A 72089-nucleotide genomic window follows, 5' to 3' on the forward strand; every position below is an offset into this window, starting at 1 on the left:
GACTTGTACCCGGGTCTGAGGATACACAAAATAGCTAGACGTACAGTCAGCCTAGAAATCAAGAGACTTAGATGTGCATTTTGAGCAACATCATGTCACCATACCAAGTGAAGTGAGGATAAAACTATATTCACACAACTCCTCTGAGAACAGTTTTGTAAACTGTGATGTGAAACATAAATGTCACTGTGGGTGTTTCCTGAAGTCCTTCACATTTATTGGTATGGATGATATAAAAACCACTGTTTTAAGTAAGTAGCATCTGGGACTCAGTCTGCTGGGCAAACAGATGTGAACACGAATGATTCCAATCAGAGTTCCACCACAAAGTTTAAGAAGGTGTGGGAATAGCATCTGGAGGGATAGGATGGGAACAGTGGTAGTAGATGATGGACAAGCACTTTCTGGAACTGAGAAACATAAAAGCACTCAGAAATGGGAAAGTTAAAGGTGTGATTCAAGAAATGGCATACCTTGGTATTGGACCTAAAATATGCAGCAGGTTCAGTGGAGTGAAGAGTGGACAAAGGAAGGAGATCAGGCTGAGTAGAGCTGAGGAAATAGTCTGGATTTTATTCTGAAACAATGGGGAGCCACTGAAGTCTTTCCAGGCAGGGCCTGGCACATTCTGGCAAGGGAAAGGCCATGCTGAGGTAGTCAAGAAAAGCAGAGTGGGAGTGGCAGTCCAAAGGAAAGTCACGATGTGCCAGGCATTACCTTCCCAAGTGACTCTTCTAGGCCATTTTACTTGCATCCAAAGAGCCATTCTGCATTCATGTTGACATTCTAACTGAAGTTTTAACAGTCCTATGTTCAATGCAATTAACAAAATCATATTTCCCCTGACCCTACATTCCTGCTATTTCGGTAACAGATTCTACAATTGACCCAAATTATAGTAGAGATGTTTTGTTGTTGTTGTCGTTTGTTTTCCTGTTTTTGTTTGTTTTTGTTTTTGCTTTGCCTATTGTTATAGTTTGGATCTGTGCCCCACCCAAATTTCATGTTGAATTGAAATCCCCAATGTTGGAAGTGGGGCCTGGTAGGAGGAGATTGGATCCTGGGGGCAGATTTCTCAAGAATGGATTATTACCATCACCTTTGGTATGGTCCTCATGATAGTGAGTGAGATCTGGTAGTTTGAAAGTGTGTGGTGCCTTGCCCATCTCTCTTGTGCTCCTGCTTTCACCATGTGATATGCTTTCTCCTGCTTTGCCTTTGCTTTACCTTCCATGGTAATTGTAAGCTCCCTGAGGCCTCCCCAGCAGCAGATGTTGGCATTATGCTTCCTATACAGCCTGAAGAACCATAAGCCAATTAAACCTCTCTTCTTATCGATGATTTAGTCTCAGATATTTCTCCAGAGCAAAGCAAGAACAGCCTAATACAACTATGTTCCACAGGATAAATTAAACTATCAGATCCCCTGATCCAAAATCTGGTTTGGTGTAAGCCTTCTTTAAATTAAAAGAAATTGTGTTATCAAAACACTAAATCTACTCACAGTGATCTTTCGAGGAGCAGTAGCACCAGATCCTCAGGGAAGCTCCAAGTCCAGAGGTGGTCAATACTCCTCAGACCCCTGAATGCCAGGTCATGCTTTCCTAGCCTAAACAGGCCACTGCATAGGAACACAGAATCATCACAGAAGGGACCCTTGGAGAATTAAAAGGTGTTATTTTTTTAAAGCAGTATTTTTAATAGCACAACCTTCTAGTTGATAATGTGTTATTAAAGGAAGAAAACAAACCCTTCACTCAGATTCCCATCTGAGATGTAAACAGGAAAAGGTGCTCAGACACAAAGCCTCCCAGGCTCTATGAAGGTGGTTCTGGCTGACCACATAATTTCCAAAATGTGCACCTGTCTCTGTGGCTGAAGCCATCACAACCTAACTGACCCTCTCCTTACAGCCACATGAAACCAACTCAAGAGCCAGGACATCTAACTTTTGGACTAAAAATATAACCAGAGAAAGCTAGGCACTACATGCTCTGTCTTCTCTGTTTTTATTTTCGTTAAGATATTACTTTTTATAACCACAGTAACCAACATCTTGATAAGATTCCAATCATAGTACCAGAGTTTATGTTTAGCCCCTGAGTGCATGGAATTAAAGGGAAGCATGGAAACAGTCTCACTGAGGACAGCAGGAGTAACTAAGGCTGGGAGAGTAGAGAGAAATCCACAGTTCACAGTGGGAGGGAAGTCTGGGCCAAGACACACCAGCTCTTCTCCCTCAGTAAAGTTTTCTATGAAAATTAATGGATTCTGTAATCCAATATGGGGAGACACAGGCCACATGAATCACACTGTGCAGTATTAGATTTAATCACACAGATCTTTACTACTGCTTAACTCTGGGTCAGGTACTGTGCTGGGCACATGCCAGGGAAGATGATACACAAATGAATGGTGCCTCATTGGCTTCATTTAAGCACATGCACATACACAAACGTGCACACATACACAAACGTGCACACATACACATGTACACACACAAAAGTACACACACACGCACACATGCACACTCACATGCACACATATGCACATATATACACACATATGCACATACAAATGTGTATGCACAGCCATACCATCCATGGCACAAGATAATAAGCTTTCCTCACCATCCTCATACCCCAGGCCTGTGTTTACATTCCACATGTGGATTTTGATGAAGATGAGATGGGTGGCCAGACATGGGAGAGTGAAGTGACTTCAGGAAGGGGCAGAGGGAAGCTTCCGCTGCACCATGAGAAATGCGAGGGTGTCTGTAGGCAGATGTCTGACAGTGCCGTCCAGGTGGAGGAAGACAGTCCAAATGTTCTGGAAACATGGGCACCCACCCCACGGTGGGACAGCACCTAGTGCATGAGGGCAAGGGATGCAGCCTGGGAGAAAATGTGCAGGTCAGTGTCCCACTGACCCATCCTAGCACCTTCCCTTCAGAGGACATGGCAGGAAACCTGTTGCCTGTGTCCAACCCTGGCCAGGCTGCAGACAGCAGGTTTTGTTTTGCTGCAGGGCAGAAATCAGATGTAATAAATTCAGAGAGCAGGTGAGGGGATGAAAGATTCCAAGTTGATAAATGACGAATTTTCAACAACTAGAACAGTTCTGGAATGAAACGGACTTCTCTCCAAAATAAAGAAGTGCCTGCCCACTCCACAGCAATTCCCAACACCAGCCAATGGCCGCCTCTGGGAAGAGATTCAAGCACTAAACTGAGGGCAGCTCACCTGCTGCCAGGTGTGTCCCTTCACCTCTTCTAATCCTCAACTCCTGGGCACTCACCCAGCTCACCAAGTGCTGCAACAAGACTGTGAGCAGAGAACCAGGGGAAGTTCCAGCAGGACAGGTCTTGGGAGTGCATCTCATTGATATGTTCCATTTTACAGATGGGAACATTGTAGATGGAAAGGGAGGTAGTGTTGACAAAAGCCTCAGAGTGAATACTTTGTATTGATTTATATTTGTAAACATGTATGTGCAGTATAATATCCACTCAAAAAGTGCACAGCTTATAAGTGAGCAGCTCTCCACAGACAGATTAGGACATAGAACGTTAGCATTACCTCCACCCCTTACAGACTCCTCAGAAGCCAACACTTTTCACAGTCACTGACTTTTTGACACAGTCATTTCTGACTTTTTGAGCCTTGAATAAATAGAATCATACAGCTTGGTTCTGTCACTGAACATTATATTTGTGATAATCATACAAGTTATCACGTGAAGCAGAGGTTTATTATTTTCCATTGAATGAATATAACAAAATATATTCATCCATTAAATGTTGACAGATATTGTTTCCTTTGCAGCTGAGAGCTAGTGTACCATAGCTGGTCTTGTAATGTCTTTTGGTGAATACAGATTTGCAAACCTGCTGATTACACATGTGAATTAAAATAACTGACTCAGAGGGTGTGCACGCATTCCTCTTTATCAGAGACTGCCAAAGCATTTTTCAAAGTGGGGGTACCAATTTGCACATCTCCCAGGAGAGCTGTGCTGCATCCTACATGGAATAGACACAAGGAGGTCAGGCTGCTAATTTTGGGTCTGCCATGAGTCATCGTGACCCTGGGAAAAACAATTCATTTCTGGGGACCTCTGTTTTTCCCTCACATGAGTGCTAAGGTATCTTCTACCCTTAATTTTTCTCTCATTCTAGAATATATACTGAAGATATGCTTTTATGTCTATTCAGGGAAATACGCATATATTTATGTATTTATGTATATATATGTATGTATTTATGTATGTATATAAGATGTATATAATGAAGAAAACACGTTAAAAAGCACTGAATTTGACAGATTACAAACGTACTTTTATGCTGATATTATATACATCGGGATTTGCCTTATAATACAAGGTTTCCTCTTCATTTAAACAACTCTGAAAATAATGATCGAATTAACAAGCCAACAATATTATCTGCAATGAATAGAAAAAAACTGACAGGTACAAAAAGAACAAAAGAGGCTGGGCACGGTGGCTTACACCTGTAATCCCAGCACTTTGGGAGGCCGAGGCAGGTGGATCATGAGGTCAGGAGATGGAGACCATCCTGGCCAACATGGTGAAATCCCGTCTCTACTAAAAAAAATACAAAAAATTAGCTGGGCGTAGTGATGGGCGCCTGTAGTCCCAGCTACTCAGGAGGCTGAGGCAGGAGAATGACATGAACCCGGGAGGCGGAGCTTGCAGTGAGCCGAGATTGCACCACTGCACTCCAGCCTTGGTGACAGAGCAAAACTCTGTCTCAAAAAAACAAACAAACAAACAAAAAGAAAAAGTAAAAATCAAAGGAAAATGCCTAATTCTGCCTAAGTACTTGAAATGTTGGCAATAAACACATGAAACATTACTTATTTATATCTCTTAGGCAGAGGATTGTTTTGTCTTTGGGTTAGAAGTCCAATTTCTGCATGACAGGAATGCCAAAAGCTGTTCCAAAATGGTCAACTGGGCCCTCAAGTATCTGTCATCTGGTTCTGTCTTGTGGGGAAAAAAGTGAGAGCTTTTCACATCCCGATCCTAAAAGGGAAGAATGAAGGAATACCCAGATATTATTGGTAGCAGGGAACAGACTTTTCCAAGCCATCTCCCTGGATTTTATTCTTGTCAGTGGGAGGAGAGGTAGACAACTTCATACAGAACCTTCCCCTGGAATTGAATCTTCAGGGAGTGTAGGGTTGGTACAAACATAACGAGGCTAATAAACACTACAGCCAGAGCGTGGTGAGCTAGATGTACATGGATGCTGCAACAACTCACCTGCTGTAGAAGACAAGGGGGACCTGAGAGGGACAGTCTTCTCCAGGTTGTAGAACAGACCTGTGCAAATCACAGGAGAACTTTGACAGAATTCTGGGAGTTATTCATCACTCTTTTGAGCATGTTACCTGTGTTCCACTCTGTGTGTTTTCCCACGATGCTTTCTACTGAAAAGGTCAAGAATTCCTGGCAAGATAGAAGTAGTAACATGTGTTTCTCTACTTACCCTCTTCTGAGACTGACATTGAGATGAACAACAGAATACACAATATAGAAAATCTTAAAACAATGCTTGGAACAAGCCTCTTACACGCCAGGAACAGTAAAGAATCCCTGCCAGATAAAGTGCATGTGGACCCAATTTGAAGAACTTCAAAGAGGGTGAGAATGAAGCTTTAGACTATCAATAAATTAGGCTATTCATGAAGGTATTGGAGGATGAGGCAGGAGAGGGGGCCAACAAGCATACCTTCTTATATCTATGACCTAGGAAGAATTGGATCCTACTGAGGCACTGGGAAATTTTAGCATCCTGGCTCAATTTTTCCTGCCCCATCAGGCAGAGGGAAGGCACAGATAGGCTCTGAGTGGACACCTTCACCGGTCCAAAAATAGGGCTGGCCCACCTCTCAGCTCCCATGGGGCTATAACCCAGTACTAAATAAACCCAGAGCCTTTCCTGTAATGATGAAAAATTATGAAAAAAAGATACTGCAGTTGAAAGAAGAATGTCACTCTTTTGAATCTACGGAAAAGCAACCTGCTGAAAACACTTTCCCCAGCAGAGAGTTCCTGATTCTGTTCGGCAATCACCAGGAGCAGCATATACCCATGGTGGCCCACTGGTTTCAGGAATAGGATGAGAGACACGTGCAGCAGAGCCAGTCCAGGCTGAACTTAGCCTAGCTCAGCCAACCCTCGGTTGATTGCCAGAGCTATGGGTGAGCCCAGCCAAGACAAATTTAGAAGAACTGAAGCCCCCAGATGCACAAGAAACAAATTGTTCTTGTTAAAAGCCACAGATTCTTCCTGCTTTATTAACCAGAGAAAGCCAACTGATATATTAGACCAAAATGTTTCAGTTTCTGCATTATTGGAATTTTAGATTGGACAATTTTAACTTAACAGCAATGTCAGCCCACAGAGTCTAACTGATATTTATAGAACACTACACCCAACAAATGGTAGAATATGCATCCTTTTTAAGCACCCATGGAACATTCACCAAGATGGCATGCAGGAGATCTTCGTGGTGATGGGACAGTTCTGTACCTTGATGGTAGCGGTGGTTACATAAATCTACATGTGTGATGAAACTTTATAGAACTATCAGTGCATACAGACATGAGTGCACACAAAACTGGTGAAATCTGAAAAACTCTATGGATTGCTCCAATGTCATCTACTGGTTTTGATACTGTAATCTAGTTATGTAAGATGTCATCAATGGGGGGAACTGGGTGAAGGGTACCTGTGATCCCTTTGTACTATCTTGGCCACTTTCCATGAAGTTAGTGATATGGTTTGGCTGTGTCCCCACTCAAATCTCATCTTGAATTGTAGCTCCCACAATTCCCACATGTGGGTGGTAATTGAATTATGGAGGATGGTCTTTCATGTGCTGTTCTCGTTATAGTGAATACATCTCATGAGATCTGATGGATTTATAAAGGGGAGTTCCCCTGCACATGCTTTCTTGACTGCTGCCATGTAAAATGTGACTTTGCTCCTCCTTCACCTCCACCGTGATCTGAGGCCTCCCCAGCCATGTGGAACTGTGAATCAATTAAACCTCTTTTCTTTATAAATTACCCAGTCTCAGGTAAGTCTTTATTAGAAGCATGAGAATGGACATATATAGTAAATCTGCAATCATTTATTTTAAAAAAGTAGAACAAACAAACCCCTAAAAACAATGCATGCTTATAGCTCATATCCTCCTACCCAACTTCATCAATTTACAAAATAAAAAACCAGCCAAACAAATGTAATTTTGATCTTGCTCTTTAAAAATTGAGGGTTTTTTTAATCTGAATATAATCCCACCTTTATTTAAAAAGCACTTGGAAGAGCATCTATGATTCTACCCCTTCTCTTCTTAAATGGTTGATTCTAATTAAGTGAATACTACCTGGCAACAAAGTAATCTTAAACAGAAGCAAAAATTTGGTCTTTAAAATTGCAAGGCTATACTGAATATAGATATTTTATCTGTATAATCCAGAATATCTTTCTGTGTTATCAAAATGAGGAAATATTACCTAAGTAAACAGCACATATAAAATCCATTTAACTGACCAAGTAGATTATGCATCTAATAATCTAGTTGTAAATTCTCTCTTGATTTAGCTGGGCATAACTGTAGGGCAATATAGAGGCAGACAGATGTGATAGAAAGAACGTGAAGTCAAGAGATATGGGATACACTGAATTCTAGTTCCTAGCCATGTTTCCCTGTGTGGCCTGGGCAATGACTGGGCATGGGACCTCTTATTTTCTTAACTAAAATTAAATAGAGTACATAGATTGAATGGAACTGACTTCATTAAGTTCTTCTAGAAATTAAAGGCACAACATGCTTTAGAATTGTGCCTATCGCCGGGCGCGGTGGCTCAAGCCTGTAATCCCAGCACTTTGGGAGGCCCAGACGGGCGGATCACGAGGTCAGGAGATCGAGACCATCCTGGCTAACACGGTGAAACCCCGTCTCTACTAAAAAGTACAAAAAACTAGCCGGGCGAGGTGGCGGGCGCCTGTAGTCCCAGCTACTCCGGAGGCTGAGGCAGGAGAATGGCGTAAACCCTGGAGACGGAGCTTGCGGTGAGCAGAGATCCGGCCACTGCACTCCAGCCTGGGTGACAGAGCCAGACTCCGTCTCAAAAAAAAAAAAAAAAAAAAAAAAAAAAAAAGAATTGTGCCTATCACAAAAATGGGTGCTTTCTAATAAAAAACTTTCCCCTTCTAATTTAGAATTAAATTGCTTTATAAAACCTTGTAAGAGTATAGGGTATTATATTTCTCAATACTTTATAAATAGATTAAGTATTGTTGTAATGTACCATTGTGTTTCCTTTTTGAGAATATCTGTTATAAAATGTACACAAATGATCAAATATAATAAATATATATGCATAGAGTAGTTACACTGTACCTTGAAGATATAAGGATGTTTAAAAATAATGATAATTAATTTTGTATTTTATAAGAGTAAACTTGTTTACTTTAATTTTAAAAAGTGAAATATATGGGTGGGAAAGGCCATAATACAATTTACAAAACAAGGGCTTGACACTCACATGAGTAACATTCTTAAATGTCACCATAGAAACTGATGCCGGATTCCGGAAAATCAGAAAGGACTTAGAACCGTCATCATGTGTTTACTACTTTAAAACTTTCATCCCGGTTTTGGCTTGAGTCATGGGGTGTGGGAGGCATGCATTTTTATGAGAACAAAGACTGCTTGGTTTTAGGAGATACCCGGTGTTTTTAAAGTCTGGTTTCCAGCTACAGTGACTGGTTTTCAAAGAACCGTACCCCAAAACATGCCAATTTAGCATAAGGATGGTTTTGAGCTGAAGGCAATTGAGAAACAGCAGCCTGCAGATAAAGTTCTCTATTCTCCCCCATTTGCCTAAAAGCAGAATATAGATGTCCTTCTGCAAAGGTATCCTCTCCTCTGTCTCATACCAGGAGGGATAGAATGATTCTTAATCACCAGAGATGACTTTAGACTCTCAGCAGCTCAGAGATGGCTCAGAGCAGAATGTACATAACAAACTTCCCTAAAGTAACACGTATTCTCCATTAGTTCCCCCATATATTTACCTTCCCATAATCTACCACTCCTAGAGGCTCAAAACGCTCTCCTTTGTCTTGTAGTTCCTCCACCTATTATCTTGTAGTTCCTCCCCCTTTTGTTAAAATGGTATATAAGATTCCAGATCTGACCGCCTCTGTGTGGCTTACATTTTGTTTCTGTGAGCACCCCTGCCCCATATGCATAAGAAACAAATCTTTTTATCCTGATAATCTGTTTTTGGATTAGTGAATTTGTTTCTTTGATTGTGACCCTCATAAATATGGTTTTAAGTGTGCATTGGCTATCGATTCTTTTCCCTTTTAGGAGTATCCATTATTTTCCTCTGTCTCTGTCTTTCATGTCATTTATCATAAGGAGGAGAATCATAGGACAAAATCCTCCTTTTGTCTTATAGGAACAGTGCTTTCTCTCTGGTTTTTCAGCCTGGAAGGGGTTACGGGTGTCAGGCCTGTGTCTGCAGGTAGCCAGGCACCAGACTGGGGAACTAAGACACTCATTTGCCAATCATGTTGGATCTTGAGGGAATTTGTCTAAATAAAATGTTTCAGCCCATAGGATCCCTTATTATCTCTCCCTTCATTGCCTTGTAGTACTTAGAAAGTTTTCAGTATTGCCTACCTAGTATCACAGATTATTAGATATGTAATTGGAGGCATCTGACTTTTGTGGGAGACCAAAGACGCAAGTTTTCAAAAATAGCATTCTTACTGCCTGTCGCAATGAGAATCTTTGCTTTCTTTGACTACGTTTGGGAGTAACTTTGGGTCATATGGGCTATGTCTTTTGCACCCTGTTTGGACATGCCTCTTATGTCCATGGTTAAGTCATAAAAGGCATATTGGATTTAAGTCATAAAAAGGTTTATTGGGATTTCTCAAGTACTTAAAACAGAGCTACCATCTGATCCAGCAATCCCATGACTGGGTACATATCCAAAAGAAAATAAATTGTTCTACCAAGAGGATACATGTGTGTGTATGTTCACTGCAGTACTATTCACAATAGTAAATACATGCAATCAATGTAGATGCACATCCACAGTGGATTGGATAAAGAAAATGTGATACATATAAACCATGGAATACTACACAGCCATAAAATGAATTATGTCCTTTGCAGCAACATGAATGCATCTGAAGGCCATGATCCTAAGTGAACTAATACAGGAATAGAAAGTCTCATTTTTGTTCTCACTTATAGGTGAGAGCTAAACATTATGTACTCATGGACATAAAGATGACAAAGTTAAAATTATTTTTAAAAGAAGATAATCTGAATACAATATAGTACCACTACTAAAAAAATATTTTTTTGATGAAAAAACTCATTGGTTTAAGTTGCACTAGAATAAGTATACCTTTGAAGATTTAGACTTGTATATCTAAAGGGGTTTCTGAAGAGCTCTCACCTAGAGCAAATGCACCGCTCTAGGCATTGTACTTGTGACAGGATCAAATTAAAAGTAAAAAAAAGACAGGATAATGTTATGACTGGCTCGAAAAATCTTTTGACAAGATTGGTAGATTGAAGTCAGACTTGGAACAAAATTAAGAATTGAAAAGGCACTCGGGTCAGTGCAGAGCATACAACTTACCTATGTAAATACTGATAACCAGAAAACAGCTTTGCCAAAGGCCCGAAGAATGGCAGCAAAACTCTCTAATCAAACTCCAGCAGCGCAGGGTCTTCCCATGCAAAGTCCTTTGTGCTAAAAGCTCATTACCAAGAATTCACTGGACTGCCCTGTACATAAGAAAGAAAAAAAAACTAAGTAGTAATTATGCTACACCTCTGATAATAGGCAAATATGCCCCAAAATTCCTTTGTAGAGAAAGCTTACATGCTTTTTTTCTCTCCTTTGACCACAGCCTCCATGAGATTATATAACAGGGCAAATGAAAATCTTAAAAACCTTCTCTACAAAGAGTAGTGAAAGGTTTTAGCCCTCACTAAGAAGGTAACCTTAACTTGTTCCATCTGCCCGAAACATAATTCAGATCCCATTATTTAAAATAATTATTAAATAGTAAATTTTGTATTACTATGTTTGCCTGACTCATGACTAAATTTTTAGAATGTAAGATATGATATCTCTTTGCATCTATCTGTATTTTTATGTATGCCTATGTGTGCATGTTCTGTATATGTGGTATTTTCTACCTCCAGATGGTATTGTCAAATAAAAATTCCTTTCTACTTTAATTGGTGTAAAAAAACATATGCACTTATATAAATTAAAGTATTCCCAAAACTTAGAAATAGGTAAACTAACCCAAATAATATTCAAGTTCACATGATCTGGAATAATCTTTGGTAAATGTGACTAACGTGTCTATGTCATATTTAATGCTGGCAACTCTGAAAATATACTGTTTTTAGTAAGCCAACAAGATTTATTCTACCTGGATGTACTAGTCAAATACATATTTCTTAACTTGAAGATTATATACTTAAAATTATAAACCTAAAAACAAAATACACAATAAAAATATAATGCATTATACATATATATATGTGTCAAAGATGGCAGCAAAAAGGGTGGTGCATATATTTAACTTTTGGTTCTTTGTGCTGTGATTTATGCCTCTTTATTACATATGAGTGCTATTAAAATAGTTAACCAGGAAATAACTTTAGAAGAAGGTTATCTTTATAAAATGTCTCATGAAATTTTAATGAGCAATTCAAGCATAATTAGGAACAAGCGAATTAAATAGCTGTGAGTGGGAAACAAGTTTATAAATAAAATTTACAACAATAATTATGTTTTATAATAGGTCTGCTTAAAAATACTTTTAGAAATTTTTTGATAACTTGAAACTTTAAAGTTATACTAAGTTACATTAAATGATAGTCATTGAATATCTAGATCATTCCTAAAGAAGTTAAAATACTGAAGCATTCATTGCTGAACGTAAGTTTTGTCGAATTTTGGCCTCTTATTTTTACAAAGAGACTAAAGATACTTTCATCTGTTAATAAACATGTTCTTTTTGCAATCTGGAGCAACTGTACGATAAGAAAGCATATGCCTCTACAAAACTGTAAAGTGGTATGTTCATAAATTTGGTAATATACTACAAAATGTTAATATATGACAGTTCACAACTGCTAACTTCATTTTCACTGGAAACTATTACTAAGGGTTAGGAATTATAATCAATTTACGTAAATTAACTACCAGGAATAATAAAGGTAAAAAAGAAAGAGTTATATGCACAAAGTATGCAGGGAAACTTCATAAGAAAATGTAAAAGATATGAAGCATGTGTTTCTGTGAAGGGAATGTGTTTTCCTAAAGTAGTATAATGTATATAGGTTGTTTCAGATTGAAAGAGGAGAAATTAAATGATGAAAGTCTGAAAGAATATAGAAAGTGTTAAAGTGCCTGGGGAAAACAGAACAAGAAAGAGAACCTTGTCTCATATCTCATATGGTCAAGAAAGCTAAAATTAAATTAAATTTATTATAAGATGTTTGAATGGGTTTTAATATAAATAGTGTACAAATGAAAAACTAGAGTTTGATTTTTTTTCTGCTAAAAATGTAAAGTTTTCTTAGATTACTGGTCTATTCTTAATAAGGGATTGTAAAGGCTTTTCTTTACTTGAGTAATTTACTTAGGAAATAAGAATTCTGTGTCTTATTAAAATAATTTTCTTTACTTCGTGTTCCTTTTTTCAGGTCTTTGATTATTTAAGAAAACCAAGCCCTCTCAATATTGAAAGAGGTAAGGAGTTTGTTTAATAATCATGTAACCTGTATTTGCCCTGGAGAGCTTCTATTGTCTCTGACAGAACAGATAACTAAGTATTGTTTCATGCTGATCTCTGATCCTATTGAATCAAGCGTTCAACATTTTGATATTTTGACATCTTTCCCAAAATCAAATGCTAAGTAAAACCTTTTTTTTTTTTTTTAACTTCAAGCTGACTTTGGAATTTCCCAGAGGACTTCCGCAAAACTCAAGGGATTTATTCTCTCACTTTACAAAAAGGGAGGTGTTAAACTAATTAGGCTTATTTGATACTTTAAACTATCTAAGAGGCATTGTCAAATAAGAAATAATTATGAAGTGATGTTTAGCCTTCTTGTGTTGTATTTGTGTAAGTATATTAATATTAGTGTTTCAGACATTCTATGAAATTTCTAGAAATTTTTCATTGTCTTTGCTGACCATAATATATCCTGGTACAACATTATCAGTCATAATTTAAGTTACCTTAAAATGTTGCACGCCACAGAAATAATCAAATTCCTTTGCCAAGTATGTTAAAACAAACATTCATCAAATATTTAACAGGTATTTTTCAGTCTTTTGTCATTCACAGACAGTTGTTTCTTACTCTGATGCTTTATGGAAACGTACTGCCATCAGTTACAGGTCAAGGCAAGGTGCTTCATTTGGAAAAAAAAAAAAAAGAGAAAGAAAAGAAAGAAACAAAGAAGGATTTACATCACTCCATGAAGAAGCTAATAGATTAATGAAACCACTAACCCAAGATCAATCAGAGTAAGAATTAATTACATGGGACTGAATTAACTGAAGTGAATGATTATCATGGCTTTTTGTCTAAAACCCTGGTTATTCTTTTAACATTTTGTTTTCCATATTTGAGAAACCTCCTTTTCTCTTTTCTCTTAAGCTATCTATGACTTACAGTCATTTAATAGGTTACACTTTCATAAACAGTAATGAACCTTTTTTTACTATTACCATTATTTATTTTGTTGTTGTTGGAAACCCACCACAGACTAATTTAAGTAATGAACCATTTATCTTTTTCTTCCTACTGATGAATCTATTCTCCTTATAAAAGGAAACAGATGTAAAACGACACATTGATTATATTACCTAGGCTTTGAGTGAAATATTTGAAACTGATGTACATAGAATTACATATGGCTTGATAGTTTTAAGGGCCTGTGTTTAACTTTATACTTACAAAACCCTCTTGAGATACTGGCCAGCTACCTGGCCTACAGGTTCCCAGATTTACAGATGAGTAAAGAAAGTCACTTCCTGACAGCTCCAGGAATTTTAGAATACTTTAGGAATTTTGAGAAGAGGAAAATTCACCCAAATCTATAAATATTGCAGGAAAAATCTGATGATGAGTTCTTGGCTTGGCTTCCTAGTCTTAAGAAGTTGTTAAAAGTCCAATCTGAGAGTCACTAAAAGTTCCATAAACGCAAACTTTAAAAAGAGCCTATATGGTCCATTACCATTCTTGTTGCACTTATGTATATAGTCAGGCCACGTTTAATGAGACTAGACTTATTTTGCAAACAAAAATAGTCTTATTTTGATTCTTTTTGACAGGAATGCAGATGACTGCAGAGAGAAATTTGTATTTAAATGAAAATCTATTATCCACCCTTGTAAGTGTTCACTGTCTTTGAACTATTTTTAACTCTGTAAACTGAATCTTGCCTTTCTGTGCATTTTGTCAGTAATTAACATTTCTAATTTTTCTATCATCTTCCTCACTTGGCACCACTGAGAACTAAAACCTGACTGCCCTGATCTTTATTGAGACTATGTGAAGAAGCCCTGCAAGCTGAAGCTAGATGCTTTAGTGATATTCTATGACTGGAACACTAATGTATATACTATTTCAAGTCATTTAAACTGCAAATCAGGAAATGTGCACTGCCTCCCTCCCTCCACATCTACATATGCTTCAAACCTGACATCTAGAAATCTCTAAGGACTGCCTTCTGGACTGAAAAACAACACCTTCTCTCATTTGCCTAAAGTCAGTACATACATTTCCCTTTGTGAAGGTACCCTTCTCCCCTGGAAGGACAGAATGACTCTTGATGAGAGATAACTCTAGGCTCTTGTCAGTACAGCAACAACACCAAGAGGAGTCTACATAACAAATCTTATAAAAAATAATGCTTATCTTTCATTAATTCCCTAATACCCTCCCACCATTCACCACACCTGGAAGCTCAAAACCTTTTTCATTTATTATGTGATTTTTCCACAAACACATTACTCTTTGTTAAAATTGTATATAACCCTCTGAGAATGCCTCTTTGAGTTTCCATTTCATTTCTGTGAGCCCATCTATGTGCATATAAAATAAGCTTTTTTCCTCCGGTTAATTTGTCTTTTATTCTTTAATTTTCAAGATCCTGGTTACTGAACCTAAAAGGGTACAGGAAACAGTTTTTGTCCTTCCTGACACAACAAAAGTTCATTTATTTCAATCCATTTAATTACTTACACAGATTTTGTAAAAAAGCATTAGGTTAGCCCTGAGGATATCTTACCATTGAACCAATTTTGCCCCATTGTCTCCTCTTCCCTTTTTTTCCTCCTCTCTCCAAATGTAGGCTTCCTGATCCTCATAGTGCAAGTTTATACACACATAGTACAACTCTATGCACACACGGGCTCATGTATCCTCCCAGCATTCATTCCATTTAACATTTCCACAGATGCTGTCTCTTCCAGGAAGCATTCTGGGACTTAGCATCACATTATTATTTCATATGAATTACAATTATAAATTTTAGGTCAAAGACTTTCTCTAAGTATTAGAGATGAAGATGTTAAAACACTGAGACTAAAATTCCTGACTCTCTAGAAATAACCACCATTGTTAGGATTAATAACGGAAATAATAATAGCCTTTAAAAATGAAACACCAAGACAAAATGCACGGCTAGCAAAACCTGTCACAGAGAATTAATGAGATAATCAAGAGTGCAAATACAAAGCATGAAAACATTTCACTATGTCTCTTCTATTTCCTTCATCACACTAAAGCATTTACTCACAAAGGATGCATGTATTCTCAAGATGTGGCAGAGAGAGCCTGACATGAGCACCAAGTTCTTGTCCTAGAACAGCTCTCTCGCTTTGTCACCTTGGATTACTCATTTTATCCCTATTGACTTCACATGCTTTGTCTGTAAAGATGGGGAAAGAGACACATTGCCTTGAGGATCTCTCAGCCCCATGAAGAGCTGGCATCTTCAATCCCACTGGCAGAGTTTGGGGGATTCCACCAGCCCTCGTCCACATCCTTGCCCTCTCCGCTCCAGGATTGCTCATTAATGACCCCCTTTTCTTCCGGCATCTCCCACCTCCTCACAGTAAATATGCCCCAGTATTAATAATTTTAGTGCTTCACATCATCCCAGCTGCTGCTTCACTATAAATCTGTAAGTAGATATCTTTATCCTGCTCTAAAGATGAAAGCATAAGGGTCCAGTAAGAGTTTCTTCCCCGGGGTCCCCTTGCCACCAAGAAACAGACAGGGCACCAGCATCCAGGACCACTACTTCTAGATCCTCACCATTCAATCACCAACCAATTCCTCATGACTTTTGCTCCACCCTCTTCACACTCCTGAGATGGCTCAATCCACGGGCCTTGGGAAATGCCCAAGCAACAGATGCAGTGGCCTCGTCAGAGTGGGTTCCAGACACACAGACTGGTTTCAGCCCGGAGACACATGATCTTCAGTGCTGCTGGGGAGTGGCATCCCGCATCTTGCAAGTCAGTATCTCATAACCCCAGTTCGATGTCATGCTAAGCCCTGCTTAGGTTTTGTTCCTAGTCCTGAGGAGTGGAGAACTACTCTCCTGGATGATTATGTGAGCATACACAAAGTAAATTCTGTCCAGAAGTTGGGTGAGAGCAAGTTAACAGGAACAAAACTTCCCTGAGAATTGAGCTCTTTCAGGTGAGGGGTGAATACAGAGGAAAATGTGAATTAGGGGTCAGCAGGGCTCCCACCCCAGCCAGGCCTCACAGCTTCGACCCCAGCTCTGTGTGGGCAAGATTTAGGAGAAAAAATTTGTGAAAATCAAAAAAAAAGAAAGAGAAAATTTTAAAATTGGGATGCTCCTTGGCTTTCTAGAAAGAGAAACAAATATAATTTCTTTTCCAGAACTCTGACAATGACTCACATGAGAATCCCCAAGCAGAACATTCAGGGCTTCTCATTTTGGTTTCTGCATCCTGGATCTGAGTCAAGACAACCAACAGGTCTTGGGAGAGCAAATGATTGGAAATCATTTACATATCAAAGTTCTGGCCCAAAGACGTGCTGTCTAAATATTCCATGGTACAGCTCCAGATGCTGCCAGTTCTACTGAATGATTTAACGAAGAGCAAGCCATGCAAACGCCTCCCTAATTACTCTACCAGGTGAGCAGGCCAGACGCAGCAGACACCCTCCAGTGCAGACCACAACAATGTCAGGGTTAAGGGACCCCTTGGAACCTTTCTGTTCTGGAAGTGGGGAAGTATTGCTACCATCAGAGTGTTTACTCCAAGAAAGCTTTCAACTTAGAACAAAAACCATGGTCCAGTCAGCAGATCAAAACAGAAGTTAAATTTAAAAATTACATCATAATTCTTCAGCCATCGTGCCTGAAGGAACATACCTCTTAATTTATTTAATCACAGTCTGTGTGATGGGTATAAACTAGTGAGGGAGAAAAGATAATCTAGAGAGGGAGAATCATTCTAAACCGTGCAATTAGTACCTAAGGTGAGCCTATGAAAAGTAATACCAGACTTTTGGAAATTACACTAGGAAACACGATTTTATGTATGTGGGCACATGTGAATATATGTTACATGTGTATGGCTGAGGGCTTTCTGAGACAAGTTTATAGTTTTTAAAGACCACAATGGTCACTTGTGGAGACTGGATTAGGGAGGTGCTCTAAGGAGCAGGCAGGCGGAGAGGGTGCTTTTGACAATTAAGGACATGGAGGTTGACGATGATAGCTACATAGGACCAGGATCTGGTAGTGGAGGTAAAGTGAGACAAATGGATTTGAGAGATATTTAGGATGGAAGTCAAGTGTACTTGAACACAGGATGGATGGATGAGGTCCAGTATGACTCTGAAACTATGACTTGTGCAACAGGCACATGGGGGTGCTATCCATGGAGGCAAGAAACCTTGACAAGGGACCATATCTGGGGAAGACTTTTGTCTTGTCTATTTTGGCTGTTATAACCAAATATTACAAACCAGGTGGCCTCTAAACAATGACAATTTATTTCCCATGGTTCTTGAGGCTAGAAAGTTCAAGACCAAGGCACCAGTGGATTTGATGTCTGGCAAGGGCTCTCTTCCTGGCTCACAGACAGTACCTTCTCACTGTGTCCTGACAAGGTGGAAGGGGCAAGTGCTTTTATAAAGGGATTGATTCCATTCATGAGGTCTCTCCTTCATGACCTAATCACCTCCAAAGGCCCCACTCCCTAATATCATCACCTTGGGGGTTAGGATTTCAACATATGAATTTGTTTTTATTTTTGGGTGTTTTTTTTTGAGACAGAGTCTCAGTCTGTCACACAGGCTAAAGTGCAATGGTGCCATCTCAGCTCACTGCAACCTCCTCCTCTCAGGATCAAGTGATTCTCCTGCCTCAGCCACCAGAGTAGCTCAGATTACAGGAGTACACTACCACGCCCGGTTAATTTTTGTAATTTTAGTAAAGATGAGGTTTCACCATGTTGGCCAGGCTGGCCTCAAATTCTTGACCTCAAGTGATCTTCCCACCTCGGCCTCCCAAAGTGTTGAGATTACAGGCATGAGCCACCATGTCTGGCCTCAATATATGAATTTTAGGAAGACAAAAACATTCATGCTATAGCAAGTTTCATGAAATTGGTTTATATTTGATGCATTAGAGACACCTTCAAGCTAGTGAGGAATTGTTTAAAATAAAGGAGATTTGGAGCATTGAAATGCAGAAGAAAGGGTAAGGTTGAAGATATAGTAGATAGAAGGGATCATTGATAACAAAAGGTCTTATGAAGGGAAGAGGTGCAGAGATTTAGAAAGCAAATGGGGGCCAGGCGTGGTGGCTCATGCCTGTAATCTCATCACTTTGGGAGGCTGAGGTGGGTGGATCACCTGAGGTCAGGAGTTCAAGACCAGCCTGGCCAACATGGCAAAACCCCGTATCTACTAGAAATACAAAACATCAGCCGGGCATGGTGGCAGGTACCTATAATCCCAGTTACTTGGGAGGCTGAGGCAGGAGAATTACTTGAACCCAGGAGGTGGAGGTTGCAGTGAGCCGAGATTGCACCAGTGCACTCCAGCCTAGGCAACAGAGTGAGACTCTGTCTCAAAAAAAAAAAAAAAAAAAAAAAAAAAAAGTATATGGGAAATCTAGTATTAGACAGGGGCAAGAAATGAGGTAAAGTTTCCTCAGTAATGTGACTTTAGCCAACTCTATTTTTCTAAATATCTACATATTAGAAAAGTAAAAGATTTTCTAAATACTCTATTTTTCTAAATATAGGCTCTTTCATTTGCAAAGTAAGACGTGCTTTTGCTTTCCTTTGCTTACTCTCTGACTGCATTGGCTTTCTCTGTGTTCCTCAAACATGTCAACTAAAAAAATAGCAACCTCCTTCCTGCTACAGGGCCTCTGTACATACCACTTGTCTTGATAGGATCTTTGCAGGAATCTTACTGTCATCATGACGAGATGAGATGAGATGAAAGTCCCTTCTGTCTGGCCACTCTCTATCACATTACCCTGTTGTTTTCATTGTATTTGCTACCACCTGAAATTAGTGAATCTTTTTCATATTTGAATGGAAGCTCCCTAAATGTATGATCTATATGTATTGTATATCATGGACCTCCCAGCACATAATCGGTCCTTCTCCAAATAAAGGTCTTAGAAAGCATTTGTTGATGGGATGAATGAAATCAATGAAGGAATGAATATTATAGGTGATTAATTAAAATGAAAAAATGAAAGTGAAAATATCTAAAGCTTCAAACACATTTTAGTCATTAACAAACGTTAACTATCTTTCTGTTACTTGAATATCCCGTTGAGCCATTTCTTGAATGTGGGATGGTTTCTGGCCAAAAATTAGGAAAATTACATCTTTGGCTTGTCCATGCATAACATCAAAGTATAACCCATGTTTCTCCTTCACTGTGTATATCAAAATATGCCTGAATTAAGTGTAGAATAAGCTGTCTTTGCAGAAAAAAAAAAAAGCCTATTTTCTGTATCTCTGTGCTCTTCAGACACTGCAATTGACCTGCAGGATATGAAAGGAATATGTGGGATCAGTCACAGGTTGGAGTGCATTCTGGTTCTACCACTAACACCTGTATAGTGTCAGGTGTGTTACTGAACATCCCCAAACCACATGTCGTCATTAGGGAACAGGAAGTATTAACCACTGTTATTTTGTTTCTACTGATGCCATAAAAAATTACCACAAGCAGATATGCCGATCATCCTTAATACATTACACAGCACATTTATGACAAAAAGAAATGCACCCATCCAAGTAGGCCATTAGAATACATACCTGTCTTCATGGGCATCAGTCCCCATTGCATTGGACAATGCCCTTGTGCACGATCCAAAATATGTCCACCCCAGGGAGGTCCCACAGTCGGTCCTTCCTGCAGGTTCCCAGGGACTTTGGAGATCCCTTCTCCTGCTCTCTACACAACCCCGTGCCTCTGAGCTTCCCTACAGTCTGAGAATCAAGCCCACAGCCACCTTGGACCCCAAGGGGACATAAAGAAGGGATACTAAATCTGAGTCTGTTAAAGATATGATGGTTTCAGAACCTTATGAAGCTGTTAGGGTCGCTCATACTGAAACAGGGGTCTGAGGAAATCACTATGGCCCTCCAGTTCAGCCACCCTTGTCATCAGACCCCCCAAGTCTGATCCAGGAACCTACTTCCTCCAGGTTCTTTCACCCCTGCACCAGGGGTGTTGGGAAGCGGTGGGGGAGAAGCCAAACAGAAGCCCAGGAAGAGCCGTTCAACCATGAGAGGTGCCCAAATCTTGAGGGACAGTGTTCTCACCTGGGTCATCGCCTTACTCAAGGAGAGTCCCCCAGCAGCAACTCCTCGTGTAAGTCCTAGGAATAGCTCCGTTTCACAGTGCTCAAATTTAAAGGATATGTTTGTGAACATTCATGGGTTGAAAATATTAAACCACTGACAGATTTCTAAGATAACTTAATTTCAAAGGGAAATTATTCCCAAACCACACTGAGTTTTGCTGAAACCACAGGAAATGACCATCCTGTCTCCAAGGCCCACATCAGTCTAGGCTCTGCTGCCTCCCAGTCTGGGCCCTCATGGCACTCCCATGTCTGGCTCCATGCACTGGTAGTCACAGCATAACACAAGAAAAGAAAAAATGCTACTCAGCCATAAACTCATGATTCTCCAAATGCCAACGGGCAGCACGATTGTGTTCATTCACTCACTTATTTTCCATAACCCCTTGTTGATCAGGTGCTGTAAGCAGGCATTGGTGATGCAGTCAGTTGAGATGTGCTAAGATTGGTGGGAAAAGCCAACAGCTTTATTGGGGGGGGGCGGGCAGGGGTTAAGGGGAGCCTCTGAATTGGCAAGGCACATGAAACATCTGTAGAGTCCATCCAAAGCCAAAACCAGGCCACTGAGAGTTTTGTTTCATTCTTGAAACAATAAAAATACATTATTTGCTCTACGTTTTTGAAATTGCAAGTCATTCAAACTGAATCTTAGCATTATCTAATTTCATCAAATGGGGCATTTAAATCTCAAATTTTACAAACACTGTGCCTTATTTTCAATTTTTTTAGTCAATTTTCCATTGAAAGGCAATGGAGTGCATACATAATCCCTCCTGAAAAACCAAGAAAAGTATTATGAGAAAAAAGTTATCCAAAATATGTCTGCAAAGCACATTTTCTTGAAGATTCTGTAAACTAACTTTTAAAATTAAAATGGATATTGCTAACTTTTGCCCAAAAAAAAAGTGATTATTGAGTCATAGTAAGATTTAACATGTATTCATTATTCTGAGCATAAGGAAATACGTTTTTATATATGTAACTTGGCATTATAGAAAAAAGATACTCCGTCTCAAAAAAAAAAAAAAAAAAAAGATACTAAATTAAAAGAAGCTACCAAATTGCTTTAGATACTAAATTACAAGATGCTAAGTTAAGTAGAACACTTGCCATTTGAATGCAACGTTCCTCTGGGCTCCCACTCAATCTTGACTTTGGATAAATTTTTTCTTGTGTTTCTTCCTATGCAGTCTTTTGGCACAGACTCTTCCTGTCTTGTGCTTTCCCAGCCCTCCTTCAATGCTGTTCTCTTGGAAACTCCACCTTTACCTTCCAATGTTGCACCAAATTCCAGGTTAGGGGCGGGGGAGACTCCACTCAAAAATGCCTCGTCTCCACCCACAAAGCTGTGGAATGTCAAACAGATGGGAAGGGCTGGCAGATTCAAACTAGAACTCATGGCTGAAGAGCCAGCTGTGTTCTCACAAGAGAGAGTTGCTTTCTTATAAAACTGTCTTCATTTCCACTCCCAAAAGCATCATGCTGCTGCGTGCTTGTGACAGGGGCCTGAGCAAAAGCTCCAACAAGCTTGGGGACATGAAAACATTGTGGCACATCTCTCACCAAGTGACACCATCTGGACATGCCTACTCCAGGGTCTTCTACTTCACTGGTGCCTTTTTCTGCGTGCTTGTCAGTCAGGCCACGCAGGTCAGCACCATCCTCAATTCAGGGCCAGGGCTGAGGCTGATACCGACTCGGCCTTTGGCCATGGCTGGTGTGTGGTGGGAAGGAAGCCAGACTGGCCTCTGTATCTGGGCTGCTATGAACCCTAGCAGAGGAATTTCCTCCCCCAGCCCCTCTGTTCACTTTTATCAAGGGCACTAATCCTTTGAGAGAAGGAATTAAATTGTTCTCTCTTTTCCCCCCTTCTATCTAAACCTCGTTCTTTTGTAAACAAACTTGCTTTAAAACCACAGAGGCTCGTGTTAAATCTCTTCTTGCAAAAACAGAAACACACGTCAACAGCAATGGGACGTGCCTGGCGGGAGCGCCTGTGTGTGTTAGTACCTGTGAATGTGGCTGGTCTTGGAATGTGGGAACCATGTGTCCCCAGGTGGGGGGCAGAGGCTGGAGGGGCTGCACAATTCACTGACCTTCCTCTGGAAGAATTCCTGCTGTTCAACAAACCCCATCTCTTCCTTCAGCAACTCAGAGAAGCCTGGCGATGGCTGGATACCATCCTCTACTGACGGCACCCCCGCAATCTGCATCCATGGCAAGCCTGTGCTCAAGGCTTCTCAGCTCTGCATCTCTATCCTCTATGTTTGTCCCCAAGTTCACTTAACCAGTATAAGAAGTGTCTGGGGCCATCAGCCCCTTTCACAGCTGGAGAAACTGAGGCTCAGGGAAACACAGTTACCCATTTTACTGCCAGCCATCTTGGTTCTGTAACCCTAAACATAATTCTGGACATACAATCCCACAAACAAAGCTGTGGCCACCTCCCAAGGCCCAAACTGTTGAGTGTTTTCTGTGATCATCATGGTGTAGATGCAAAGAGTGTTTACCTGACATGGGGACATGATTTTAATACAATGTTGAGAATGAAAAGGATAAGATTAAACATAGACACAGATACAGATACAGTTATAGCTACAGATAGGATGCTCACTCCCATCACAAGTGAAACTTGCGCACAGGAGGAAAGCTGTGCCACTCTTTCCAGACCTGGAGGTAGCCTCGCATTTCATTCAGAGGGAGAACATCTAAGCCCCTGTGATGGTTAATTTTCTATGTCAGCCTGACTGGATAACGTGGGTAGCTGGTAAAGTGTTATTCCTGGGTGTGTCTGCCAGGGTGTTTCCGGATGAGATTGGCATGTGAGTTAGTGGGCTGAGAGGGGAGGATTCACCCTCAATTTGGGCAGGCACCATTCAATCAGTTGGGGGCCCAGATGGGAAAAAAGGCAGAAAGCTGCTGACATCTCACCCTCTCTCTTCCATAGTTGGGAAACTCTTCTCCTATCCTTGGATATCAGAACTCCAAGCTCTCCAAGCTTTGGACTTCAGGACTCCCATTAGAGCCCCCGATGCTCTCAGGCCTCCTTAGGCTGAGAGTTACACCACAGGTTTCCCTGGCACCAAGGCTTTCAGACCTGGACTGAGCCACACTGCCAGTATCCCAGGGTCTCCAGCTTACTGATGGCCTGTCATGGGACTTCTTAGCCTCCCTAATTGTGTGAGCCAAATTTCCTAATAAATCCCCTCCCTCCCATAGATATCTCTGTACATGTAGCCTATTGGTTCTACCTCTCTCGAGAACCTTGACCACTACACCCCACTCCCTGACTCTTTACTCTCCATCTGGCTTCCTTATACCTGCTCTGGGACCCCCTGAGCTGCTCCCACATGAGGGTTCCTCCCCAGGACACCTGCTAGGCTGCCCCCTCACCTCCTTGAAGAGGCTCACCCTGAACTCAGGAACCTGAATCCCTGCCCCTTCAGGCACTCCAACACCAGCGGTTCAACCCTGTGGTATCTAATTCTTCTTCCACCTTACCATATCATTTACTTACTTATTTAACATTATTTTTCTCCTACAAAAATATGTAACTGCGGAACAAAGCAGCAATCTTTATCCCTCTTGTTCACTGATGCTATCTGGCAGAATGTGATGGCAGGCAGTGATTAAATGATGCTGAGTCTATTAAACTAATTCGAACATGCAATGCATGTGAGAAATACAGTGCCGTGTGGAAGATTATGCTATATTAGAAGCTGTTATTACCAGGTTCTTGAATTACTTTTGACTATTGCTTTTATTTTTCCTCCTTTATGAACCACGTGGCTATAAGTTTTCTATATTTATAATTTTTAGTGTTTGTTTCTTCCAGCAAGAAAATGGGATGATAATTGTCTTTGTACTTATGTCACCTGCACTGTCTCATTGAACAGATATTTATTGAATCAATATTCTACCATCAAGGCAAAGAGTTATAGTGTGGTGAAAATTCTAGTTTAATTATAGTAAGTTTAGACACAAAGTTGTGTGTGTGTATGTGTGTGAATACTTTGCTGAGCCTTGGCAATCTTTGTTATTGTGGTATAATTTTGCAGAACTGGCTGATGTGAGCCCAATGGAGATGATGACCTAAATGATGCTTTCGAGATATACTGTGCTTTGAGTGCTTACTAATTATTCCAAAATAACATGTACGTCTCACTATGCGGTAGTTTTCAATGCTCTCATTCAGTTGTGTCTTTTGGGGTGTGCACCATGCTCAGGCCCCTCCTGTATTAACTCTGGGATGGGTCACGTGATCTGTGTTAGCCAATGGGACATCAATACATGTGATGTCAGCGGAGGCCTTCAAAGACCTTGGCATGTGGGCCACCTTCTTGTTTTACAATTTTTGAAACCAAACTCCATGAGAAGAAGTCAGACCAGGCTGTGGAGATCCATACTCCAGTGGACAGCCAGCATTGACCACCGGACACATGACAGAGGTCATCTTAAACTGTCCAGCAACAGGCAAGGCTCTGGATTAGTGCTGCCCAGTAGAAATAACAGTGATGATGGAAATGTTCTATAATTGCACTGTTTTCAGGGCATCTTCCACTCCCATGTAACTAGTGAGCGCCTGAAACATGACCAGTGTGGCTAAGGATCAGACATTTTATTTTCTTAAATTAATTCATAATTAAAATTAAATAACTACAGGTAGCCAGTGGCTAGAGGACCAGAGGACCTCTCTTTGTAAGCAAGATGAGCAAAACAAATGTTTTGCTGACTGCAGTCTACATCCTGAAGCACAAAGGAAATGGCTGTTGTTTTAAGTCACTAAACTTTGGAGTCATTTGTTTATCAGTCGGTTACCATCGGTTTATCAGTCGATAACTGATCCCCCATCTACAAGTACATAATTTAAAAATCTGACATTGTAGAAAAATTTATGTCTAATAGTTATGTTACTTCAATATAAAAAATCACCACTTATTCCATTTTTAGATTCTAATTTGAAATCCTATAAATTCTTACATAAAGGAATTTATTTCCATCCTCCTGAAACTCTATATGCTCTCCTGAAAGTCAAATGGCACCCACTCTTTGGTCAAACAAAATACATTTGGTCCAGAAAGCAGCAATGGAATCTAGGCAAGAAACTTATGATCAGAGTATATTCATTATTGAGAAAGCATTAGGACCACATAGTCATAATCCCAGACCCATCTCTCATAGCTTCACACTCCAAGTTTAACATCTTGGAATCAAGTGCTAAAGTGAAAATAAAATGAATATAACTGTGAAATGAGATCATATACAAGGTAAATAATTAAAGCATAAAATTCAGGTGGAAGACTGCCCAGCAGCTTCTGTCTAGGACTAAGTCATCTTAGTCCTAGAGCAGGGTTGCCTGCAGATCTCTGTTCACTCCTGGCTCCCAGGGGGTCAGCTACTGATATTAAGCGAGAGACCCATTCAAGGCACAGAGACCGTTCTTCCTACAGAATCCTCTCAGGACCACTGCACAGCAAGTGGAATGAAGCAGACTGCCCCTGCGGCAACCAATCCTCAGGAAGGGCTGGCACAGAACATTTAACAGAAGGCTTTCTGTATTCGTCTGTTCTCATGCTGCTAATAACAACATACCCAAGACTGGGTACCTTACAAAGGAAAAAGGTTTAATCGACTCACAGTTCCACATGGCTGTGGAGGCCTCACAATCATGGCAGATGGCAAGGAAGAGCAAAGGCACATTTTACACAGCAGCAGGCAAGAGGGCATGTGTGGAGGGACTCCTCTTTATAAAACCATCAGATCTCATGAGACTTATTTACTATCACGAGAAAAGCACAGATGACCCCACCCCCATGATTCAATCACTTCCAATCGGGTTTCTCCCACAACACGTGGGGATTATGGGAGCTACAATTCAAGGTGAGATTTGGATGGGGACAGAGCGAAACCATTATCACCCTCCTTCCCTCAGCCCACCCTAAGCTGAGCTGAGGGAGCAGTCCCCAGGGTCAAGAGCCACAGGAACTGGGAGGCACCTGGCCTGTGGGTGGGGCACTTGCTTTGAGCCTCAGTTTCCCCATTCATAAGGTGAGAGGAGGCCTCATGCCTGCTCATCCATAGGTTTGCCTTAGGGTTGAAAAAGGAAAGTGAGCAAATGCTTCAAAGTACAGTGTGTTTCTGCTTTTTGAGATCCCAATCCAAGGCAAGCCCCAAAGGGCAGGACCAGGACCAATGTCAGGAAGCCACAGGCAAATCGAGTGTGTGTGACTCAACATGAGGAAGAACTGCCTTTCCCATTGTCTCATGGATAGAAGGAATAATGTTTTCTCGTCAGGGGAGGCACTGAAGACACTGGTGAGGATCAGCCTGGCCCTTATGGTTAGATAAAACATAAAAATAATTCTTACAGAGAATTTGAAACTTGACTTTGGGCACTCTCCAGGGACACTTTGGTCGTGGAGGTAGTTGGTCTTCAACTCAGACATAAACATCTTCTTGAGTGTCTTCTTGGCTCTTAGGGGATAATATCAGTCACAGACATCAGATAGGGCCACAGGCTGTGGCACACAGCTTGAGGGTGCATGTGTATGGCGCCCCCTAGAGTTGCTCTAGCCACAACTATCAACAATAATAATGACATCCAAAGGCACAGCTCTGAACCCACATTTCAAACATGCACTGTAGTGCCGCCTAACAGGATGCCAGAGAGGGACTCTCACATCTGAGGAGAATTGGATCAGGCATTCTTGGACCTCTTTCATCTCTAGGAGTCAGTGCTTGCACGATCGCTCACACGTGGAGCCTGGAGCCTCACTGTGACTCACAGGTTCACCTTCTGATGATGCATGTGGAACTGGCAGGTGTTCTTGATCAGGGAGAGGAACCTGATTTTCCCAGCAGCGCTAAGCTGTGAGCAGTGACAGCTTTTCTAATGTTCTCAGATAGCATATCTTTCCTGGCATTTGCCCCTGAAGAAGGGCATGGAAAGGAGCAGTAACATCCCAAGCACCTGCCGAGACCTGAGTCAGTCTGGCTGACCACCTGAGGCTGTGGATAACACACGCATCACTCAGAGCAGAAAGGCATGGCTGTGTGTCATAGCTAATTGAGGCTAAGAGAGAACATGCAAGTTTCAACAATGGAGCTATGTAAATTGGAAAATACCTCTGGCTTTCCCATTAATTCTTCTCTTTGCATTTCATGGAATGTGGTAAGTGAAAAATCCATGTGATCACCGAGCCACAGTGCTGGAAGAGATTGCCCAGCCTATGCTGGCCAAAATCAAATATAGTCATGAGCTGAGTAACGACATTTGGGTCAATGACAGACCATATATACAATGCTATAGCCTAAGTGCATAATAGGTGGTACCACTAGGTCTATGTAAGTACACTTTGTGACATTCTCACAATGACAAAATTGCCTAACAAGGTATTTCTTGGAATGTATCCCCATCATTAAACAACCCGCAACTGTACTACTATATGCACAGCTACCTGTGTGTGAGCTAATCATTCAGCAAGAGCTGTCCAAATATGTTTCAGAACTAAGCCTCTTCTCCATGACAGATGGTGCAAAACTTCAAAACTTTAATTACTGCAATAATTAAAAATGTAATAGCCCCATTTCCCATTGCATAGATTATCAAAGATTTCAATGCCTCACCTTTTTATAGTATAGCCACAAGTTCAATTAATCAAATTAATTTAATTTAAATTTTATTTCTTTAAATTTAATTGAAAGAAAATTAAACAATCTTCTTTTGTTTATGAAATATGTTTTCTTGTGAAAAAAGAAAAAGACTATTGTGAGTAAATACTCTTCCAGATAAGACTTCAGAAAGAAGAGTAATTTTTCCACAGACTCCCATATTGAACTAGGAGTAAATAAAAATAATTGTACTGCTTTAGATAGAAATAATACAAATACAATTTTGGGGGTAGATGTTTGTATAAATGTGCAGACAATATTTATTCAGAGTTGAAAGGAAGCAAAAATGATTCTACGGTCGTGCTTGCCGTCCTGCCTATGCTCCGCGCAATGCTGTTCAACAGCGGCTGGTGTTCTTTCTATTGACATCAAAGTTATTCTCATGAAATTGTTCTCAAACTTTAGCTATTTAAACTGAGCAATTAAATGACTTTTATGATTTTGTTGGACTAGGATGTTCAATTATCTCACTGTCAAAAACTCATTATATTCTTTCATATATTTTGTTTAAAAATTTTTCAGTTTATTTGAAGAAGTGAAATCATTAATTCTGAAAAAAAAAAACCCACAATCCATGTTGACTTTTTATGTGATTCGTTGAGTGAAGCCTTTACACTTCTAACTAGTTTTAAAAATATCTTCAGCTATGGAATTACGTAAATTGAAAAAAAGGTAGTACTTTTATACTTAAACCTGTTGAGGGTATTAAAGAAATAATTGAGGAATAATATATCACTCTAAGTATCAACAATAGTAGTAAAAGGGACAATATTACCTATAAACAGAAAAAGAAATTTTGACACAAAGTGGATAATTATTACGGCATTTGCTGAGCCTACCTTTGAAATGGATTTCACACCTTAAGAATTCTTTACTTTTTTATGGGTGTGACTAATACTCTTCCAGCCTGGAAACAAGGAGACCATCAAGTGCAATGTTGAAGATAAAGTGAATGAAAGTCGACATGGATGGTTTCTTTTTGGCAGTGGGCAACATTTTAAAAGTTGAATAAGAGATGCAATGTAATCCCAAAGAATGGAAAAGCAACTTCAGTCATAGAAAGTGATATTACGCTCCCCAAAAAATCAAATCTGAAGAGCAATTTTCAGAATTGGTAACTTTATGCTAGTACATGGACAGCATACAGTTCATAAAGCTAATATTGATCATTTTCTTAGTAATGCATAGTCATTAGGCAAAGAAAAAAAAAAGAGACAAAGGTGGACTTGATTGCCTCAGAAGATACACTTCAATGGAATGGAAAACACACTGTTTCTGCAAGGAATTTTATGAGTGAACTCTGCAAAAAAAAAAAAAAAGGAATTGATAAGGGAAGCCAAATCCTCAGGAAGATGTAATTAAAGAGGTAACAAAAATTTATAATTTATTTCAGATAGATAAAAGTAATTGTGAGTATAAATGTGTCCCATGCAAGATATGTTTAATCTTAATGAATGCCTGCATAAGCAATGCTCCTTTCCCAGCTCCTCAGGCTTACCTGCTGCCCTTTGCTCTCTTTCTGGTGGGTCTGCCTGGGACGCTCCACCTGCGGAGAGCTTCAGAATGCCCTCTCTGGTCTCTTTCAAGTGTTTGCTCCAGTCTCAGCTTCCTGTGAGAACGAATCAGATCATTTCTAGCCAATGTGCCTCCCTCCAGCCCAGCCTCACTCATGGACTAAACCTCTTATCTGGCTCTATGTTTTCATCTTACCCTTTCTTTTCCTTTTTACTCATCTGTTCTAAATACCGTGTAATTCCTTCATGCATTACTCTGATCATTTGGGGGCATTTTTCCCCTGTTAGAATCTAAACTATAAAAAGTGGGGATGACTTTTGTTCAATAATGTGTTCCATGTGTTGGAGGCTCCTCCAACAAGCGCTTTTACAAAACAGGTGCTCAGTAAAAATGTGTTCGAGAACACGTTGATATAACAGGTAAGATATAAATGCAAGGTCCCAAGCTTTAACATCAGCACACAATTGAGTGGGTTCATGTAGGCGTGCAGGAAAGGAAACCCACAGTGCCAAGACTCTGACATGCTGCATCACTGCCAGCAGAGACGGGAGACACCGACTGATACGGTTTGGCTGTGTGTCCCCACTCAAATCTCATCTCGAATTGTAATCCTCACATGTTGAGGGAGGGAGGTGATTAGATCATGGGGGTGTTTTCCCCCATGCTGTTCTCATGATAGCGAGTGAAGTCTCATGAGATCTGATAGTTTTAAAAGTGGCCATTTTTTTTCTGCTTCTCACTTCTGTCTCCTGCAGCCTTGTGAAGAAGGTGGCTGCTTCCCCTTCTGCCATTGCCATGTCTGTAAGTTTTCTGAGGCCTGCCCAGCCATGCAGAACTGTGAGTCAATTACAACTCTTTCCTTTATAAATTACCCAGTCTTGGTAATATGTGCAAATGAACTAATACATTTTATAAATGTATAAACTTATGCATTTATGAATCACCCACCTTGATAGGTGTGAGAATGGACTAATACACTGACAATAGCGATGCCAGGGTTCAGGGTCTTTCTGTTGCTCAGTAAAGATGAAACACGGTTGCTGAACACTCATACACCACACATAAGGTCAACTTCAGCATCTCCTTTCATGAAGTGTGTGCTGTGGACCTTTCTCTCTCACTTTCTCCCACTCTTCAGAGCGTGGGAGTGCCTGAATGTTTTAGAGTAACAAGTGAAGAATGTATTAGGTGGGGGAAAAAGTTTCTTTCCTGTAATTGTTCAGGAATCTACTTCCCGGGTCAGAGGGAATATGCATTTTTGTAATACTGGGTTTTTTTCTTTGTTTTATTATAATAAAAATGAAAACATTAATTGATTAAATCACAAAGAACTCTCAAACACTTGCCCATGTCAAGAAACAAAGTTGAGTGATACCATTTTCTTTCAAATTTTACAGAAACTTTAATTCCTTAAGAAATTAAATAATATTCTGGTTTCTGACCAAGTAGAGGAAACATAAATGTCAGTCCTCCCCCAGAAAAGCAGATTTGGCTTTAATTTGGTGCGCTAATGGCAAAAATCCCATGAGAAAACCTGTTTTTTCTTTGCCCTTTTAGAGCAATCAAAACTCGAAACAACAGCAGACTTAAATCTTGATGACCTATATCCCAGCCCAACCCCTAACCATTGGCACGCTGCATCCAAATCTGTCCTTTATTTTCTTGTGTCCAGGAAGAAGATTCCAAGAGGAGACCAGATGTCAGATAGAGAGATTTATGAGAACTATCGAGAGAGAGCTATGATAACCAGTCTCTTAATAATTCACAAATTAATTGCAAGCCTAAAATGTATTTATCTCGCCTTGCCTATAAGGTAACTGTGGAAATAGAGATAATGGAAAACAAAGTGAGTTATAGTAGTTTCCAAGAAAATACCACACTTTTCCCTTCTAGCCCTGATGACCTGAATGCTGAAAAGGAACCCACAGCAGTGTGGATAGAAGAAGTTCAGAAAGAAGGTCAAGCAGGGAAGCACAGACAGGAGGACAAGGTGTGGCAGTTGGGACAATAAACCCTAAGACTGGGTCAAAGCAACTAATCCCTCCTCACACATGCACATAGACTCCACGTTGCCAGAAGAAGCAGGTAGGAATCCGATTTCTAGTCAAGTTGCTGAGCAAAGCTGGAGGAAGATGGTGGCAGATCCTGATGAAGAAGTGGAAGGAGCTGGACAAGGCTGAGCAGCCACCCAGGAGGCCCTGCAGGAGCAGAGTCCTTTACAGTCATGCTGTAAGCAAGTCCAGGAACAACTGGCCCTGCTGTCCTCCCATCACCAAGAGTAGGCCATTATTTTTGTAAACATATCATAGACCCACCCACATCTTTCCAGTCCTGGTCGGGGCCCTTGCATTCTCTTGTATGAGCAATTAACAGCCTTTAAATGGAGCCCCTAACTGCAAGGGCCCCCAACTTCAGATATCCCCTCCCTGCTGTTTCCAGCGTCCATCCTCCCTATGCACAGCTACTAAAGCCATTCTTAAGGTTGACCTATGTCAGAGCCCAGATTCCTGACAGTCCTGTAGACTCCACAGGCCTGGGGAGGGGCCCAAGAACTGGCATTTCTAAAAGGTTCCCAGTTGAGGCTGATGTTGCTGGACTGGTGACCACATTTTCAGGAAGACTGAGCAGCCAAGAGACCAAACCATTAGCACAGAGTTCAGAGAAAAGATTGAGGTCCTCAGGATGCACACACCCAAAACCCAATCCTAGAGTTGAAAGCAAGGTCAGTGCCCTAACAGGAGCAATAGCAGGATCGATGGAACATAGGGTCCACCCCAAACCAATCCATTTGTTGAGAAAATAAATGAGAGAGGGATTTTCTGAAATGAATTGGTGGTAAAGAAAGGTAATCCTATTTCTGATGGAGAGCATGCAAGTCCATTGGGAGAGCAAGTCCCTTCCTGGAGCCCAAGCTCCAGGAAGACTCAGCTCAATGGCTCCTGGGCTCTGAGGATCCCTCCTGCCACTTACTCTTCATCATGATGTGTTCATGTTTTTCTGCATCCTTAGACTTTGAGTGTGAGTGAGCAGAGACCATTTTGCATTCACTGCAGAAGAGGAGGATGATGTAAAGATGGATAAGCCCAGTCACCAGGGGACCATGGTTGTCAGGCTGGCAGCTATGAGCCAGAGTGCTTCACTAGCTCAGCAAATATTTATGTAGTTCCTACAGTGTGCCAGCTGCCTTTATCCTAAGTGCCGGGAGTATAACAGTGAACACAGCAAAGTCTGCACCCCAGTTGGGAGGAACTCATGATCACATGTGAAAGAAAGCATGACAGCAGATAGGACACAGAGAGGAAGTGGATGGGATGGGGCCTTGATGGATGCTCAGACATGAGGACAGACACCTCCTTGACTGACACAGAAAGAAGGCTGAGCTCATCTGCAATAAAAACACCAAGAAAGAAAATATGAAGGTCACAGAAGGATTATAAGTTTGCATCTGTCCGTCTGAGGTAGCAGCAGAGCCACTGAGTCCAGGACCAGGACTTGGTGTCCCTGAGCTGGGGAGTGAGCAGTGAGGGACAGAGTCAGCCTGCTGCCACCATCCCACCCTGACAGAGAGTGCCGCTCCATGGAAACAAAGGGTATGTGCTTGACCCCAGGTGGGAAGAGGCAGAATCAAGCAGCTTAAAAAGTCCTTGGGAGCAGAATTCCTGCACTTGGCTCCTGTCCCAGAGTTACTTCTAAGCTGGGCCACTTTCACCAGGTGCATGAATCCACATCAGAAGATCGGGGGATTCCCCATAAAGAGTATGCTAAACGTATTTCCCTAGCTGACACCCAGAGCCTTCTCCAAATAGCCAGCATCTCTATGTCAGGAACTGCTGGGCTTCAGCATGAGTGGGGATTCAAGTTCTGGGCTCGCTGCATCCTGGCATCACACCCAAGCCCCACCCACACCCACCTCATCTCAGCTGCCCAGCGCTCACTACCTTGGCTGACTCAATCCCTCTTCTAGAGACAATGCATCCCTTAATGAGATAGCCAGGTGGGGAGGGGTCCCCAGAGAAACTCCAACCAGTCTGTGCACTAGGGAGGAGCCACAGAAGTTCTGTGCTGTCTGCAGCAGGGAGAAGCCTGGCCCCTCCTCTTCATGGGTGAAACCTGGGATTCAGTCTGTGAGGTGGGAAGCGCACAGGCAGAAAGCACACTTCCTCGCTTCGCTAAGAGTATCTGTTTCCCCTTTTTTTTCCTTTTTGCCCAATAAATCCCATTTTTCTCACTCTTCAAATCATCTACAAACCTAAATGTTCCTGGCTGTGTGACAAGGACCCTGTCTTTGACTGAGCTAAGGAAAAGTCTCGCAACATTAGCATTCCCTCCAAATGTGCCTGTGGATTTGTACATTCTGTTTCTCTTGCCATGATATCCCTTGTGCCTAACTCTGTCTGGCAGGGAGTGAGTGTTTAATAAATAGATAAGAAAATAATTTTACAGGAAGGGAGAGGGGAAGGAGGGATGACAAGTTCACTAGCATTCAAATAAAGTCACAGCAAGGACTTGGTGGGGTGTTGTGAGGATGCAAGCCCACTGGATAAATGAATACAAGATACGAATGTTCCCTTCCAGCCTCGTTTGTTACATCTTTGACTTAAGCCCTAGGTGTTGAGCATTTTTCTGGCACTCTCTCTGGAGAATTGCCTGCAGATTCGGTTGCATGGCAGATTCAGCAGACTTCACACGCTGAGCTCTGTGCCGGGACCTGGCTGTTTTCTGGCTCAATCCTCTCAGCACCCCTAGAAGTGGGGTTTGGTATTCCTGCTGTGAAGATGAGGAAACAAGACAGAATTTAGGAGATGGCCCCAACCTGGCAGCTAGTGGCACCCAGTCCTGAGCTCCGGCCTGCCCTCTGGGCCCAGAACTCCTTTGGTGCCTGTGGTGTGACTGTGATTGCCTTGTGAGGTGGGGCTTACTATGTAGAAAGAGCCAAAAGTATTCAGCGAGAGATCTATGGTCCCGCATGGTGACTATACTTAATAACAGCATACTGTGCATTTCAACATTACTGACAGAGTAGATTTGAAAAGCTTTCACCACAAATAAATGTTGACTATGTAAGCTAATGTATATGCTAATTAGCTGAATTTAGCACTTCCACAATGTGTACATATTTCGAAACATCATTTTGTACACCATATATTTATACAATTTTACTTGTCAAATACAAATAAGTAATAAGAACAAAAGTTTTAAGAACTGTCGTAAAATGAAATCAAGCCATTTCTGCTACCGGACAGACTCGCCTTCCACGCTCCATGCCTCTTCTTTACTCCTAAAACTAACTCCCTGAACTCAAACCTTTGCTCCGGCGACCTTCACCGTACCCTGCCCATCAGCCCTTGGTGGCCCCTTCAACAGCAGGGTCTGGGCCATCAGACCCTCGGCCTTCCTACTGTGACCTCTGCCTGCCAACTTGTCCTGACGTCTCCCAAAGTGAAAATGCTCATGGGCCGAATTTGGCCCCAGTCCAGGGCCTCAGCTTGGCAGCATGAGCAGGGCCAGAGCTCTGGGTGCCCGAGTCATGCGTCATCCACAAGCAAGGGCACTGCTCATGCTCCCATTGCCAGTGGGCAAGCCAGGGCAGGACTCGATGTTATTTGTCCCATTAATCATGATCTTGGAGGAAAAAAAAATCTTGAGATGGCTATTTCAGCACACCACGTAGTAACTGAATGTCAGTCACATCAATCCATTTTCAGACAACAAAGGAGGCAAATTTGAAGAAGCAGAGTAAGTACTTTGCACCATGTGGCTGTTGTTCACAGATAGCCAGATGTTAATTAAAGAAGGAAAAGACTGAAATCACTCTATTACTCTGATTAATCCTTCACTCCTGTTTGCAGATTAAATGGTCAATACATTCTATCACTGCATTGATTCAAACTATGGGTCCAGGGACCCTCTTCCTCAAGCCTTCTAGACAGGATTTTAGTCATCTAAATTGTAACTAAATTTAGTTTGTCTTGTATCTGTATTTGTTCTTTCTTCACTCTTGGCAACCAACATAGACCTTGTTCTTAAGGAGTGAGAGGGGGCAGAACCTTTTTTTTTTTTTTTCCTTAGTCAACATTGTATTTCCTCAGGTATCAAACACATAAAGTGAACACAAAGGGATAGTACAGATTTTGGAATTAATTTTTCAAGTTGTGTTGGTAATGGAGTGTTGACACTTGTTGAATTTAGTTATTCTCTATTGCATCAGACAAATCTAAGAAGGAGTGGAGTCCTCATCCATGTCGTGGAAGTCTCATTAGTGATTTCATGCCAAGTCAAGGCCAATGCAGAGGAAGTAACCGTGGACCAGCAATGAGAGATTTGGCTTGTATCCCTGTGCCATCCTGACTCCCCTGTGACTTTCCCCATCTGTAAATGGACTGGCAGTCATGTTGGTTATTTGAGCAGAACCCTTGCAATGTGGCGTGCTTTGGAGAAAAGAATCAGCATGTGCTAACAGCCACTGAGGAGCAATGATAGCACTGCTCCTATTCCAGATGAGGACACTGAGGAAAAGAGTGACTGCTGTTCCTCTTGCTGGTGCACCGCTCTCCAATGACACTGGTGGAGAGTCAAGGAGTGAACTGTGAGAGGAAGCAATTGTATTGGAAAAATATCACCTAACCAGAAGAATTCCCCAGAAGCCCAATGTGATAGTCAACTGCATGTGTCAAATGTGCTGTGCCACAGAGCCCAGATATGGGATTAAATATTATTCTGTGAGTGTCAGTGAGAGTGTTTTGGATGAGATTAATATTTAAGTTAATAGGCTGCAGGTAAAACAGACTGCCCTTCCTAATGTGGGTGAGCCTCATCCAATCAGTCGAAGTTCTCAGTAGAAAAAATAAAATAAAATAAAAATAAGACTGACTTCTCTTGACCAAGAGCAAGTTCCCCAGCAGATAGCCCTCAGGACTTGAACCATAATATGGGGGTCTTCCCTGGCTCTTCAGCCTGTTGGCCTACCTTACGGATTTTGGACTTGCCAGCCTTTGTGATCATGTGAGTCAATTCCTTAAAATAAATTTGTTTATGTGCACACACACAAGCACACACAAACAATTGGTTCTGTTTCTCTGCTGAAGCCTGACTAACACACCCAGCCAGTGATTTTAAGGTTTTCTAGACCTGATCAAATGTACTGATATTCCGTAATGTCAGGCAGAAGCAGCTGACAATATTCCAGGCTGGAAATTGCCTCTCTGAGGTGCAAATGGTTCCCAATCCCCTCGCCAAAGGCAAGCACTAGGTTAAAGACTGTTACATTCAGTGCTTACTAATTAGTTGCTGTCAAAACCCTGGCCTCGTACCCCAGTCAATGAGGTTGAACATCCTACCGTAACCCCAGACAGTTGGGCTGTGACCAAAACCTATCCCCATGGGAGCCTGTAAGACACAAATGAGAAAACCTCAGCCTGCTCCACTTATGTTCCCAATGGGGCACACAGGAAGGGCAGCCTCACCACAGGGCTTAAAACTGGCCCTTAGAGCTGCATCCTACCCAGGAAATCTCTCCTTTATTATTGCCCCTCAAAATTTGATGCCAGTTTCTCCAATGTTTGATTCAAGTATTAGAAAATGCTTCTGAATATCCATTGAAAGAGATAAAGGCAATAATAAACAACTCTTCATTAAGCATCTACTATATTCACAGCACTGTTATATCCATGGGACAATAATGTAATAAACCTTCATGCTTAACTTTCCCATGCATCTTACTATTTGCTATTAACAACCATCTTCTGAGAAAAAGAATATAAGCACATGTTGTAGATAATGAAAATGAGTTTTAGAGGGTTCAAATTGAGTTGTGCAATGTGAGGCATGTGGAATTTGGATCCAGGTGGGCGGTTCATCCTAACCTTGGGAGTTTTACTACTATGAATCTGTCTTAGAGGAGGAAGCATCACTGACTTCCCTTGCATATTCATGGACTCAAATTCATCATTGCTTGGTCCCCAGACACCTCCACCTCTATATTGGCCTGCAGGCTTAGGGGAATTTTTTTTTTTTTTTTTTTTTTTTTTTTTTTTTTGACAAAGTTTCACCCTTGTCTCCCAGGTTGGAGTGCAATGGTGCTATCTTGGCTCACTGCAACCTCCGCCTCCTGGGTTCAAGCGATTCTCCAGGATCAGCCTCCCGAGTAGCTGGTATTACAGGCACCTGCAACCACGCTCAGCTAATTTTTGTATTTTTAGTAGAGATGAGGTTTCACCACATTGGTCAGGCTGGTCTCGATCTCCTGACCTCAGGTGATCCACCTGCCTCGGCCTCCCAAAGTGCTGGGATTACAGGTGTAAGCCACCACACCTGGCCAAGGGAGATTTTTATATGACCATTTGGAGGAAAATTCTGCAAGCAATATAATTTTTATTTTTAAAAATTACGTTTCCCTTATAATTTATAAGAAATACGTCAGTCAGGAGAAAGAGGCAGAAAAAAACTGGTCTTCTCAAGTGTTAATCCACAGTCAAAATTAAGCCTGCTCCATTTTGTTGCCACACTCGTAATCTGTGAAATACTTGTCACTGCATATGCACTTTGCACAGTTGAATTTATCATGAGTGAAGTGTTTCATTTGCTTTCTCAATAAGCTAGCATTCTACATTTCTGCAAGGGTAAGTATGCAAGTTTTGCATGTTAAAATATATACAGACGTCTCATTAGTAACTTCAAAATATTCTCAGGGCAGTTTCTGAGGCAGGAAAACATTTCTCAAGGGTCTGCTAGGTGCCAGGTGCTGGGATGGGGCCTTCACAGTAACAGACCAGGGGCTTCTTCACAAGGCCTTTTGTTTGGCAAGGTAGGGAAATAAGTATCAAATAAACAAGAAACTGCAGGACTATTATGATTGGAATGAAGACAGCAGCCATCTCAGGTGGTCCTTCAAGGCTCCTTTAGATCAGGGGAAAAGAAATATCCCTTAAGGAGATGGCATTTGGGCTGAAATATGAATGTGAGAAGGAGCCAACAATTCACACTGCAGACATGCTAGGAAGAGCCTTAGGCAGAGGGACAGGTGCAAAGGCCCAGAGGCAGGGATGCACTGGGGACAGGACGGAGGTCAGTACAGCAGGGATGCCATGGTTCCCTAGGGGGATGCATAATTCCTTTTATAACTAAAATATAATGAAACTATACAATAAGGTTTAACCTCACAAGCAAGTGCTCCAAGTCATAGCCAAGACAACATCAGATTACATCAAGTGGAAACTTGATTTGCGGGATTTCAGATGAAAAAGAACCTTAAGATTTTATAAAGAAAAGGAGTAAAAGTCAAATTAATAGGGGAAAAAATGGGGAGACAGTTCAGAAAGCACAGACGCACGTTAGGACTTGCAGGAATCATTTGAGAAAAGATACAAAATATACAGCTTTGCGCCCCACTTAAAGCGGTAAACAAATTCATTCCATACTTGGTTATACTAACTTCTATTTTACCCTAATCCTCAACAATGCTAAGGGAAAAGTCCAAAACAGCAGAGCATAATGCTTTCCGGAGGTGGAAAGCCATTCTTAGGCAATCATGATAAGGAACACGTACTTGTTGTCATTCATCGCAGCAGAGGAATCTCTGAGGAAGTGTCGTAATTGGTGGTAGAAACCTGAACAGATCTGTGAACTCCCAAAAGTTTTGTTTAAATTATTTTTAGTAGACAAATAATAATTACATATATTTATGATGTCCAGCATGATGTCTTGATATATGTACACACTGCCGAATGATTAAATGAAGCAAGTTAGCAAATCCATCACCTCGCATACTTATCTACTGTTGTGGTGAGAGCATTTACAATCCACGCTCTTAGTTTTTTTCAAACATAGAATATATTGTTATCAACTGTAGTCCCCATGCTGTATAATAAATCTCCTGAACTTATTTCCATCTAACTGAAATTGTATTTCCTTTGATCAACATCTGCCCCACCCTTCCCCACTCCTCCCCACTCCCCCCGGCCCTTAGCAACCAGCATTCTACTCTCTGCTCCTGTGATTTCAACTTTTTAAGATTCTACATATCAGTGAGATCATATAGTATTTGTCTTTCTGTATCTGGCTTATTTCACTTGGCATAATGTTCGCCAGATTTATCCAGGTTGTCACAAATGACGGGATTTCCTGCTTTTTTTAAAACTGAATAGTATTCCATTGTGTCTATAAACCACATTTTCTTTATCCGTTCACTCAGTGATGGACATTTATGTTGCTTCCATATCTTGGCTACTGTGAATAGTGTTGCAATGAACACAGGCATGTAGCTATCTCTTTGACATACTGATTTCATTTCCTTTGGGTATGTGAAATTCTATGCCTGTATCTTTCTAGTGAGCAGGTCTCAAATCTGTCTCAAAAATTAATTAGCTAATTAAAGGTAGAATAAACCACAATGCTGACCCCTATTTTATTTTGATCAAAATAAGAGATGTCAACCCAATGTTTTAATAAGTGAACTCTTCAAGAACTCTTCCCTGACAAATATTACTATTTGCTTCTAAGCAATTTCCTTTTGCCCATGAGTTGTAGTCTATGCTCTGTCACCACATTTCAGAAGTTGATGAACCTAGCAAACTCTGTCATCAAGACATGGTCCATGTTCCATCTTTCCAAGGAAGCTGTGAGAATGGAGCCATCTGTGCACTCTTCATGGAAACTGTAGTCATTTGCAATGGCTGCCTGGGGAGAGCAAGTTCAGTGAGTCAGGAGGTTCCAATTTTGCTCTACCTGTTTCAAGTTATCTAGTAAACTGCACTTGCCTCTGCTCATAAATTTCAGCAATCCCATTTTGGCTCCCAGATTTCCTGCAGAAGGGGTTATAATGATGTTATATGATTTAGTGATCTGACAAAAGCTTTGTCCCCACAGCTACAAATCTTAGGCAATCATCTGTTCCAATGTAATGCTAACCTTATGTGTCCCCTGAGTGCAATTTTCATGGCTACCAGAGACTCCCTTAACTGTTGTCTAGTTACATGTTTCAAGAAGCATGTCTTTGGTAATTTTTTTTTTTTTTTTTTTTGAGATGGAGTCTCGCTCTGTCGCCCAGGCTGGAGTGCAGTGGCTTTCGGTAATTTTTAATATAAACATTGCAGATATATCATGCTAATTGATACATATCTGCACCCTGACCCAAGGAGGAAAAATTGGCAAACTTCTAGACAAATTGGAGAAATTTTCATAAGATGAGCTTGTTTTAAAGCAATATCTACATGATACATTTCTGAGACTATGTATTTTCAAATGAAATGTTTAAATTGTGGGGTATTTTTTCTTCTTCACTGGAGAAGGAACTGTCATTTTTGGAGAAAAGTCTATTCCACTTAACTATTTTGGAAAATCTTAATTATGTTAATTAGTCTAAAAACATCATGTGTGCATGTGTTTGTGCACATAAGTGTGTATGTTTTTTAAGGAATAATGTTATGTTTTGCAGAAAGCAAGGCAGAGAAGAATGATCATCCTTAGCAATGAATCCCTGGAAACATGACAGGTTGACATTTTCATTGCAGTGTATTCATGGTTCATGGAACTATCAAACTGCAAAGTACTCACATGTCATTTATTTGAACAAGCCTAAGCATAGGTGTCCAAAGTCCCTTAAGTGACACCCACAGAGACATGCTCCTGTGCCTGATTGACTTTGCTAACAGTGAAGAAATATCTGTCTCTTGGGTTTAATACACAGTGAATCTTACTGGCCACCCCCAACCAGAGGCTGGAGGGCAGGGGACCCAGAAATAACACTGGTAGAGGTCAGCCTGATAGGGAGCACAGTAGGGCAGAAAGGGGGGCAGAGGAGGTCCTTGGGGCCAGTGGGGAACATCTGGCACACACCGAATGTTCCTCTAGTCATGGGATGGCAAGAATTAAACAGTTCTTTGTAGTTCTCATTCAGAACTCTTAATCTCATGAAAAGGGATCAAGACCTAGATGAGAAAAGTGACCTCCCCAGGACGCCCAGAAAAGTAGCTGTGGGTTGTCAGCAAGAAAGTTTTCAGACTCCTGGTACACAACTCTTTATTCCGCTAGGTGGACTTGTCAGCTCCTCTCAGGGCAGAGATGATAGTCTGGTTGTGGAAGAGAACAGTGAAGTATCCCCCACCTGGAGTCGACCCTGAATTCCAGCTTGAGGAATCTTGCGAGTTGTCTCCTTGGGATAGTCACAGACCACCTCTGCATGCCTGAGATAAGCGGTCTCGACCTGAGGGGCAAAAAAGCAAATAGTGCTCCAGAACAAGTGAGCTCTTTTTACGAAGCCGAGGTTAACATTCTTGTAATCCTTTTTGGCTTGGAAATGGAAAAAAAAAATACAATCAGGAAAATGAGAATTAGATTTGCAAATGATATTTTTATAAAAATAAGATAATGCAAAAATCTCATTTTAAAATTTGTTTAAAATGTATCCATTATGTTTTAATGATAACTCAGAGTTATCCCTGAAGAGGCAATAGGAGGAGGCAGAGAAATGCCCCAACTTTTGAACTTGGTATGATGTACATGGATGGCAAAGTTACCCAGAAACATGTGTTCTAAGCAGAAGGAAAGGTCACTGGTTTATACAAACTAAACATCCTAAGTAGAATGTCCCGAGGAAGAGTGCACAAAGTGGTCATCTAGCAACTGCAAACCACGACTCTAAGGGCCTCTAAGGGCCTCTGACATCAGCTTTTGGCCTTAACTTCCCCCTGGCTACGATTGAGACAGGATGATCTTGTGGTGTAAGAACCCTCTGAGGCTGAATCCCTGCCAGGTGATTCAGGGCCATGCAGAAAGCACTACCCTGCTTAGTAGAAATTCCTTCCCCAGAATCCTCGTTGGCTTGCCCTCAGGATCTGAGTTTACTTTGTTTTACTCAAAGGTGATATCACCCAAAAGGTGGGGAAGGCATTACACATTCTCTCCCCACTCCATTTGGAAATCCCCTAACAAGCATTACTAAAGCCCAGCCCTGCTTACCTGGTGAAATCTCATTAATCTCTTGCCCAGGGCACTGCAATTCCAGTGACTGGTCCACGTGGAGAATTGCTAAAGGAGGTTTCTGTGTGCATTTCAGCTGCCTTTGTAGAGACAGCTCAGCAGGTGATGCCGCCAGGCTGCCCTCAGGAGAGGCAGGTGCTTCACAGCTTCTGCTCTGCAGGCTCGACATCAACATGTGACACTGCGGGAGGAGCGGGCACCTCACCCTCCACAGTGCGTGGCCAGAACAGTCATCCAGCCCACACAGCACTTTCTGTTCCACAACCAGCCCAAACTGCCTTTGCAATGCATTGGAAAAGCCACCCTTCCTCCAGCCAGTAGCTGCTATCTGCTGCAACACAGTTGTCAGAAACACGTAGATCTACAAGGCCTGTTTGTGAAGAGAGCTCCAGGATTTGATGCCCTGAGTGGTGGGTGGACCAGGGAACATGACACCCCTTCACAGTTGTGGGACCTCAGTGTCAGAAGCACCAAATGATGTGTCTCACATTGCACTACCTGAAATGAGTTAGCTTTAGTTCCGGGGGCTAAAAATGGAAGTGAGAAAGGAAAAACCAAGACTTAACACCACAGCCAGCTGATAATGGCCCGAATGTTCAGGAGGAATGACAATGTTTTAAGAGAAGAGCCATCTAAAATGTACTAAGAACAAGCAACCCTTGCTTATGAAAAAGTGGTTAATAAAAGTGTGAACTGGCAAAAGGAAAAGATGATTGTAGCTAAATCTCCAATGTGATGCATACCTATTGGGTGCTGTTACATCTGGGAGTATTAGAAACAGACAGAATTAGTCTTCCACAGATCAGTGTTAGGAGGTTTGTCAATAAAATGTCTCTCACCCAAGATTGTCAGGGACTAAAGTCATAATGTCTAACATCACTAATTGTCAGAAAAACACAAATGCCACCATACACCTTACGGAGTGGCTAACATTTAGAGCACTTACCACACTAAATGTTGGTGAAAATCTGGTGGGAACATAAAAGAGTACATCTCTTTTGCACAAGGCTGACCATTTTTAGTAAAGTCCAGCACATACTTACCATGTGACCTGGCAATTTGATTCTTGACTATTTGCACAAGTGAAATGAAAAAGATGTCTTCAGAAAGTCTTGCACAGAAATATTCAAAACAAATTTATTCAAAATAGCAAAAGATGAAAACCAAAGACATACCATGCCTATATGTATCCTTAGAAGGGTTTTGTTTTGTTTTGTTTGTTTGTTGCTAAAGTCTTCAAGTTTTTCTTCCCCCTAACACAGGCAGATACACAGGAGTACCTGCTTTTCCTTTTAGATTTTCACCTGACTTTTAGGGTCACATGTATGTGAGCTGAATATGCTTTTCTTAGAGCCATTGGAATTTGCAAGAAGAGTATGTCTACTGGCATTAAAATGAAAGTATTGCCCAAAATGTCAATAGATATTTTCCAGGAAAGTTCAAAACTTATTTTTAATACACACACTCACATGCACACACACACACCCATGCCCATACACACAAACACACAGATTTTCACACAAATAATTATCTATACTGAAGCCTTATTATTGGGTTCACATATTTAGGTTAAAAAACTGAAAACAACCCTAAAACAAGCAAGTGTGTCCACAGTTTTTTATGTGTCTACACAGTTCAATATTATTCAGCAATAAAAAGAAAGCCACTACTGATATACACATGAATGTGGGTGGGTCTCTAAAACAAGGCTGAGGGAAAGAAGCCGTGAAGTCTTTTCTACATGTATGCATTGGTTGGTTGGTTGGTTGGTTGGTTGGTTGGTTGGTTGGTTGTTTGGTGCTGACAGGAAGCATGTTGTTCCGGATCCAAGACAGACCTAATGATTCACAGAGCATCTTGTGTCAGCTCCCCCATGCAGCCCCTCCCCATGGGGCAATGCAAGAAGAGCAGTGAACACCTATGCATGTGGTTTGGTTTGTGCTACAGGAAGCAGCTCCAAATCATAAATCTTGCAGCTTATGTGGGTGGCTGGTACAGCTGCCTGACTCCCCTCTGGAGGAAACAGAGAAACCTGTCTTTTTTTGACATAAACAGATCCTCTCGGGTGGGAAGGAGAAGCCTTCAGGTCCATTGCCCTTTGGAATGTAAGCTAATGGCTGCACAGCAGATGAACCATACTGTCTCTGGAATAACTCCCCATCTCTAACTTCTTAGACATGGTTACCATCAATCATCCTTCAGCCCAGGTGGCCAGGACTTTTTGCTCAAAAGCCCAGATCACACAAAAACTTGAAAATATTCATGGAGTGTTGTTTTTTTGACAGAAATCAGACATAAAAAACTCCATATGGTATAATTTTGTGTTAGGAAATACAAAACATCGAAGTGAATGTGTAGTGATAGAATGCAATCAGCAGCTTTCTGGGGCTGGGACAAGTTGGGTGATTGACGGCAAAACGAAAATTTCTGAGATGATGGTATGCTCTATGTCTTAATTTTGGTCGTAGTTTCACCACTGTCATATTTGTCAAGGCTTGTCAAACTGAACACTTAAAAGTAGAGCATTTACAGTCACGCTGGAATCCTCAGCAACATTGTTGATAAGCCCAGCTTGGATAGATTCCTTTGAGCTGTTTACATGGAGACTGGTGGGCAGCTTCCAGCCACACTGGTCAATGCTCCTACTTGTATATCCCTCTTTTCTTTCTTCGACTTACATACAAATAGTCAAGTACTGCATAATAATATTTTAGTCCATTATGGACTATATTATAGTGGCCCCAGAAGATGATAATACTGAATTTTTATGGTACTCTTTCCATGTTTAGATAAACAAATGCTTCCCATTGTGTTACAATTGCCTAGAATGTTCAGTATAGTCACATGCTGTACAGGTTCGTGGCCTAGGAGCAATAGGCTATACCATATAGCCCAGGTGTGTTTAGGCTTTATCTAGGCTTTACCATCTAGGTTTGTATAAGTATACCCTGCCATGTTTGCACAATAACAAAATGGCTTAGTGACACATTTCCCAGAATGCACATCAGTTTGTTAAGAGATGTGTGACTGTGTATGACTTGTGTGCTCGGTTTCACGATATGCACGATATGTAAGTCAAATGTTCCTATAAAGTGAGGGTACCAAAAACTGGAGCCTCTCATTTTCCATTTCTTATAGCATATCACATGCTCTTTGAAATGATAATAATAATAATAATAATAGAATCTCATGTTTGAACACACTGCCGCTGTAGGATGGCTCCCCACTCTCAATCACTATATTAACAACATACGAATGAGTCCAGTTTAGGGAGTTAAGGCTCTGCATCATGGTGTGACATAGCTAAGGCTTCATTGAGCTCTTCCTTTACGTTGGTGTGTAGAATACTCAGAAGTAATACAGCTTCTGTTTTCCTTTTTTTCTTTTTGCCATATGATATTAAAATTGATAGGAAAAGTGCAGCTTCTCTAAAATTGCAACATGGAGTTACAGAGGAATGTTTAGCGCCTTTTTTTTTTTTTTTTTTTTTTTTTGTCTTTCCAATAGCCACTGTTGCTAAAGAATGGAAATTAAGTCATATCCTTTAGCAACAGAGTGATACAACTGAGCAAAATATTTTTAAAATAAATGTTTTTCTTACATTATAAAGATGACATGTTGTTGTTTGGGAACATTTAGAAGATACAGAAAAAGTAGAAGGGGAAAATATCAGACTACACTCAAACTCTTGAAAATTGGTTTCTGCCAAAAGGCCCATAATTCTTTTAAATGCCTTTTCCTCACCCCAGTGATTGCTTCATTTCTCTGCTGTTTAGACTCCTCTATCTCATGAGCCCAGAAAAACTCACTGCTCTTTGTGTTAGAAATCAACATGATTTAGAACTGTTGCATTAGAATCTGGTTATCCCATATTCCATGGAAATGACACATATTATAGGTTGAATCCACCTGGATAATTTCCTGTAATTCCTTAGTCTGGAAACATCTTGTTAACCCCAGCCACCTCCCACTCATTTTCACACCCATCATCACAAGCTTTTCTTGTTAACAGAATTTCTAAGTTGCACCCACCTGTCCACACACATGCACAGAATTCCTTTTCCTAAAATGGCCCTATTTTAAGGAATCTAAAATATTCCTCAAAAAAATCATGAGAAAAATAAATTCCTTCTTCTACAATGGAAATAGAGGAGAATCAAATATATACAAATCTTGTCTTTGTGGATTTACAGTAGGGAATGTAAGGCACAAGCACAAAAGCACTGAGCTGAGGCAGAAAGTAATGGTTAGCTTATAGAGTAAGCAGAAAAAACGATTCTGAAAACACTATACATGTACACTACAACTGAACGATTAAGTAAAGGAATGGCAGGTGGTAAGAGCCAGGTTTCTCACTGTCGGAGAGGCAACAAGCAAGAGAAGAGGCTCTAATGACCCATATGGTAATGGATTAGACTTGGAAACATCACTGTGAATTCATGTTTATCTTGATATAGAAGTAGGCACACATAGAAATGTGTACACACACAGGTTGGTATGCATATGTATTTTCTTGCTCTGTCAGGTGAAAGTGCCTGCAAGCAACTATACCCCAGCCCCAGCAAGCACAGACATCCTGCACCCAGATCTAACATCATTCTCTGATGAAAGGAGCCAGAGGTTCTCAGAAAAATTGCTGATTCTAGGACTGGAACAGAAAATAGACAAGATGATCCTGAAGCATCTTACTGTGCCAAAAAGTGAGGAAGTGCTGAAAATAAAACCCAAAACAAACAAACATGATGGGGGCATGTCAAAGGAACACAGAAACCAACTGGAAAAGGTCTCAGTGGCCAAAACTGAAACAATTTGAAAAACAAAATACAGTAACATTGGATGATAATTCAAAATATGAAATAAATAAACATGAGTCCATACTGATCAAAATAAAACACTGAATAAATAAATAAATGGGGGTGAAGAGACAAATGTCCTAGGCGGGAGCATTCCAAATAATTTATGTAGAAACTCTGGCCTCTAGAAGATGGAGCAAACTCCTCACCCCTTAAGTGTTGATTGTTCATAGTGTCTTCCATCTAAAGAGTACAGTATGAAAAGAAAAAGAGTAACTTGACAGTGGAGAAACCTCACCAACATAACCTCAACCAGAGATCAGGGTCAACAGCAACAGGGCGAAGTCATGCTGACTGTGCTTACCTTTGACAGGACGTGATGAAAATGGTCCACTATCTCTGTGGCCTTCCTCCCAAGAACCCATAACTCCAGTCTGTTGATGAGAAAGACGTTAGACAAATAACAGTTAGGAGACATTACACAAAACACCTAACAAGTACTCCTCAAACTGTCAAGATCATCAAAAGCAACAAAATTCTGAGAAACTGTCACAGCCCAGAGGAGCTGGAGGAGATACAATGACTAAATGCCATGCAATATCCACAATGGGATCTTGGATCAGAAAAAGAAAATAAGGTAAAAATTAAGGAAATCTGAATAAAGTACAGACTTTAGTTAATAATAGTGTTGCAATGTTGATTCATTAATTGTGACAATGTACCATACTAATATAAGGTGTTAAGCAGGTATATGGGAACTCGCTGTACTATCTTTGCAATTTTTCTATAAAATAGAATGAACCTAATGCCTATCAATCAATGATTGGATAAAGAAACTGTGATATATACATATACATACAATTTTCTTTGTGTGTGTGTGTGTAGTATTTTCTTTGTGTGTGTAGTATTCCACACACACAATGAAATACTATGCAGCCATAAAAAGGAATGAATTAACAGCATTTGCAGTGACCTGGATGAGATTGGAGACTATTATTCTACATGAAGTAACTCAGGAATGGAAAACCAAACATTGTACGTTATCACTGATATGTGGGAGCTAAGCTGTGAGGACACAAAGGCATAAGAATAAAACAATGGACTTTGGGGATTTGGAGGGGAAGAGTAGGAGGAGTGTGAGGGATAAAAGACTACAAATGTGGTGCAGTGTATACTGCTCGTGTGATGGGTGCACCAAAATCTCACAAACCACCACTAAGTAACTTATTCATATAACCAAATACCACCTGTACCCCAATAACTTATGGAAATTTTTTTAAAATTATAAATTAAAATTAGAAATCATAAAATTTACAATTATAAATTAAAATTATATAAATTAAATTAATATAAATTATAACATGATTGTTACAAAGAAACAAATTTTTCTATAAAATGAAATTATTCTAAAATGGAAAGTCTATTTAAAAACAAGTAAATAGAAAGAAAGATGGAGATTCAGAGGGAAGAGAAGTGAAGAAGCATTTTTATGTCTATCGATATGCATTTGATCTTCATGGCAAGAGTGCTGTTCCTATTTTAACTATGAAAAAACAGTAAAATTCAGCTACTTATCCAGTGTCACAGAGCAAATTCCAGTTGATATAAATATTTGGATGTTTATTCTGTACTGTTTGGTATACTTTTCTATATCTGGATTTCCTTACCAATAAAAGCACTCACTGCTGACTTAAAAGAATGACAGCAGAAAAATTATGGGAGGAATGAAAGATATCAAATCTCCATTCAGCAATACATTCCTATAACTTGCCTGGTACTTGAGAGCTTTCAAGATGCTTGCATCAAAAGAAACTATCAACAGAGTAAACAGGCAACCTACTAAATGGAAGAAAACTTTTGCAGATTACGCATCCAACAAATATCTAATATCCAGAATCCATAACAAACTTTAACAAGTCAACACACACACACACAAAAAACCTCATTATAAAATGGGCAAAGGACATGAACAAACACTTCTCAAAAGAACACGTACACTCAGCCAACAAGCAGATGAAAAAATACTCAATTAATCATTAGAGAAATGCAAATTAAAAACCACAATGAGATACCATCTCACACCAGTCAGAATGACTACTATTAAAAATTCAAAGAACAACAGATTCTGGTAAGGTTGCAGAGAACAGGGCTCACTTGTACACTGCTAGTGGGAAAGTAAATAGTTCAGCCACTGTGGAAAGCAGTTTGGAGATTTCTCAATGAACTTGAGACAGAAATACCCTTCAGCCTAGCCAACCCATTATAGGGTATATACCCAAAGGGATACAGATCATTCCACTGAGAAGACCTATGCATGCATATGTTGATCACAGCACTATTTACAATTGCAAAGACATGGAATCAACCTAGATGCCCATCAGTAGTGTGAATAAAGAAAATGAGGTGCATATATACCATGGAATACTACACAGCTATAAAATAACAAAATTATATTCTTTCAGGGTAATGGCTGCAAGTCTAAGCAAATTAAGACAGAAACAGAAAACCAAACACCACATATTCTCACTTGTAAGTGGGAACTAAACATAGAGCACACATGGACACAAAGAAGGGAACAATAGACACCAGACATACTATTCTAGGTGGTGAAAATTTTCTGCATCTTGGCTATGCAATTGTATTCATTTCTCAAAACTCATTACAATATGCACTTAAAAGTTGGTTTTTTAAAGTATAAATTCCTAAACCTGACCAAAACATATTTGCAATAAACATCTCCCCGTGCCTTGCCCCACAGACATGATATCATGCTGTTATAATAATAGTGTATATACAATTTTTTGAGAACTGTCTTCCCACTGGATATACTTTTTGAATAGCTTTCCCTGTTGCTGCACTATTGTGAGTCTGACATGCTGCCATTCAGGATGGTCCTAGGCTCCACCCGCTGGAGGAAAAACAGCTAATCCAGTGAGATCCAACATGTGATAAGACCAGCATCCTGAGTGTGCTTTCTGGTGTTGTGAAAGTAACTGATGTGCCACCAGTCCCAAATTCACATTTTCGCCGTAAGATGTCTGGGGGATGCAATCGTGTCAGAGAGCTGTGAGGCATCAGAAGTGAGGCTGGCATAGACCCCTCTGAGCAGGCCAGGGATGCGTCTCTCCTCCCCTTCTCTCAGACACTGCCTAGTGTGAAGCTGCTGACTCCATGCCATGTGTACTTTTAGAAGTGAAATGCCCCAGCCCACTTCACTCTCGGCACCTATGGATTGGAGTGAACACTGAAGTTAGCAGACATCTGAATAAGAATTGACAAGAAATCCAAACAGAAAAACCACATTCCCTTCCAGTCAAGTTAAAGCCATAATTTTAAATTAATCACTCACATTCTGTTCAGAGATTATTTTCTTGGTCTATGGCATAGTCTCCCAGGATATTTATAACTGGTAATAAAAATTATGAGGGCAATTAAAAATACCAAGACTCAGGTTCCCCACAATGAGCCAACCAAATGGACCATCATGCATCCCGAGGGCAACCATTAGGTGCCTTCTCTATGGCCTCTTCCAGAGGGCTTCTCCAATTACAAAAGTCTATGACTTGTGATGACATAATCTCCTAAAACCCCAAATCTTCTGCAGATTCTTCCAACTCCAGTAACCCCCAAAGCAGGGCATACTAAATGGATAGTCAATTTCCTTCCCAGGGGATAGAGTCAGAGTCATTAAAAGTAGTCTTTAATGTGAGAAATTGAAAAGGAGTTGGGAAAGTGATAATAACTTCTGCAAGACCAGAAGAATGTCATTACAGACATGGGAAAGCAGTAAGAACGCTGCTCACTTGGGGCAGTTATTGATTGATGGTGAAAACATAAAGGAGTTCATGGGGAATGACACAAAGCTTTCATGCTATGAGGAGTGACTTCCAGGGTAATCAAGGTCCTGAAGGAGATGTACTCTAGGGCAGGTGAAGGAGTGGCCACTTCAAACAAAAAGAACAGCATAAAAGGGGCATAGAGGGGAGAAGCGGTACTACAGGTAGGGAGGAGGGGAGAGGGTCACACCTGGGACAGACCACAAACATTGGCAGAAAGAGGAGGGGGACAGAATAGAGCAGCCCAGAACTATGGGTGCCTTTCTTCCCATTGTGCAATTTTTTGTTTGTGTGTTTTTGTTTCTGAGACAGAGTCTCACTCTGTTGCCCAAGCTGGAGTGCAGTGGTGGTGCTATCTCGGCTCACTGCAACATCCATCCCTCAGGTGCAAGCAATTCTCCTGCTTCAGCCTCCCCTACTGAGTAGCTGAGATTACAGACGCCTGCCGCTGTGCCCCACTAATTTTTATATTTCTAGTAGAGATGGAGTTTCACCATCTTGGCCAGGCTAGTCTTGAACTCCTGACCTTGTGATTTCTCCACCTCGGTCTCCCAAAGTGCATTTTTTGATGCTGAGTAAAACTGAAAACTGTGCCCCAGTGGAAGGCTGTCATCCCACACACCTTACACTCATGAAGTTTGTCCCCAGTGCAAACTCTGATGCAGAACCTAGTTGATTTTTCAACTGGATGCTTTCCCACATTCCTGGCATTCATGAAATTCTCCCCCAGTGTGTGTTCTTTGCTGCACTGTGAAGCAAGAGACACAGGGAGCCTTTGCCAGCATTCCCCACGTTCACAGACATTTTCCCAGCACGGAATCTCTGGTGCTAAAGAAATACCCACCTCGGGCAGAAGGCCCTGCATGCTCTTTACATTCATAATGTTTCTCTCCCTGTAGACTCTGTGATGCTGAATCGGGACAAAGGAAGACTAAAACTACACCCACATCCTTTACATTTGTAGGGCTTCTCCTTAGTGTGAATGCACACTCATGCACGGAAAAGCATGTTCATATTCCTTACATTCAAAGGGTTTCTCCCCGGTGTGGGTTCTCAGATGCTAAATAAGTTTTTCATTATATCTGAAGGTTTTCCCAAAGTCCTTACATTTCTAGGGCTTCTCTCCATTATGAAGTTTCTGATGTTGGAGGAGGGATTTTCTTCCCTCCTTTCTTTCCTCCTTCCCAATGCTCGATGAAGACATTGTCCACATGCTTGATATGAGTAGGGCTTCTTCCCAGTGTGGATTTTCTGGCACCATGACCATTTCAACCCATATCTGAAGCCTTTCCCATCTTCTTTCCACTGTAGAGTTTCTCAAGAGCAGGGATCCTGTGGTGCTCGTGAAGATCTGAATGTCAGTTGAAATATTTGCTACATGTATGGAATATCTGCATCCTAGCAATGCTCTGAATTGCAATGAGGTGTGTGCTGACTTCACTTTTTCCCAATTTCTTGGCTATCTCCTCTTTAGAGGGTGGAGGGTTATAATCTTGGGCTGTCAAAACCCTAAATTCTCTGCTTTTTAATTTGGTTTTCTTCCCCGTGTCGTACGGCTGCAGCTTCTCTGAACCGTCCCTGAGGTCAGAGTCCTGGGGAACATCAGCAATGCTGCCCTGGACATCTGACACTCAGGCTCCTCTGGAATGTTCAGCTTTGGACCTGGTTCCCACTCCCGATCTTGGTTTTTCCACCTATGCAGCATCTCTCAGAGCCTCTTCATCCATGGGTGCCCAAGGATCAATGCTGTTTTTGTTTGTTTGTTTGTTTGTTTGTTTTTGTCTTTAGTTTTCTAAAGTTCAAGTAAGATATGTTTTGCTTTGTAATTATTTAGGCTTATCTTGTTTGGAGAACACTCAGCTTTTTTAAAGTGTTGCTTTATGCTCTTTGTCAAATCAGAGACATTTTCAGCCTTTGTTTCTTTAGGCAGTTTCTCAGCCCCACGCTTTTAGTCCCCTCCTTCTGGGACTCTGATGGTACAAATGTTAGATCTGTGTTACTGTCTCACAATTTCCTCACTGTTGTTCATATTAGGTAATTATACTGCTATATCTTCAAGTTCACTGATTCTTTCTTTTATAGTCATCCTGTTAACAAGCATATCCAGTAAGTTTTAAATTTCAGTCATTGTATTTTTCAATTCTATCATTTCCTTTCAGTTCTCTTTCACAGTTTCTTTTCTTTGATTCCACTTCTACTTTTTAATTTGTTTCAGGAGTACTTGTAATCGCCTGATACAATCTTTAGCAAAAAGAGCAAAGCTGAAGCTGAAGACATCATACTACCAGACTTCGAAATACACTATTGGGGTTCAGAAAACAGTAGCCCAAAATGAAAGCCTCAGAATCAGCCTCAGAAACAAAAGTTTTTCTTTGACTTTTCATGCCTTCTTGTCTCTCAGTCCCATTCTTTCCTGAGGCTTGCCATAGAAACTAGAATTCCCATTCGCTAATGTAACTCATAGAAACCAGAATCTCTTTTCCCCAAAGACAGTCATAAAACCTAAACATAGTACTCTAATTTTTTCTCCACCTTGCTATGTAAAAGCTAGCCACAGAAAAAAGTTACCTGATCTACCTTGCTTGACATAGCAAGACCCCCCATTCCAGAGAGGATCCTGCTCTGCACCCAGAAGGAAGGAATGCCGCTCAGAGAGGCTAAGAGGAATACTGACAGACAGGCCTTGCTGGGTTTCCCCACTCCATCTATTAGCATTACATCATGTCCTTTTTGTCCACTCGTATTTCTTCAAAACTGTTCACACTTTGCTGAACCCAAGCACAGAAGTGGACAATTTCCCCTGAATCTTCATTCTGAAGAGGTCTTCATTCTGAAGGTCTCTGTTTACACATGTTAAATAAATGTGTATGCCTTTATTAATACACGTTTTGCAAGTTGATTTGTCAATGAATTTTCTGAGGGCATAGGGGGAAATCTCCTCTTGGTCCCTGCAATACTGCAAAGCTATCATGGCCAAAACAATATGACACCTGCACAAAAACAGACACATAGACCAACAGAGTAGAATAGAGAGCCCAGAAAGGAATCCACACATCTAGAGCTAACTGATTTTTAACAAAGGTGAGGAAAAGGCAGTCTCTTTAATAAACGCTGCTGAAAAAACTGGATATCCACATGCAAAAGAATGAAAAAAATCCACTCAAAATAGATTAAAGACTTAAATGTAAGACCCCGAACTATGAAAGAACTAGAAGAAAATACAGGGCAGATGTCCATGACGTTGGTATGGGCAAATAATTTTTGGCTAAGACCTCAAAGGCATAAGCAACAAAAGCAAAAATAGACAAATGGAATTACATCAAATTGAAACGCTTCTGAGGTAGGAGAATGGCGAGAACCTGGGAGGCAGAGTTTGCAGAGAGCCGAGATCGCGCCACTACACTCCAGCCTGGGCAACAGAGCAAGACTCTGTCTCAAAAAATAATAATAATAAAAATAATAAGAAAATAAAAAATAAAATAAAAAGCTTCTGGACATCAAAAAAATCAACAAAGTAAAGCGATTACTCACAAAATGAGAAAAAAATGTTTACAAACTATAGAAGTAGATTATTTCAATAGCCCTATCACTAAAAGGAAAATTGTGCTAAGAATTTTTAAGTGAAATATTAATTTAATCAAGGTTTGACTTTCAAAACGAAATCTCTAAACCCAGACAATTTCACTGGAAAATTATACCAAAGTTTTAAAGAATTATTAGCAATAATTCTACACAATCTATTCAGGAAAATTGAAGAAAGGAGGTTCATTTGCCAGTTCATTTTATGAAGCTAGTATTATCATGATGCCAAAACTAAACAAAGACAAAACAAAAAAAGGAAAAAAGAAGGCCAATATCCCTCATGAATATAGACACAAAATTCCTTAACAAAATACTAACAAATAGAATTCTGTAATACATAAAAAGAAGTATACACTATAACTACGTGGCATTGACTCCAGGGTTGCAAAGCTAGTTCAATATTCAAAAATCAATCAACATAATGCACCATACCAACAGGCAAAAATGAAACAATTACATGGTCTTAGCAACCAAAGCAGAAGAAACATCTGAAAAAAAAAATTCAACACTTACTCATAGTGAAAGCTCAGAAAAATAAGAGTGCAGGTGAACTTCCTCATCTTGATAGGGACCAGCTGCAAGAAACCGATAGCTCACATTACACCTAATGACGACAGACTGGATGTGTCCTAACATCAGTAACTACATAAGAATGTCTCCTCTCATCACTCTTAGCCAACATAGTGCTAGGCATTCTCACTAGTGGAATGTAAAATATTTCGATGTAAATCTAACAAGACGTGTGTGTGACAGACATAACACATTTATGAGCTGGAAGACTCAACACAGTAAAGTTGTAAATTTAAATACTGATTTAATGAAATTGCTATTAAAATCTTAGCAGGAATTTTGTTGATATAGACAAGATTATACTGAAACTCATAAGGGAAGGCAAATAAATTAGAATAGCTAAAATAATTTTGAAAAAGAAATAAAATAGGGTAAACAAGTCCATTCAATATTAAGGATTATTATACAGCTATAGTAATCAGGACTATTTGATGCTGGTAGAAGGACAGACAGAGATTTAAAAAACAGAACAGAAATAAACATAAATAGGCCCAACTGATTTTTGACAAAGGTATATAAATAATTCAACAGAGCAAAGATAGCCTTTTCAACAAATGATGCTGGTGCAATTGAATATCAATAGGCAAAAGTAAATGAACAAATGTCAAGTTAGAGCTAAGTCTCATACTTTATATAAAAATTAATTAATGATGAATCACAGACTTATATGTAAAAAGTAAAACTATAACTTGTTTATAAAAATATTCAGAGAAAAATGGAGGCATCTTTGCTTCTATCTAGGAGGAGCTGAATGAGTGAATTACCTAAGCTTCCGTCTAGGAGGAGGTCTGTTAAACATCATGTAAATACAGGAGACGATACATCGATGATAACTGAAACCAATGAAACAGACAACAACGACAGAGAAAATCATGAAGCCAAAATCTGGTTATTTGAAAAGATCAGTAAGTTGGCACAATTCAAGTCAGATTAATTCAATAAAAAGGACAGAAAACAAATTTAAGAATAAAAAAGAGGATACACTCACAGTTCTACAGACAAAAAAAAATTAAGAGGATATAATTAATAAGATTTTGTCAATAAAACTGGCATTTTAATAAAATAGCAACTTCAGTGAGAGACATAAATTACCAAAATTGACTCCCAAAAATAGAGAATATGAATGACTCTGTATTAACGAAATTTAATTTGTAATTAAGATCTGTTCACAAAGAAAATTCCAGATCTCAATGGCTTACCTGATGAAATCAACCAAACACTTACCAAGAAGTGACAGCAATTTTACACAAATTTCTCCATAAAATGTAAGAGAAAAGAATATTTCCCAGCTTACTGCAAAAGCTCAATATTAGGCTGATACCAACACCAAACGAAGATATTGTAAGAAATGAAAGTTAGAGACTAGTAACTCTCATGAAAAAAGTCACAGTAAAATTCTTTGTGAAATATTAACCTATCCTCAGATACACCAGGCCCTGTGCCTGGTCTGTATTTTGAATGGGAGGATGGGGGACATGGAAAAAGAAAAAAATATCAGCAAATAGAATTTATCAAATTATGAAAAGATATTGCATCATGGCCTAAAGACATTTAACCAATGAATACAAGGTCTAACAATGAAATTCACCATTTTAAAAAATAAAGGAGAAAAGTCTTATGATCATTACTACAGATGTCTGTATGTGTGTAATATAACATAACACATACATAAATATATGATACATACATGCACATATACATGAGCAATGATTCTATCTATTTACAGATAGGTAAGTTTTTCATAGATACCCTTTATCAAGTTAAGGAAGTTTCTTTCTATTCCTAGTTAGCCAAGATTTTTTAAAATCATGGATATGTGCTAACTTTTATCCATATCTATCTATCTCTCTATCTATCTAACTACTTATCTATTCATCTATCCATCTATATATCCAAATATAGATGCCTTCCCCTAAAATTAGGGACAAAGGAGGCAGAATGTCTACTCACTGCTTCTATTAAATTGATGGCCCAGGACAATAAGGCAGGACCAATTAATAAACGTTATGTATATTAGAAAGGAAGAATCAAACTGTGTCTTTTAACAAATTACGTGTTCAAATTCATAGAGAATGCTAAGGTATCTGCAAAAAAAAAGCTACTAGAGTTAACATATGAGTTTAGCAAGGACACAGGATTCAAAGTCAATACACAAAACTCAAATAAATATATGCACATTTATTTACATAATATGGATATATTTGGAAAGAACAACTGCATTTGAAGTTTAAAAAATAGTGTCATTAAAAACACCATATAAAATAATGCAATTTATTTTGTAGAAATTAATTTAGCAAAATATGTGCATGGTATAAAGCCTGACTCAGAGCAATGAAAGAAACAAAGAGATATACCATGTTTATGCATTGGAAGGCTTGGTATTATTAAGATATCAGTCCTTTACTAATTGATCTGGAGATTCAAAACAATCCAAAGTAAAATTCCAGGAGTCTTTTTGTCGTTGTCGTTGCTGAGAAACTGACAATTTGATCCTAAAATTAGATGGAAATGTAAAGGATATAAAATAACCAAAATAATTTTGAAAAATTAGAACAAAGTTGCAGAGATTATATGTTTTCAAGACTGTTGGGAACATCAAATGGTACTACATTGTGAAAGACAATTTTTCTGTCTGTTATAAAGTTAAACATTTACTTACTACACAATCCAGAAACTTTATTCCTAGGTATTTACCCAAGAGAAATGAAAACATATATCCACATAAAATTTGCACACAAAAGTTCATAGCAGCTTTTTTCATCATGGCTCCAAACAGGGAACAACCTAAATGTTCAACAATAGGTCAATGGATAAACAAATTATGGTACAGTCACACAGTAGAATACTAGCAACTGTACAAAAAAAGTTATGCCAGAACTATTAAGGTCTGAATGTTTATGTTCCCCTAAAATTCATATGTTGAAATCCTAACTTCCAATGTGATGGTCTTAAAATATACAGTCTTTGGGAATGATTAGGTCACAAAGGTGGGGTCCTCCTGAATGGGACTAGTGCTCTTACAAAAGGAGCCCCCAGAGAGTTCCTTCATCCCTTCCACCCTATGGGACACAGAGAGACCGCACCATCTGTGAACCAGGAACCCAACTTTCACCTGATGCTGAATCAGCCAATGCCTTGTTCTTGGACTTCTAGCCTCTAGAACTGTGAGAAATAAGTTTCTGTTATTTATCAACCACCCAATTTTTAGTATTTGTGTTATAGCAGCTCAAATAGGTTAAAACAGGAACACACACAACATGAATAAATCTCAGAACATCCTGCTGACAAAGCAAAAAGCCAGACACAAATGTGTGCATGCTGTATAATTCCATTCTTGTTAAAACGGTAGGGGGAATGTAATCTACGGTGACAAGAAAGAGATCAGCAGTTGCCTGGTGATGGAATTCTGGGGGATTGACTGAGACGGGGGAAAGTGAACTTTTGGGGTCTTGGAGATATTTTTTATCCTCTTTGTTGTGGTAGCTACACAGGTTTATGAATTTATTAAAACTCATCCAAATGTACACTTAAATATACTTTATCATATGTCTATTATACATTATATGTAGATGCAGTAGCTTCTCAAAGTAAAGTGATATGGTTTGGCCATGTCTTCACCCAAATCTCATCTTGAATTGTAGCTCCCACAATTCCCATGTGTCATGGAAGGGACCCAGTGGGAGGTAATTGAAATATGGGAGCGGGTCTTTCCCATGCTATTCATGATAGTGAATAAGTCTCACAATATCTCATGGTTTCGTAAAGCGAAGTTCCCCTGCACAAGCTCTCTCTTGCCTGCTACCATGTAAGACATCCCTTGCTCTTCCACCATGATTGTGAGGCCTCCATAGTTATGTGGAACTGTGAGTCAATTAAACTTCTTTCCTTTATATATTGCCCAGACTTGGGTATGTCTTCATTAGCAGTGTGAGAACAGACTATTACACAAAGGTTGAATTAGTGTGTGTGTGTGTGTGTGTGTGTGTGTGTGTGTGTGTGTGTAATGGAAATCAATATTAAGAAAGATGGGTCAATGATCCCAATACATGTCATGGGCACAAATTTTCACTTTCATCTTGTGTTTGTAGTAGGGTGCACATGGGGTAGATCCCTAACCAGGAGACTTTCCACACACCAAAGAACATCCTGACAATTTGCAAGTAGCCTCGGTGGAGGGCTCTTGAAGAAACAGGAGGGCAGGTGCTCTGGGCTGACAAAGGGAAGAGCCATTTGGGCAACACAGGGTGCCTGTGCACACAGGAGAGGCCTGTGACTGGGGCTTCTTGGAGAGGCCTCCTGCTCCCAATGCTGTAGGCAGCCTTGCTCCAGCCCCTGGCCTACCTCCTGCTGCCAGACAGAAAGTCTGTGGGGCCAGAGACGTCCACACTGTGCCTGTGCCCCCTCCCTCCTAGAACATACTCTGGGTTCTGAGACCCCAGACACCTTCCCCAGTATGGACTGTACCCCTGTGTTTGCCCTGGGTGGCACAGGAAGTGGGGATAGGGGCCTCCAGGAGCACTTGCCAGGCCCCAGTGGTACAGGATGGAGCTGTCTGGGGAGAGGAGGTCCAGAACTGGGGCTGTAGCCATTGGTTCTTTTCTCCTTTTTGGCAAATCTTATGGTGGGGCAGCGGGGAAGGTTCCTTTTCCCTGTTTTCTCGTCCAGGTGTGTGTGTTTCAGAATAGAGAGGTCAATACATATTTTTAAATAAGTTAAAAATATGTAGCTAGACAGGCAAGTAGAAGGGTGGATAAACTAAACAAGCAAAACTGCTCCAGACAGAAGAAAACACCAGAGGCGCATGGTGGCTGACTCTGGACAGAGCTCCCTGATCTGTATGATTCCTGTCTTCCCCATGACACTGGCCCGGCTCAACTCTCTCCCATCCCACATGAAGGGGTATGGTGTCTTTTGTGTCCTCACTAAGCAGACGGGTCCTGTCAGTCACAGTAGGATAAACCATAATTCAAGAGGAATATCTCACGGTTTCTCAGTCATGGCTTCTCAGCCTTTTGGCTAAGACCAAGGGTCAAGTGGCATACCTGCTGGTGGGAGCTTATTTCCTTCACAGGATGCAGTCCCACAGCTCACATGGGTGCCTGGGAAGATGTTTCAGAAGTGAGTCCAGCTGGGAGACTTTGTGACTAGATGGGAATAACTCACAGCAGCTGGCGATGACTGAGCTACATGCCCCAGGGATGCCAGCCATCGGACAGCAAGCAGAGCCTGGCTCTCCTGGGCACCTCATCATGGGAGCTTGGGCCTGACCTGTTGTGTAACAGGCACCGCTTTTTGTAGTGGCCACAGGTGCTGTTACCACGAAAAATACCAAATATTAGAAGAATATGAAATGTCTGGAATTAAATCGTCACAGAGGAGGAGGAGGAGGGGGAGAAGCAGGAGGAGGGAGAGAAGGAGGAGGAGGGAGACAGAGTAGGTGATTCCTTGCAGAACTTCCCCCTCTCTGCTCACTTTTGTAGTCATTGCTATTGCTGTGATCCCAGTAAGGCAGGATCCTGTAAAATATTGACAATCGTTTCAAATCTGCCCCAAGGAAAAAGAATGAATGACAATCTTACTGCTTTCAAACCAACTTGGTGTAGTTGAGTTGTGAGCCAACATGCTGACTTTGAAGGGGCCTCCAAAGCCTCTGACGAGCCTAAATGGAAAATCCATCTTCTTCTCAGGCGGAGGCTATGCCGCAGCAGTTCTGTATGTAAACCCAATTACCACGGAAAGAGCATTTTTGTGGCATATCGACTAAGAAAATGACCAGGCTGCTCTTTCTTGTGGTATTGGAACTGAGGACAAGGAAGTCTTCCCAGCCCAATCCTCTTAAGCCAGCAGAATGATTCTAGAGGAAGAGAAATCTAAGACTCGGCTCAAGTCAAACACAGTCAGACAGCAGGGACAGCCTGGGGTAGGACTCAAAGAAAGAATCAAGGGAAATATAGCATTTTCCACCACAAAAATATTTAGGACATAGCTATTTGATACCCTGACCGTTCTAAAGTTACTTTTTTCAGGAGCACATTAAAGCATGATATGTTTTCAAATTGTTTTGTAAAGTGTGTTGCACTCTCAGAGAATATTGTAATATTAGCTTACAAATTGTCACAGAGCAGTCATCACACACTTAAATTTTTTTTGCCTTTCTTCAAAGTTTTAGCCAGAGGAAGAACACTTCAAACATTTCACTTCACAGCCTTTCTTCTGTCTTTTCATTTGTTTGCATCTCAGCTTACTTAGAATGTTTAACATCTTGCAATCATAAACCTGAACATAACCAGTGTGTAAAAGTCTCAGCCACTGACCCAGTGTGGACAGCAAGTGAACTGTGCTGCCAGCTGTGGCCCCAGCCCATGCTGCCTTCATGCTTCAGGTACCTCCAGACCGCACTACAGTGCTGACACAGTGTCCCAGCTCTGCGCTGCTTTCTCAGGCTGCAGCCACAGGGGGAGAATGAACACACAAACATGTGGATGGAAATCTCCTGTTTGAAAGCCTTGCTCTTCACGCAACGTTCAATATTCCTGTGGACTCTGGGACAACTAACCCCCTAGGAATAGTTCTCTGCACTCTCTAACACCCGGGCTCCATGCTGCTCAAGCTCACAGCAGGACTCACTGTGCCAGAATGTGCTTCCCTCTTTCTGGGCACCTGCAGGGACGAAACACATTTTCTTCATCCCATTCACACTGAACCAAATCCGTTTCTTCTTCCTGCTCAGCACACATGGCTTGGCTCAACCGCATGGCCCAGCCTCCCCAGCAGCTCAGAATGGCCAGGCCACCAAGTCCTGGCAGGCCCAGAACTCCTCATCAGTGTGATGGGTTCACTCCACACTGGCCCATACAAAGTTCCCAGGTGATCCTCCATGCCTTTTCCTTTCTGAGTGACAGAAACACCCAGGCAGTGGGTAAGCCACACATTGGAAATGAGACAGCAGCTATCACCACAGGCCTCTGAGCAACCACACGAGGAATGACTGCCTCCCAAAATGCTAGCCTTGGACTAAGAGACAAACATACTTTTTGGATTTTAAGCAACTGAAAACCTCAGATCCATCAATGAACCTCAGATCCACACTGTTGAAACACAAGAAACAGAGGGACATGCGGAGCAGGATGTCATTTACATAAAACTCAACAACACAAAAGGCAAAACAATGTTGTGCTTAAAGACCTGTGCATATGTGATCAAACTAAAATATCAAAGAAAGATAAACCCAGAATGTAGGGAGGGAGTAAGGAAAGTAATTGGGAAGAACTATAGATGGGCTCCTAAAAACTCTGCTAAGGCTCTGCTTCTGAAACTAGACATTGGGTCCATTGGTTTTCATCTTATTATTATTCTATAAATGACACCAGTAGGTTTTACATACATTTTCATGTCTATTTCATATAAAATAAATTAAAATAAAATAAAAGAGAAGATAAAAAAGAATTCAGTGGGATTTCTCCCACCCCTAGGATGAAAGCAGAGCTCCTCAGCATGATCCCTAGGACTTCTGATGACCCCCCTCCTTGTCATCCTCCCATGGGACTGTCCATCTTGGAGCATCCTAGTCTCTGCACTTAGTTCCCTTGGGAAAGCCCTTCCTTCTCATATACATTTGGTGAACTCTCGCTAGACTTTGGGATAATTTCAAGATGGAGCCACTTCAGCAGGTGCCGAGCCTTCCTGGTGCTCTGCAGGAGCAGGTACCTGTGCTTATTGTGGCCAGAGCCCTGAGACCCCTCATGCAGCCTCTCCCTGATCCAGCCTGGGAGCTGAGACCTCAAGGTTTCAGGACTCCATCTCATCCATTTCTACAAGTAAAGTTGTCAATAGGAAGTCATGTGAGCTTTCCTCACTGAAGGTTTAAGGGGAAAAAAAACAAAGAGGGAGAGAAAAGGGGACTAGGGAGGGAAAGAGAGAGAAGGAGAGAGGAAAGATTGATTAAAGGTGAATCATTGAATATAAATCTTAGCAACACAGTATTTTATATGCATAACATTTATAATTAAAAATTATCTATGTAGGAAACATGCAGATGCCAATCAAACACCAGGACCTTTCTTTTCAAGAAATATATTTCTGTATGATTTCTCTGTTAACCATGGTAATACATTAATATGTTATGTTTAAAACTTTGCTTTCACACTTATTATTTCCTTACCTTTTAAACCACTAATTAGCGGAGCATCTGGTAATTATATTCACACTCGCATCATTCAACGATTCTTCAAAGCAACTGGTACACATTCATGTTGGTCAGTGTCCAGAGCTGAAGGAGAGGTGGACATCTGTAGAACTCCTGGTGCCAGAAGGGAATATAATTGAATTAACATGTTTCCTTTCTCCCAGTTTCAAAGGTGCATTGTTGACTACTAATTTTTCCTATGTTTTTTAAAGGTTATGTCTGCTTAAAATTGGAGGAGTTGATACAATGCAGAACTGTCTTAATTTTGATAATGAATAAAGTATTAAATAACAGAAGGGAATTAATACAATTCAAAGAGCAGCATGGGATCTGAGCTAAACCCACAAATTCATCTCCCTACTTTACACATGAGGAACAATGTGACCCAGCAAACATCTCACCGGCTTCACCAAGCTCCTTTCTAATGGAGTGCAGACCAATTGTCTCTCAAGTCACAGTTTAATGCTAACTCCTTTCTACCGTTCTACTTTAAATAACAATGCTGTGAATAAAAAAAAAAAAAAAAAAAAAAAAATTAGCAGGTAGAGAATGCAGAGTGCCAGGGGCAGATTTTAGTGTTTAAGGCATGTGAATTCATGGGACAACCCTGCTGACCTGGTATGAAACACATTCATAATGTCCATGTTACAGTTGTGGGAACAGAGGCATAGAGTGCATCAGTGCATTGACCCAAATCCTACTGCTGGCAGGAGGCACAATCAGAATTGAACTCAGGTCTATGTGGGAGCCAGACTGAACTCTTTCCTATGCCGGAACACAGTGCCTCCCTTACTGATACCATGCACCTAGGCAAAGCCTCACTTCATCAGGGTGGCTTTCTCTGGGCTTCTGTAACCAGACTTTTTTTTTTTTTTTTTTTTTTTTTGGTTGTGGGATGTTTTCAAAAATAGGTCAGAGCAAGAGGTTCAGACTTCTACGTGCAAACAAACAAATAAACAAGTGCTGATTCCATCTAGAAACCTCAAGCTAAAAGCAACATCATCTCTAAGGAATCCACTTTATAGGCATAAGGGAAAATGTGTCATCAGATAGCAGCAATGAAAAGGTGCAGCTGAAAAGGCCAGCCACACCTGTCATCTCTGCTTGCAAATAGATGTGCACATTTAAGATAAAAATAGGCCTCCAGAACCAAGTTTTTAATGGCTGTACATTTGAGGACTAAGGAGAATCATTTGCATCTACCAGAGCCTGGCATAGTGGCAGAAACAGGAATGAATAATGGAATTGATGGAATGAATAAGTGAATGAATGAGGGTTGGAAAGAACCATAAAGACCATGTTATTTAATCCCTGCTTATGTGTTCTATTCCTGCCCCTGAGGTTTCTAACAAGTACCATAAATCTTGGCTTGAACTCTTCCAGGAACAGGGAGTTAGCTATTATCCAGTGCAATGAAATTATTGTTAGAAATTTAAAATTGATGTAAAAGTCTCTCCCCAGTTCTTTCTCCCTTCTTCCCTCTCATGCATACTGACTCTTTACAGAGTAAGTTTGGCATGTAAATGACATGGAGGCAATGGAATTATAAAGACAGAGGAAATGCTAGCTTTTCTTACCAGCATTAGAAGTCTTGGGTAAACACAGAAATAATAGGTGCAGGTCAACTAACTAACCAGTCTAATTAGTCAGGGCATGTTGTGAGAGTCCACACAGTCTCTATGGCAGGGTAAAGAGAGACACTTACCTTTTGCAGCTACAAGGTATCTTGTACTTGCACTGAAAGTCAGACCTGGGATTTAATTGTAATGATAGCATTGGTACAAACAGGTCTGGATGCATGCTGTTGGCAGATATCCTATGCCAAGGTCTTCCTACTAGGAAAAGAGTTGGACCCCTGGGTCTAAGACAGGGATATTAGGTGGTTGACACTAAAAATCTTTCTAATTTTATGTTGATGTAAATGTTTATGTATTACAATGTATGGATATTAACTATCCAATTAAACGTGTTTTGGTAAATGTGTACACATGTATAACCCATGCTCCTATCAAGATATAGAATATCTGTCTTCTCAGAAGGTTCTCACATGTCCTCTTCCAATCAATTCCCACCTCTCATAGGCAACAAATCTTCTGGTGTCTATTACCATAACTCTTTTTGTCTGTTCTTAATATTCATACAAACAGAATCATAAAGTTTCTGGCTTCTTTTACTCAGTGTGCTTTTGAGAATTATCCATGCCGTCGCATGTATGAGTAGTTCATTTCTTTTTATTGTGGAGTAGTATCCTATGGGATGGACATACCACAGTCACTTACCAATTTTCCTGTGGAACATTTGGTTTCATCAGGTTCGGGGTCATTACAAACAAAGCTCTTTGAAAGTTCTTGTACAATTATTTTTGAGAAAATGCATTTGAATTTTTCTTAGTAGAAATATCTAGGAGTAGAAGCACTAGACCACAGAATTATATTTATAACTTTACAAGAAACCACCAGACTTTTTCTCAAAAGTCTGGCTTGCCAGACTTTTTAATTTTAGTCATTCTAAGGATGTAAGGTAGTATCCCACGGTGGTTTTAATGTACATTCCTCTGATGACTAATGATGCCAAACACATTTTCATGCAACTTACTGATCATTCACACGTCTCTTTCTTAAGTGACCATTCAAATTTTGCCTATTTTACATTGAACTGTTTGTTTTCCTATTCTTGAGTTGTAGAAGGCATTAATATATTCTGGACACACATCTTTGATATGTGTGTTGTGAAGGCTTTCTCATAGTTTGTGACTTGGATATTCATTTTATTAATTGTGTCTTTTGAAAACAGATACTTTTAAATTCAATGAAGTCTATCAGATTTTTTCTTCTAGGGTTTGTAATTTGGTGTTTTATCTAAGAAATCTTTGCTTACCTCAGGATCATAAAGATTTTTCTATTTTTTTTTCTAAAATTTATTTAGTTTTAGTTTTTTACATTTAGGTGCATAACTGACTTCAAGTTCACTTTTCTACTGTGGTGTAGGACAAAAACATACTGAGGTATGTTTTTCATACAAATATCCAGTTGTCGCAGCACCATCTATTGAAAAGAATATTCTTATCCAAATGAATGACTGTGACACTTGTGTTGTAAATCAATTGGCCTTATATGTGTGAGTCTATGTCTAGATTATCTATTCTGTTCTATTACCACGTATGTCTACCTTTATGTCAATACTACACTTGATATCCACATCTATATATCGACGTCTGTATTTCCGTCCCCCATTCTCTCTCCCTACCTCTCTCTCGACACACACATGCACACACACACACACACACACACACACCCCTTGTGTCTATAGTTTTAAAATAAATTTTTCTTTTTTGTTTGTTTGTTTGTTTGGGAGAGCATTCGTTTATAGACAGAAGCTCTCTAGAGCACAGGGCTATAAACCCACCCATGTTGGTGGGGAGGAAGGACCAAGAGAACAGGGGAAAGAGGATTTATTTTGTAAATTGTTATCTGTGCAATATGAGATGGATTATCAGTCCATAACACTGTAAACCTCAGTAAAATCTGTTATTTTGACTAGTAATTTCTTTTTATGGACTGACCAGGGAATGTTTTACCAGGCAGACTTGCACAGATCAGGCACAGAAACTGAAGAAAGAGAGAAAATAGCAGTAGCAGAGGATCCTAGAAATAAATTAGCACAATTGAGATGAGGAGTTGGAGCTTCCCCAACTATGAAATTTACATTTTAGGGATCAGACTGAGCGCTCCCAGGCCAGAAGACCAGAGAGATTCAGGCATCTGGATGGTGCCTGAATATTATTATACATGTTACAAAGCACTTTCGCATAGAGCTTCTCAGCTGATTCTCATAAAAAACTTAGGTGAGCTAGGCTGGGTAAGCATTTTCACTCATGTGCAGAGGATGGAACCTGGGAGATCACCATCAGACCATGCTGCTCAGGTTTCAACAAAAATTACCAGTCATGTGTAAAGGCCAGAAAAGAAACAATGCAAGCATCAGAACCAGAGTAAGAAGTGGCAGAGATTTTTGGAATGATCAGATGGGAATTAAACTATTATGAATGTGTTAAGGACTAAAATGAGAAAGTAGAGTGTGCAAGATCTGAGACATAATGTAAGTAAAGACATGGAAACTCTTAAGAGTCAAAAGGAAATGCTACAAGTCAAAATAAATCATGGAACAGAAATGAAGAATGCCTTTGATGAGTTCATCAGTCTAGACTTGGCTGAAGAAAGATTTAGTGGTTGTGAAAATGTCAATGGAAACTTCACAAACTGAAATGCAAAGAGAAAAAAGAGATTAAAGAAAAATCAAAAAGAACAAAACATTCAAGAAGCACGCAAAAATAGCAGAAGATGTAATATGTAGCCAGTTGAAATGCTGAAAGTAGAAGAGAGAGAGGGGAGGACAAGACATATTTGAAGAAATAATGCCCGAAATTTTCAAAATTAATGACAGACACCAAATAAAGACCATATGCAACAAGCCCACAGGCTACATCATACTCCATCATAATGGAGAGAAGTGGAAAGCTTTTCCTCTAAGAGAGTGAACAAGACAATGGTGCCTTCTTTCACCACTTCTATTCAACATAGTACTGGAAGTCCCTGCCAGAGCAATTAGGCAAGAGAAAGAAAACAGGCATCCAAATCAGAAAGGAAGAAGTTAAATTGTTTCTGTTTGCAGATGGCATGATCTTATATATGGAAAACTCTAAAACTCCACCAAAAAACTGTTGAAACTAATATATGACTTCAGTAAATTTGCAGAATACAAAATCACCACTCAAAACTCAGTAGTGTTTCTATACACTAACAATGAACTATCTGAAAAAGAAATCAAGAAAACAGTTCTATTTACAATAGCTGCAAATAAATACTTAGGCATAAATTTTATCAAGAATATGAAAGGTCTTCACACTAAAAACTAAAAAACATTTATTAAAAAATTGAAGACAAAAATAACTGGAAGATATCCTGTGCTCATGGATTGTAAAAATTATTATTAAAATGTTCATACCATGCCAGCCCAAGTGATCTATAGATTCAATGCCATCCCTATCAAAATTTCAATGACATTTGACATTTTTTAAGGAATACAAAAAAAATCCTAAAAATTGTATGGAATCACAGAAAACTCTAATTATCCAAAGCAAAAAACAAAAAACAAACAAACAAACAAACAAAAAAAAAACAGCTGAAGGCATCACACCTACTGCCTACTAATCTCAAAATCTACTACAAGGCTGCAGTAATCAAACAGCATGATAATGGCATAAAAACAATACACACAGATAAATGGAACAGGATAAATACCCCAGATATAAATCTATACATTTGTAGTCAATTGATTTTTGGCAAGATTACCAAGAACACCCAATAGGAAAAGGACAGTCTCTTCAATAAATGGCAGAGGAAAAATGGCATGCCCACATGCAAAAGAATAAAATTAGACTCTCATCTCATACCATACACAATAATCAACTCACATGGATTAAAGACTTAAATATAAGATCAGAAACTGTAAAACTATTAGAAGAAAACATAAGGAGGAAAAGCTCCATGATATTGGTCTGGGCAATAATATTTTTTGGCTATGAACCCAAAAGTACAGACAACAAAAGCAAAAACACACAAGTGGGACTACATCAAACTAAAATATTTCTGCACAGCAGAGGAATCAATAGAGTAAAGAGACAAAATGTTTAAGTTAATATCCAAAACATACAAGGAACTTAAGCTACTCAACAGCAAGGAAATAAACAACCCCCTTAGAAAATGGTCAAAGGATCCAAATAGACATTTCTCAAAAGAAGACATACAAACAACCAAGAGATCTATGAAAAAATGTTCAACGTCACTAATCGTCAGGGAGATGAAAATCAAAACCACAATGAGATTATCACCTGACATCTCTTAGAATGGCTACTATAAGAAAGATGAAAGATAAGAGTACTGGAGAGGATGGGGGAAAAAAAAGGAACCCTTGCACACTGTTGGTGGGAATATAAATTAGTAGAGCATTTGTGGAAAACAGTATGAAGCTTCCTCAAAAAAACTAAAAGTTGAACTACCATATGACATAGCAATTCCACTACTGAATGTATAGCCAAAGGAAATGAAATCAGTATGTTGCAGCAATATTAGCACTCCCATGTTCATTGCAGCATTATTGATGATGGTCAAGATATGGAATCAACCCAAATGTCCACAAATGGATGCTTAAGACACACACACACAAAATGTAGTCTATACGTATAATGGTATAATATTCAGCCTCTAACAAGAAGGAAATCCTGTCATTTGTGATAGCATGGATGAACCTGAAGGACATTTTGTTAAGTAAAATAATCCAGGCACAGAAAGACAATCCACATAATCTCATTCATATGTGGAATCTAAAAAAGTGGAACTCATAGAAGTAGAGAGTAGAATGGTAGTTATCCTAGGCTGAGGAAGAAGATGGGGAGATGGTGGTCAGAAAACACAAAACTTCAGTTAGGAGGAATAAATAAGTTCAAGAGATCTGTTGTAAATTATGGTGACTTCAGTTAACAACAGTATACTATATATGCAAAAATTACTAAGACAGTATATTTTAAAAGTTCTCGCCATATAAAAAATGACAAGCATGTGAGGCAATGCACATATTTACTAGTTTGATTTAGCCTTTCCACGAGGTATAGATACATCAAAACATGTTGTACACTATAAATATGTACAATTTTTTTCTTGTCAATTAAATAAATATTTTTCAATGACAGACATCAAATCAGAGACACAGAAAGTTCAAAAACGCCAAACAAAGTAAATACCAAAAAGTCTACACTTAGGCATATGATTTTCAACTGTAGAAATCCAAAGGCAAAGAGAAAATCTTTAAAGAAGATACTAGAAAGTAAATTTTATGTATACAGAGACAAGGATAAGAATTACAGTATGCAAGCAAGAAGAAAGAAAGTGGAATAAAACATTTAAAATGTTGAAAGAAATAAAGAAAAAACACCAACTTAGAATTCCATATCCAGTGAAATTATCTTGCAAAAGTAAACAAGAAATAAACTGTCATAAAACAAACCTGAACAAAAGTAGCAAAAATAGAAACCATATAAGGTATGTTCACAGGCCCAAACTGAATTAAATTAAAAATCAGTAACAGAAATATTCCTGGAAAATTTGCAAATGTTTTAAGATTAAACAACACACTTCTAAAGAGGACATGGAAAAAAACATGTCTCAAGAGAATTAATCCAACATCCCACTTAGGGAATTAGCAACAGGAGAACCTTTTGAGACGGGTTCTTGTCTGTCACCAGGCTAGAGTGCAGTGGTGCAGTACAGGCTCACTGCAGCCTCAAACTCCTAGACTCAAGCAATCCTCCCACTTCAGTCTTCTGAGTGCCTGGGATTATAGTAATGCACCACCATATTCAGCAAATTTTTTATTTTATTTCTTTGTAGAGACAGAGTTCAACAGAGTTCCTGTTGTTTTCTATATCTTCACTAACATTTTGAATTATCATTTTTTTAAATTTTAGCTATTCTAACACTTTCTCTGTTTAATGGTCACTGAATGTGGTTTTAATGAGTGACCACTATATTGCCCAGGCTGGTGTCCAACTCCTGGCCTCAAGCAACCCTCTAACCTCAGCCCTTCAAAGTACTGGGATTACAGGCTTGAGTCACCACACCGAGCCAGGGGATCATTTTAAGCTTAAAGAAGCAAAGGGAAAACAATACTAAAAATTAGAGTATAAATAAGTGAAATTGAAAACAAAGCAATGGAGAAAATCAACAAAACTGAAGATGGTAATTTGAAAGGATAATTAAATTGATGAACCCCTAGCCATGCCAACGAAGAGAAAATACAAATTACCAACATCAAAAATGAAAGAAAGATCATCACTAATGACTTTATGGAGATTAAAGGAATAATCAGGAATACTCTGCACAACTCTATACCTACAAACCTGATCATCTAAATTAAAC

The 72089-nt window shown here is 40.1% G+C and overlaps 1 protein-coding gene across 16 annotated transcripts; it reads right to left on the minus strand.

Moving 5' to 3' along the window:
• Nucleotides 1-10745: 10745 nt before the first annotated feature.
• LOC103226108 (uncharacterized) lies at nucleotides 10746-57295 on the minus strand. Of its 16 annotated transcripts, none has more exons than XR_005237149.2 (7): nucleotides 57156-57295; nucleotides 56696-56764; nucleotides 55875-55936; nucleotides 48308-48377; nucleotides 31124-31326; nucleotides 30159-30269; nucleotides 29768-29960 (listed from the first exon to the last, which is right to left on the minus strand). XR_005237149.2 is itself a non-coding variant. In XM_073008881.1 (7 exons), the coding sequence occupies exons 3-6, from the start codon at nucleotides 55919-55921 to the stop codon at nucleotides 40945-40947; spliced, it is 246 nt and encodes an 81-aa protein (XP_072864982.1). In that variant the 5' UTR covers nucleotides 55922-55936; nucleotides 56696-56764; nucleotides 57156-57295; the 3' UTR covers nucleotides 40561-40845; nucleotides 40926-40944. The 16 variants fall into 16 exon arrangements, 9 of the variants coding, with proteins under 9 accessions (XP_072864979.1, XP_072864982.1, XP_037844187.1 ...); XR_005237148.2 differs by lacking the exons at nucleotides 29768-29960; nucleotides 30159-30269; nucleotides 31124-31326 and adding exons at nucleotides 40561-40849; nucleotides 42276-42374; nucleotides 43130-43331; XM_073008881.1 differs by lacking the exons at nucleotides 29768-29960; nucleotides 30159-30269; nucleotides 31124-31326 and adding exons at nucleotides 40561-40845; nucleotides 40926-40974; nucleotides 42276-42374.
• Nucleotides 57296-72089: the final 14794 nt, after the last annotated feature.

This window comes from Chlorocebus sabaeus, chromosome 21 (genome assembly GCF_047675955.1).
Source record: "Chlorocebus sabaeus isolate Y175 chromosome 21, mChlSab1.0.hap1, whole genome shotgun sequence".
Taxonomy (NCBI): Eukaryota; Metazoa; Chordata; class Mammalia; order Primates; family Cercopithecidae; genus Chlorocebus; species Chlorocebus sabaeus.

Coding starts and splice junctions, on each gene's coding strand:
- LOC103226108 (XM_037988259.2), bottom strand. CDS start 55,921: ATGAGGAAGTTCACCTGCACTCTTATTTTTCTGAGCTTTCACTATGA. Junction 48,378..55,874: donor TTTCTGAGCTTTCACTATGA/GTAAGTGTTGAA, acceptor TCTCATCAACAG/ACTGGAGTTATGGGTTCTTG. Junction 43,332..48,307: donor TTCATCACGTCCTGTCAAAG/GTAAGCACAGTC, acceptor CTCCTCCCGCAG/TGTCACATGTTGATGTCGAG.